We start from the raw sequence: 65,331 nt of genomic DNA on the forward strand, positions 1-65,331 counted from the left end.
AAACTCCATTAACAATTAGTGCAGCTGATGAACTAGAAATTTGCAGAGCAACTTACTGGTAGACTGCCCCCCCTCCCTTCAGTTTTCTGACCATATACATGTACATTATATAGATACCCAATGCTATCTGCAGTCCGTACGTATGCTGTCAACGTCCTGCTGTTGGCTATTGCTTGGCTGATGTTTCAGTAAGACGTAGCTGTGGCCCACAGGTCAGATTTTGTGCATTCTCCTTTGTGTAAGAGAAATAAGGAGAAAGCAGCTTTTTTTTGTATTATATAATTTATTTAATAGTATCACAATTGTGCTTCTAAATTAAATTAAAACAATTCGACAAATTAGCATAAACATTTGATTTTGATGATAAAAACGCCAAATAACTTGTATGTGTTCTCACTGGTATCTGATGGGTTAAATAACCCCTGTGGAATCCCTTAGGTGTTTACACTGAGGAGTGTGGATGAAAGTCGAACACAGATCTAAAGATGGATGTGATCACTGCGCCAAAACTTCTGACTGCTCTGTGCCAAGTCAGGGGTATTCCAGCTCTTAGCTCCGTAACCCTTACACACCTCGACTGTGTATGCTCAGGATACTGTGGAACTGCTCTTTAACTCGTTGTGTGCTGGAGATGTCTGGCAAGCATAATAGGATGATCAGCTATCCTTGAAATGTTAGAAAGCAATAATGTGTGTATGGATAAAACGCCTTACGCTACACTGTTCAAAGGTTAAGGTTCTACTCCAAAGTATGAGACACGGAAAAAACATTCTTTAAGCAAATTGACGGTTTGTGGAAAAAATAACCCCATGGCTGCCTATAATGTCTGGTATTTCAAGGGTCAGTGATAGGTCGTTAATTGAAAGCGTTCTAAGCAGCATGAAATAGAAGTGGTACCACTAACTTCACACATGACGTGCAGTACTACTGGACTAGGCTATATTTTAATTACATTTATGTGACTTCTGTAGATATATGATTTGAGTTAGAGGTAGCATAGAATCAGTCACATAGTCTCAATTCGCAATTCCAGAATAAGACAGGCCGTGGTGGTGGCTGTACGAGATAGGGCTTGGGGAAACACATTTTGGGAGCACATCTGCATTTTCCATTAGGGGATGTAGCCAGGTACTTAGACACTGGACTTGACCCTGTGTCTCCAGGTGAAGCCCAGCATCCCCAGGTCTCTGGGTCAATTTTTTATCGTCCTCTGGGCAGGGAAGCTGCTTGTGACCTACCCATTCTCAGCTAATTCAAGGCTTCCCCCATCCCACATGTGGCTTTGACCTGCATGGCTAGCCCCAACTCTACATGAAGCCAGGTACACTAGTGGCATATAGATCATACATGGTATGCTACACTTTTCAGCCTAGATGTAGAATAGGAGATTGCAGTTCTGCATGTCCAGCCGGTTGCTACGAGCTACGTTATAACATTGACAGCTCGTGCTTGTGTTATATTGACAAATATATACTACGTATCTATGTTACTTTACTAACTAGGAAAAAAACAAGTGCAAAAACCGTGTACGGTATTTAAAATAATAATTTCTCTTGGTCCCTTTTAAAGCTAATATATTTCTATAAAGGTTGCCCATTCCATAATGTGACAGAAACACATAATGATGTGATACCAGCATCGGTGTCGTATCCCCGAGACTCATGTTTTGCAGGTTTTTAACCGAATGTGCATCTTCTTATGTAGGAAACGCAGACACTTGGAATGTAGAATCTTCGTGAAAAGCTAAAAAAATCACTTTGTGAGAACAATTTGCTGAGTTATATCCATGTTAACCATGGGAAATGAGAAACCAAATATTGCTTAATCCATTAAAACATAGTTATAGGTAGCCCTTTAAATGTTACCGAACTAGCCCCTGGGGGGAGATGTAGTTCTGTAACAGTCAGTGTAATACTTGTTGGCTACTCCATTATACATAGTGGTTTTTAATGGAGAGGCAGTTTCTAAGATAAGAACCGCCTGCCTCTTCTGCTATTAACTACATAATCTACTAACACAAGGCATCCTTACCGGCTGTAAAATAAGTAAAACGAGGACACTATTTGCCACATTGTGCCATATATGTGCTTGTAACACAAAGAGGTTCATTCAATAAAGCAGGAATAGGAGAGTTTGCAGAAGGGTTGCCCCTGAATTCACTTACAATATCAAGGACCATAAACATGTATCTTCAAGAAGGGCTAATGTGGCCCGGCCCTGCCTAAGGTACAGTCCAAACAGTAAGATGACTTTTTAAGAGTCTTATTTTATTTTTATGTTGATGTTATTGGAGAGAAGGTGTTTTATAGTAGGGGATGGTCAAATGTGGTGTCATAGGGTCTTCTTCAAGCATGACATTTAGCTAATGTAACATTAGATCAGCTGGTGGCATTTCACGTGGCATTATTGGTTACCATAGCAGCAAGCAGACATGTTGGCTGCCTGCTCCATGAATTCTACCACTGTCTAAAGATAGCACTCACTTAAATTAATTTACACTTCCACTAGAGAAGCTACTAATCGCCACAGACCGATCAACGTTATTGCAAATACCTTACAAGTGGTAAAGCTGTTAAAAAAAGTTCTCCTACAAATCTGTATTTCATTTTCTACCTGTTTAACAAACTAAGCTACCGTCAGAGCTGGCTCTTGGCCTTCACAGGTTGGCCTTCTCATCCCCCTATGTGAAAACAGAAAACTGGGTGCTAAACACATACACGGAAGGATGTGCATGCCTACATAGATCAGAGATGTCCCTTCACTGGCCGACTGAGTAACAGCACACCAGGGGCCTGGTTGCCTAAGCCTAAAATCCCCCCCGGACCTGCCATCCTAAGTCTAGCTTAGGCCAGAACATGTGGCTGCACACACAATTACAAACTTCTAGTTAATGTAATAAGAAAAGATTAAGTACTTAAAGTATGTGTGTTATAGAGCAGGAGATTAATAGGCCCCTTAATGAACAAAGTGTTTGTTTAGTTTTTGTGGTTTGTGCGGTTCCTTTGCTGGTTTGAGGAAGCCTAAACGTGTAGAACTCCATGCAGGCACTGCCCAGGTTTACAAAAAATAATAATACACACACGCAAATACACGTCATGCAGATGTTTTTTTATACGTATTTGTGTACATTTTTTATTCAGATGAACCTATGTAGTAAAATGAAGGGTTAAATGGGGAAATTATTGGAAAAGGTGTCAGTCTGGCTGCACAAATGGTATGTTATGACCGAACGATGAAAGTGAGATGATTAGATCTCCATGGAGAAATGTCATGGGACACTATATGTGTCCAGAGACTAACTGTGATCTACAGGCAAGCATATTCCTTAAGGTAAGTTATTTAATTTTTCCCCTACAAATTTAAGAGCACATATTGTATACTTCCAAAAAGGTCCTGGAATTTGTAGGACAGTCTCGATTTTCAGGCACAGTCCAGGGTAACTACCCACTGTGCTCCTTTGAAGGGCAGTGTGGAGCATGAGCTTGTTAGGGGGACCCTGTGATCTTCCATGACCGTCCCAGGGAGGTGAAAAAAAGCACATATACATACCTGGGCACTGTCTGAGCCACGGAAGCAGGAGCTGACACGTCCCACTCCTTGCCCATTCCCCTTTTAAATGCATCCCTGCAATGTCAGCAGGAGCGCCCACTGACCTCAATGGGTAGTCCTGGTCTAGTCCCGCTTGGGTAGGTTCCGGGTAGGCAGAGCCCCCAAGTTTTCAGGTATGCACATAAGAGTTTTAAAAAACTGAACATCATAACTATGATGGATAGATAGATTGATAGATAGATAAATTGCCCTGTACTTAGCCGAACATGCTAACGTAAAAAAGTGCTGAAACGCTGGGCAACAGAAAAATGCAATTAGGATTAAAATCTAATCAATGGCAAAAAGAACAACAGTTTTCACAATCAGCCTTATGTTCTTCCATTACTCTTCTAGAATGATTGATAGGAAATCAAATACCAGCTCTTTTCATAGGACAGGGACTTTCAATAACATTTCTGCTTTGCTGAGATTAAGTGTTTACTCGCAATTCCCGGCTTGCAGCAGACACAAAAAAATTCTAAATGGTCTAGCTTAGTGGGCATGAGGAATCCTAATTCTCACTACCTCTCACCTTTTCTCTGTGGCTTATGCGTGTCACCCCATTCCTTCAAGATTGTAAGCTTGCGAGCATGGCTCACTCCACCTTGTGTATTGGTTTGTCTTAGTCTCTCGTCTTGTCATACCCCAGAGAATTAAGTTGTAAAATCTCACCCTGTGTTTGCAGTATTTTGTTAGAATTGTTCTTATGACATACTGTACATCTGTACAGTGGACAGGTGAGCAGCACACGCGCCTCCAGGTGTTTCACTTCAATCCCTGCCCATCCTCACTCCCCTTTAACCCCTTTCTTCTTCCCTCTTACATCTAACCCAACCCCTTACTCATCTACTACCACTCCTTCTGGCACAGATCCACCCTCTGCCATATGCAGAAAGAGGAAGATCTATAGTGCCAAGTATGGCAGAAGTAGTACACACACACTGCTGTGTCAAGCAGCTGTCTCTACAAATGTGTTACTTCCTCTTCCGCAAACACTTAAGAATCCATCCATTGGTGATGCTTGCCCTATGGAGATAATTTTAGAATAAGGCCGTTATTCTCCTAGAGTTGATTCTTCTGGTGAACGACATAGTAGTTCCTCATCCGCTGCCATAAAACCTGAAGAGAGAACAGAGTAGCCCAGACCCTTATCCCAATTGTGTTAAACTTAGTCAAAGGACACCACAAATTGTATAAACTTGTACAACTGGTGGAATGCACATTTACATTCCACCAGTAGAACCAAAAGGTGGGGCGTGGTGGAAACTAAGCATAGCCCATGTCAGAAGAGGTAAATGTCAAACACAACTAGAAAAATGGGGCCTGAATAGTCACCTTGCAATAACATGCCCATCGAGACTGATGAATAACCAACAACTCCTCTATAGTGTATATGTAAGTGATGTGATCAGTGTGCTACAAGGGAGGCTGTGAAAAACATAGCCAGGAGAATACTGGCAAGGTGGGGGAAATTCTCCTGGGTTGTCCTGATTTGGGTCACTGTGTAAAGCATGTATTTTGGTGTTAAATGCGATTCCACATATTGCCACTAGGATGTCTAACGTTACAAGGACTAATGATACACAAGACAACCACAGATATATCATACATCTATGTCAATGTAGGGTTAACCCATGTCCCCACCTACAGAATTTAAAGCAAAATCTGTGACATGCTACTTTATTCATGCTACACAAAGTAACAGACACCACAACTGTACTAGCCCTTTAACTGCTTTAAAGATGTGCTCCCTCCCCAATGGGGAATATCCATTCTTCATGTAATAAATATGACTGCGAGTCTGGGTCTTCTGTAAATGACCGATATTCCGCTTGTAGTCTCTTAGTCTAAATGTTTCTTTCTTCTGTTTAATTAGAGGAGGCGAGGACAGTGAGTAATTAAAATTATGTTCTTCTGAAAAACAAAGAGCAAGAGGAAAAGAGATATTTTGGTGGCCCCCATCTGCGTGAAAAAGTATTTTAGCTAGAGAATTCGTAGTCAGCAATTTATGTGCAGAGGTAAAAATATCAAGCACACAGGGTTATTGTCACAAGCAGTGCGAAGGGAAAGCTGTACCTAGGAGAAGAATTTAAAGGGATAGAGAAGGTAGACAAAGAAAATAGAAAAAGGAAAAAAAAACAGATCCTAAGCAAGATTTAGGAAGATCATATATAAGACAGCTAGGCAAAGTGGATAGCAAATTAAGGAGAACCGAAAGAGCAGAAGTGATGACAGAAAAAGAGAGGGAATCTATGAAGGAAATGCAGAATATGAGAAAGACAACTGAAAAGATAGAATAAAAACGGAAAGAGGGAGAATGAGAAGCGGTATATGAAGATACACAGGGGAGCCAGAAAGGCAGGAGGAGGGGTGAACTCGGAGCAAAAAATGAAGAAACCCAAGAGATTAGAGTTAACTGAGACACACCAAATAAAGTAATAAAATAATGTGAAAGATCTATGTGAAGGGTGAGAAGAAGATTGGAAAATGATAAAAATGAGACACTGACGCATGAGAAATAGGGGACTGTTACATTATTATTATTTATTGATTTATAGAGTGCTATCGTATAAAGCAGTGCTGTACAATGGCATATTTCTACTTCTCTCGTATATTGGCCAATCCAGGAAATCGTCTACACTTATTTCTGATATTATATAAAAAAAACAGGAAGTCAAACAAAAAAAAGCAAAAGCAAAAAAAAAAAAAAAAAGTTTAGTGAACAGAAGAAAATGAACCGACCGCAAACGAAAAAGTAGGAAGAGGGAGGGGGTGAAAGAGAAGTGCATGTTATAGGTATCAGGGGAATAACAATACTACTCGTTAGTAAATGCCCCGTTAGCATTACTAAACACTTTTAAAGAGCAGAGGCAACAGAAGGAGCCGGGAGGTGGGGGTGCTGGCCCACAATGCCTGCAGATATTTAGTACTGGATGTGCCGGAGTGCCTGAGTAAGCAAAGAGAGAGATGTTCATTAACAGGGTATCTCCCCATCATTTTCTTTAACCACTACACTGCCTGCCAGCAGCTTGTTCTCCGCTTTTCAAAGGGGTTTAATGCCGGCAGTATGCTGGGTCTCGATGCACCGTAGTCAGATTCCAAATTGTCGCTCAGAATACCTGACATACTAAATATTCCTCTCTGCAAAAGCACCGCTATAGGTGGTCTACAACTCCCATCACTCGGCATGTGGAAAGGTATTCGGCATTCAACGTAATGCTCCAGTGTGTGCAAACCCACCTAGCTGTAAAAAGTAGGCTGTAAGTCATAAAGGGCAGGATGGAAATCTGCAATTAGGCATTTTTTTGCTGACGTCGGAGCTCTTTAGGCTATGCGACCATAGTTCTCCAAACACAGCAACAAATACAAGGATTTTTGTTGTCAAATCCCTTTTAGGAGTACAACGGAGGTAAAATACGTTTACATTTAAATTCCTATAGAAACCAGCAGTATTATATACCTTAAATATACAGTACAATGATAATCTTTTGCTTTGGCACATATTTTAAGGGGGGGGGGTCCCTGTACGCAGAAGGGCAGAGAGCTCAATGCAACTTGGAAGGAAGAAACATTTATACATACAAAAATCCTCTTTACACTTAATGAAGGGAGCCATCGCAGTTATCCCTTGACAGTGGGGTTTGCAAACTTCTTTGAAATGAGTTACAACGTTTGTAATTGGGTGTACCGTATTTGCTCGATTATAAGACGAGGTTTTTTTCAGAGCAAATGCTCTGAAAAATACCCCTCGTCTTATAATCGGGGTCGTCTTCTAATCAGACCTCCAATAGAGGTCTGATTAGGAGACTAAGATCCAGATCCCCCGCACCGCTGCAGGGGACCTGGATCCTCCTGTCGTCGCCCCCCCCCCCACACACACACACACTTACCGGTGCTCCCGGAGGTGAAGTTGGCAGCGGGGGTTTGTATGCGTCCGTCGCAAATACCTTCCCCGACTGTCAGAGATCAGAGTTCCAGAGTTCCTGATCTCTGACAGCCGGGGAAGGTATTTGCGACGGACGCATACAAACCCCCGCTGCCAACTCCACCTCCTTCCGGCTGCCGCGGAATGAGACGTCAACCCGCTGCCCCGGCAATACAGCAGGAAATTGGAAGCACCGGTAAGTAAGTGTGTGTGTGTGTGTGTGTGTGTGTGTGTGTGTGTGTAGGGCATTTCTGGAATGCCTTACACCCCTATATGCCACTCTGGCACTTAAGGGGTTAAAAGGCATATTATGGGGCAGAGTGGCATATAGGGAGGTATAAGGCATTTCAGGAGGCAGAGTGGCGTTAAGGGGGCATTTAATAGAGCACTCTGCCTCCTGAAATGCCTTATACCTCCCTATATGCCACTCTGCCCCATAATATGCCTTTTAACCCCCTAAATGCCAGAGTGGCATATAGGGGTATAAGGCATTTCTGGAGGCAGAGTGCTCTATATAATGCCTTTTAACTCCCTTAATGCCACTCTGCCTCCTGGAATGCCTTATACCTCCCTATATGCCACTCTGCCCCATAATATGCATTTTAACCCCCTAAATGCCAGAATGGGATATAGGGGTATAAGGCATTTCTGGAGGCAGAGTGGCACATAGGGGGTCAAAAGGCATATCATGGGCCACAGTGCCATATTGGTGTGGCAAGCCTGGGGGCAGATGTGCGTAACTGGGGGACAGGTTGGAAAATACAAGAAATAAAAACAAAAAAAAAATATTTTTCTCAATCATAGCTTTTATTAAAAAAAAATAGTTTACATGAATTAACATTTACTGGTAAAACTTTTTTCCTTTAGGGTCGTCTTATATTCAGGCTTTTTCTTTTTTTCCTAAGTTAATATTCAGATTTTGGGGGGTCGTCTTATAATCAGGGTCGTCTTATAATCGAGCAAATACGGTATTTACTAAGGGCAAACAGTGGCCCAGGATACTCAAAGACACGTAAGTGAATTTACTGTGAGATGTGCCACAGAGTTGTGTTCCCATTAAGATGACAGTGTCGTTAATTTTTTCCCAGCATACCTTGCACAAGTTGCTGACCAGCACTTGTAAAATGTTGCTATGTTCTAAACAATGTAGTCATCCTTGTCCCCAACTCACGCACCCCCATTTCTTGTGAGTTTAACCCCCAAATGTAAAATGTTTTGCATTTTAAATAGAAAGGTGAGCAGTAGCATTAACCCCTGGGACTCACTATGGCTTACAAGTAGATCTCTTCACGTAGCTGCATCTGACATGGCCACTGGGCACTCAACAAGGAGAAACAGTTGACTGAAACGTGTCCACCCCTTAAATTTGCAATGAATTATACAAAGTAGTAACTTTCCGGTTCTGTGTCACAGGACAAAAAAACTGCACCCATTCATTGCAGTTTTAAGTTCCCGCCAAAGCTAACAATTCCATGCCAACATCTCCCTCACCCAAGCCCCTTCAGCTGACCAGATACTCAAACCAGCTGCCCTCAATTACACGCAGTTGGCAACCTTTTAACAGACATCAACAGCTGCCTCGTAAACTGGCATTTAGGGAGGTTAGGAAAGACGGCCGACTTATTACAACCTTCCAGATCATAGCATAGGTCTGACAGAGTAAATAGAAACATATTTCAAATCATTCTCAATCCAAATTCTTACACTTATATACCTCATACTTGTCAGTGTTTTTGTCATCCTCACTTTAATGCAAATAATATCTAAGTGGTCCCTTTATATGTTTGTCATGACCTCCTTGCAAATGTATGGGGTGATTCTTCAGAATCCCCCATATACAAATGCCCCTGTGCTCCGACCACATCTTCTGCAATATGATCATCCCTGAGAACTTCCAGGCTCTGGCTACCTGAGCCCTCAACCTATGGTAGGAATGGCGTTGAGATGGACAGGGTTACCTACATGAGAGGAAGGGGCTAACCATGTGTATGGTATGTCCTAGCCTGAAATTTCTATAGGGTAGGAAGTGGCTAGGAGTAGGCATTCCTAATTGCCACTTCCGTGACCCGGAAATTGAGCGTGGTCCAGCTTTACCAGGAGTCTCTGGGGAAAACCCAGAGAGTTCCCATTCAAGCAGCCACTCAGTGGTGTGAAACCATGAAGGAGTTCTGGAGCTTCCACTAAAGCTAAGGCATATCATTTTATTTTTTCATTTTTAATAATCCATTCTAAAGTACTCATTTATGCCAGACCTGCCTGGGACACTAGAATATCCCTTTAAGTATCAATAAATGTGTAATTGCTCTGTGCTGCATATGAGAGCTGCCATCATTTTGCTTCATTATCTTTATACATGAAGTGAAGAGAGTAAATTTACAGACAGGGTTCTAGAGGTGTCTATGTAGTCTACTAGAACATTGCATGACTGGTACCGGAATTGTTGACCTCCTGCTTGGGCTCACAGTAGGATTCCAATGCAGGTTTCACCGAGGTACCACGGGAAATGGAGGAACGATTTGCATAAAATGCCCTAGAAATGTCCTTGGCCAAAGCAGATATGGGGTAACAATATACCTTAAACTTAAACAACATAAAACTGTACATAAAAAACATGAATTATAATGAAACATGTGACTGGGGTTTCTGTTCCGGTTTTATCTCCAGTATGATAGTTCCTCTTCAGAATGGATTTGCTACTTGCCAATTTACAATATATTACAGTTATATAGTAGTGTTAACGGTATAAAATGATTAACGCATGAATATTACAAACTCATCTCATGTTTATGCCACGTAAACAGAGATTTTAACTTCCCAATATCAGGATTTTCCATCATTTTTCTTCTCCGTTAAGTTGTTTCATCTCTTACTGCTCCTTTTTGGTAGAAGCTTTTTGTATCCAATTAGAAATTTGTAGAAAGTATATGATTTATGAAGAGAAAATGAATATGTTAGTTTTGCCACGTTTTGCCCTTAAAAAAAGATGTTTAAACCAAATATCTTGCTGATTAACTGCACTGATTCAAAACATAAAGCACACGTTAAATGAATTAATTTACAATTACTCAAAGCTGTGAAGGTTGATGTTCCCTTTAAGAATACTTTAACAACACTGGAACCATCGTGTAGAGCTTACACAATACATGCAAAGAAATGACCCGTCGTTTTATGCACATCTTATTAGGGCTTTTGGTGGGAACATGAAAGTATGATTTAAAATTGCACTTTTTGACATTTAACATCCCTTTTGAAAATGAGAAATTCTCAACAATTCATCTCAATAATAAAAATAATATGAAAAGCGCAAGATGTCTAAGAGAGTGAATGGAAATAATTTAGTGTCACGCGGTAAATACAATCATTTTTAGAAAGCAAAACGAGAGGAAGGGAGATGAGAGTGTAAGATAGTATGAGATGAAATAAGAGAAGGGTGAAAGCTAAGAGAAATGTGAAGGAGGGGTTACTGGAAGAGTGGAAGATTGTGGTCGAAACAGAAGAGCGTGGCTTGGTGGAAAATGTCTACCACAAAACGAAAAGGAAATCGTTGTCATGAAATTACAAATTATATACCTACAGACTAACAAAAATCATTAAAAGAGTTCCAGGGATATATATATATATATATATATAGATGAGATGGAGAGCTGATGCATATGTTCGAGTGCATCAATGTTGCCATCAATGCATCATGCTTGGGGCAATATTTACATTGTAGGGCATAGGGGAGATAAATGAAATTGAGGAGGGTAGCAAGGAGGTGTGAGGGGTTCTAGTCCCAAATGAGACAAACTGAAAGAGGACTGTGTGACTTGGGTATAGATTGGCATGTGTAATGTAGAGGGAACAGGGTGATATAGTGATATAGTGAGGCAGAGAGGAGGGCAGGGGGATTAACAAGAGAACCTGAGACTGTCCAGAGCAGGGGGCAAACTGAGGACCACAATATATGCCTTTATATGACCATGAAGACTCAATAGAATAACCTGCACTGTGAATTAGGTCTGAGCATGGATTTGGTACCCAGGTGGACAGTTGGAGAAGGGACTGTGATGGAGTGAGATGCAGTGTGATGGAGTGAGATGCAGTGTGATGGAGTGAGATGCAGTGTGGTGGAGTGTGATGGAGTGAGATGCAGTGTGATGGAGTGTGATGGAGTGAGATGCAGTGTGATGGAGTGAGATGCAGTGTGGTGGAGTGTGATGGAGTGAGATGCAGTGTGGTGGAGTGTGATGGAGTGAGATGCAGTGTGATGAGAGAGGCACACAATGATACAGTAAGGCAAAGAGATGAAGGGGAGTCCACGAGACATGATATTAGAGAGACGGGGGAGGCCGGCTGTGTCTGTGACTTACTGTAACTTGTGTAAGGGGAGGACCAGGGATGAGAGAGGGGGAGGTGTTAGTAGTGAGAGGGGGTAGCAGAGAGGGAGAAGCGGCGCACACGGGACAGCAAGAGGGAAAGAGAGAGGGGGATCTGCAGCAGAGCGGGAGTCCGTGTGCGGCTGTCACAGAGGGCACGCCGGGCACACTGTTGGTCGGCTGGAGCTAAACCGAGCTGCTCTCCTTCCCTCCTCACGGCGCCGAGCTTCACCCGGATTTAGTGACTCGCTAACTTTCCACTGTTATGGAGCTGAAACTTTCCCCACAACTTCTCACCTCCCAGCCCCCGAGTGTCCGCTCCACAGAAACCCCAGCCGCCCCGCTGCCAAGCGTCTCCTCATCCCTCACCCCTTAAATCCTCGGGACCCTCCGCTTCCGAATCGTGCCCGGCCGGCAGATCCTCTCCCTCTCCGGGCTCATCCCTGCGGGACTCCCCTTCTTGTAATGAGCTGAAGCCCGCTGCCCCCAATCCCCCCCAAGGGACCATGGCCGTGGGGGCACAGCCCCAGACAGACAATGGCCGGGTGCCCTCCTTATCCTTGGCCACGGTGCCCGGCCAGGAGAGCGGCATGGAGTTCGTGGCTCTTACGGCTGTGCAGACGGACAGTGGCAGCCCCCGCCGATTGGGGCTCCTGGGGACTCCCCTGCCGGGTCCACCGCGCACCTCAGCCTCGCACAAGAGGTACCGGCGCCTGCAGAACTATCTGTACAACGTGCTGGAGAGACCCCGAGGGTGGGCCTTCGTCTACCATGTGTTCATGTGAGTACACCGTCCTCACTACCGGGCATGGGACTGACAGCCCTATGCCACAAAAAGTCAGTCTCATATAATGCCATTAAAGTCAGCATGTGCGCATCCACATCTATTACTAGCCATTATCCATCTATCTATAGATATATATATCCATCTATCTATCCATCTATCTATAGCTACCTGTCTATCATCTATCTATCTATCTATCCATCAATCTATATCTATATGTCTGTCTATCTATCTATCTATCTATCTATCTATCTATCTATCTATCTATCTATCATCTATCTATCTATCTATCTATCTATCTATCTATCTATCTATCTATCTATCTATCTATCCATCCATCAATCTGTATCTATATATTTGTCTATATGTCTATCTATCCATCCACCACTCTGTATCTATCTAGTTATGTATATATCTATCAATCTATCTAAAAAAAAGTTTTAGAGTGAACTTTAATTCAACTTGAAAAAATGAGTCCAGTTACCAAAATAGTCTATAGGTATAAAAGTTTCAAACATTTCTGTATCCAGTATTGTAAACGTTTTGTTTGTTTATTTACATTAACCTTTTGCAAAAGTACTTCTGACTTCCCGAAAGCACGTCTCCAATCAGTAATTCTATTGCTATTATTATTATTATTATTATTATTATTATTATACCTTGTGTTGGGCCATACTATAATAGCATACGTTTCTTTCTGCTATTTTGCTGTGTGGTGAGAAACCATGAGAAACACTCTCAAAACTCATAAATCATCCACTAAAATAAATGTACCAAACTGTTGTCCCATGAAACCATGTCTCCATCACTCCTATTTATAGGGCTTTAATGATGTTTTTATACTTATATATTTCAAAGTTTTTTCTCATAAAAATAGTTTTTAGATCAATCAACGTCGTCTAAAAATTGTAGCCTTAAGCTACGCACTTGCTTCCTGGGGATTGTGGGAGTTGAACTCAAGTAATGCAAAATATCTGTATTTTATTTTAATATCCAGTTTTATTAATTAATAGTTAAAAAAAATTGGTTTTAGCTTATGCCGTGGTCAGTACAAGCCCATTATTATTAATCTTATTAATACTATCATCAAGCCTTATAATTAGTATATGTAAACAAAAAAAAAAACATCTTAAAACACCTGGTTGTGAAAGCCGGTGCCATATCATTTATTTTATTTTATTATTTTATTAATATTTATTTTAATATCTGGCTTGTATATATACGCTTCAGGATATGCCGTTCCCTTAATTCGGAAGGGTTGTAATAACGTCACGCCATGTTCATCGCTGGCGACTTCAAATAAATAATAAAACAAAAAGTTAAGTAAATTATAGTTTTGGAAATCAATTTCGCAGCCTTGGTCATCAATGTAAATTAACCCTTTGCTTGGAACGTAGTGCATTAGCACATCCCCCCATGCCTTCCAATAATAAGCGTATCAATAAAGGTTGCATGTTGGGAAATGACTTTCCATGAGAGAGAGAGAGACTAAAAACACTCCCCTACTACATTATAGGAATTTTATTCTCCTGCTTCAGATCAGTCATACTGACAGGTCTTGTAAGCAGGGGGCACCATGTGGTTCCTGTGTGTATAGTTTAACCCTTTAATGGCATGTTGGCCATGCTGACGTAGAAAGTTGAAATATATACATTTACTCATCTGGCACGTGCAAGCCACATTCCAATCAGTATGATATTTCCTTTTTGTGATGGAACTTATTGTAGATTGTAAGAAAATTATTCTTGGCCACGGCAGATTTCATATAGAGGTTCAATGTTCTCAAGAGACCAATATATATATATATATATATATATATATAGATATAGATATAGATAGATATATATATCTCTCTATATATATAGATATAGATATAGATATGTATCTATCGATCTATCTATCTATCTATCTATCTATCTATCTATCTATCTATCTATCTATCTATCTATCTCTCTCTCTCTCTCTCTCTCTCTCTCTCTATATATATAGTAGAATAGCTAACTATCTGGCCGCATAGGCAGAGGTTAGGAGCAGAATTCTACATACGGTATATGCTTGCAATACCTTACATACATTATCATGCACTTTCACTAGTAATAACTTACAACTAGGTTTTTAAAAAAAATCTGCATTGGAATTTCTATTTTAACAATAAAAAGTTCCATTTAGCGCGGAGATTATGAGAACTAGTAATAAACAGTAAAGATTCACAATATTATGCGTTGATTCATTTGCCACAGCGAAGGCAATAAGTAATGATGAAAAAAAAATAAAATACAAAGCATATTATTTAATGCAAAAAAACTACTTTTTGGAGTTTGGATTTATTGTTACTCGTGGTCCTCAGGGTTACTAGGGTGCAATCTTTTATTATAAAACAGAGTAACAGAGTTACTAGCTCTGGGTATGGGGAGATCAAGAGCTGCAGTAACTTGCTGACCCTTTACTAATAAACACATAGTAACAATCTGATTTATTATGGAAAGCTTCTTCCATGCACATGGAAAGACTGTGGGAATCAGTTCCATGAATCTCTTAAAATGCCTCCATTGCAAGGTGTGATTAGGAAAAATCTTAAGAGCTCAAGAGCGAATCACTAATCATCTTTGTAACCATTTAGGACTGTTTCAGTTCCTACTAGTTTGCATCTATGTAAGAGTGGCTACAAAACAGTTGTGTTCCTCATGGTGAGCTGTTTTATAAGTCATAGGTAAATGGAACGTACATTTGTGACCTCAGATGCTCCAAGTCTTTGCAGTTGAACAGCTTCAGAAACGATGAACAGGACCCCTTCTTTCGGAATGTTGTATTGAACATGATGAGAACAGAAGCTATAAGCGAATATTGGTTGTCATGTTACTTTTTTTACACACCACTCACCAATCACACTTGACAACAGTATCAGTAAGCAACAATAGTGCATGAGTCCCCCAAAGTCACGAGTGCCCCAAGCATAGCTACAAATCTCAGGGATATGTTGTGTGCCATTGTACTACATTGTGAATACCTGGAAAGTGTCACACAATGACAAACTATCTCGCTCCTCCAAGGGACCATCTTGTGTTCTGGGAAAGAACATGTTAATTCACACTCGAAGGCCAAGCTTGCATATCCTCAGGGTTTCTGGTAGGACAACATCTCTGTGTAATGTCTGCTTCTCCAGACGGGTATTTAAAGTCACACTTTCCAGTAGCCTTATAATGTCACAGGGAGCTGCTGAAGCTCTGCTCCTCACTCTGATCGCAGTGTTAGATACAGTATATTGAAGTCTGCTGTGGGTCTGGTAAAATGAGTTTTTTTTAGAGGTAGGTTAAAGTGAGAGGGATATTGGGCATGTTTCTGTAAGTGTTGTTATTTAGCACAAACTCATGCTCCTACCATGTTTGTGGTAATGGTTCCTGCAAACCAGGGTTGGCTGTCTCTGACATGGTTGGTTCAAAAGGGGCTGCTGCCCTGGGCCCAGGTTTACCTTTGGAGCCCACACAGTTGTCCCAGGGGCTTTCTTAACAGCCACCATAGTCCAGTGAAGCACTGTCCCCCTGCTGTTAGAGGGGGCCGGGATATTATGTCATGTAGTAGGGACCAGCAGCAGATGGTACGCAGACCATGAATGAAGCTTGGGTGGAGAAGTCTGCGCTGTTAGGAGCTCCATTAATCTCCACGCAGGTACAGTTGGGCTATAGAAGGGGGTTGCCTGGGTCCCTTTTATGTTTAAAGATGGCCCTGAAACCAAGGAACACGTCGGGTATGTGAAAAGTAAGCATTATGAAAGGTGAACACAAGTGAACATCTTGCTAAAGAAGAGCCGAGCTGGCTTTGAGTGACAATCATGTTTGAGATACAGGGTTGCCAGTGGTAATGAGAGGTCAATCACATTTATTAGTAGCTTAGCTTTTTTAATAGTAAATGGGGTTATTACAAGGCACAGTCCCTTTCTAACATTTGCTCTTCCAGGCTCACCTACTTGCTGTTTTATATATCAATTTTTATATTATGTACATGTAGTTCATCAAACAATTTTTCATCTGCGCATGCAAAAAATGGGAGAATGAATAACCCTCCTCTTATTCTTCATGTTTATATGTAACTTCTAACAAACAACAACATTTACAAAGTCTGCTTACAGTTTTCAGCTTTTTGACAAAATGGGTGCACTTATGGTGCACAAGCGATGTTATAGAGAATCTGGATACATGGAACACAACACTATGCTATCCAAACATGACCAGATCACTTGGTTTTGGTACACCACCAAGCCTTGCCACCATCCATATGCCGTTGCCAGATTTTCAGTAAGCATAATTGGATTGTCAACCTGGCATGACCCATCAGAAAATGGGCACTAATGATATCCAGTGCTTGTTGTGTCACCAGATATGTCTTTTGATTTGGGTATAGCGTTACACAGTAGGGCCAGTGTGTCCTGTATCAATTTAGACTTCTTCTGTGAATTTATAGGTCGGTCCAACATGTTTATGATAACATTGCGTTTGCTGTCCGGTTTATATATACTAATGTTTCTTCTGATGGACAACCCCACCACTGATGTGATGATGATTGCAGAGTATTGATAACAAGAGACATGTGAGATAATATTTGTATGAAATATTCATTACTTAGAAATGGAGATTCCAGAAACTCCCTTCAATAATTCATTCCACATACTATTGCTGTCTTTATTCATCCTCTCCACATTACTCTGTTCCAGCTTAAATATATACGTTATTTTTTTTTAGTTAAAGTAGTTCCGCATAGACACGATATTAATTGTACTCTCAATTACAGGGCTTGACCAAACCCAGACACCAGGTCATGATGGAGACTAGGAATTATATCTTGGGGTTATATGTTTCACAACCTGTCTCTATATAGAGTTATGTGTCCAGCCATATGTACAGAGCTGCTTCGCATGTCCAGCTTCTCTGTCCAGAGCGATTTCATGTGTCGTCCGGCAGCTCTGTATGGAGCCTGCTTTTCCTGCCTGTGTGCTGCTGGGAGGTGTTAAGCCAATAAATCTTAGCAGATCTGTCAGTTTACACTGACGGCATAATGACATAAGAACCCCAAAAACTTTCAGGAAGCCTTTTTTAGCGTAAAAAATTTATAATCGCCTGCTTTTGTGTCACATGAGACCAAAAATTATGAATACGAGAAAATGTAGCATGATAAAATAATAATTGTTGGGCAGTGCGTGGAATGATGTTTTTGATGCTGCATTTAATTACAAGCATTAAGTTCAGAAGTGTAGGTGGAACAATTCCTTTAATGCCAATTAAAAGGGTAAGAGTCTTCACCCTTCATGTAATTATGACCTCCAAAATACCCCTGGTTTGAGCCTGTTTAAAGCTCCTTTAGACTATGAACAGAGGCAGAGCTTGTCTAAGTACACAAGGAGGCCTTCGGTCTTAAATAGGCACAAGGAGGTCTCTGTTACTTTTCCAGAATATACAGCACGCTTTCAGTTCAATTCCTCTAGCTCAGGGGATAAACTGTTAACCCTTCTGCTGATGGCAATGTGGGAACACCGAGGCAGGCACCCCCCCCCATCATCTTTCTCATCATTTGTTCTGCAAAGACCAGAAGCCTGTTCTCCAGAGTCTATACAATAATGAAATATGCATATAAGCAGAATGTTGTCTCGTTAGGACCAGCTTGCGACAAGGATAGTCGCGTTTCCCCTGGCAGCTGGTTACAAAGTGTCACTTACGTCCTGGCTTATCACATCTCTCTTAATAAAACCTCTTCTCGGGCCGGAATAGTGTGTAAGGCTAGACAAAAGTTTGGCAAAAGAATAAAAGTAAATGGTTCCACTATGCCGGCAGTAAAACGGCTTGATAAAACCTCGGTGCCCGCAGCGTCTCTAGAATGATGCTTTCTTATTTGGGAAGTGCAGGGGTTAATTATGCATTCATGGCTAATTATTGATGAGACAACAGACCATAAGAGATTGAGCTAGACAGGAACATCGTGCAAGGTCTCCGCATCTCTTTCATAGAGCAAAAGACTTTGTATAATTCAGTCATTGCTACCTTCTTTTGTCTGACATACAAGACAACATGTCTTCCCCTAATAGAAAAATATCACAAATACTTTTCCTTTTTGAAAAATAGATGATAGAAGGTTTCTGAGATGCTTCTCAGCTTTAGCCATGGAGATATGAGGGGCTATGCTGCTTGCTCTGTTAATGTTACAGACCTGTCTTCTCAAACTCTTGTGCTCCTATATAGAGCAATGATCTTATGATCTTAAGCGTTAAGAAGTCACAATGACGTTTTGGGTGTTTGCAAAACATTTTGACTTTGTCTACCGGGTTCAACTGCACCCATTTGCAAGCTTTAGCCAGTCAGTATGATGCCACGGTACACGTAAAGCCCCACGGGGAAATACATTGTGAGGGCTTTCTTCTAATTAGCAAGCAAAGGAAATTTTTGCTTCTACATGCTTTTCTTGCACCTGCTATTCCTCTCTCTTGAGTCACCGGAAAACAAATCCTCTCTTCAACATATACCAGAAAACCCAAGACCAGCATCCTGGAAAGACTAATCTTTAAAGTTAACACATGTTTAATATGGTTTTGGCCCCGGAAGAAAAATATTTTCACATGTACATTTTTATGCATATTATGGTGACATACCTAATATTTGATTGGCAAATGTTCTTATTTCCTTAATGCCGGTAATACCTGCACTTTTTATTCTGTAGAAAGGTCTGAGCAGGCAGACGGAAATCCCCGTTCTCATCACAGATTTCCTTTGTATTTGCTTAGCAATATGGTTCTGTCTGGTATGCGGCCAAACATAGATTTGGTGGCCACCAGTTTTAACAGGCCACACTATTTGCATGTCCCAGGCAGAAGGCTTTGCGGAGCTTTCATGTCTTGGTGCAGATGTTCAAATGCCACTAAAATGCACAGTTGACTGTTAACGCATAATTCCTGATCTATTCCTGTATCTATACAACAATATTAGAAAACTAGACTTTATTTAAAGTTCAGTGTTTATCATCTGATTTGCATATCCTGTATGACAATCAGTGGTGTATTTACCTCCAACACGGTCCTAGGCCTAACCAAGTGCAACGCCAATAGCCGTCCCCTCCATCCCAGCATCCTACTAAGCTTCAGCATTTATCCTTGGGCTCCCCCTTTTAAGAACCTGTGGTGTTGGGCAGAAGACCTCCTCTGCACAGTCCGCCATTGTGTCAATGGGCTGGATGGGGAGATCGGTGATCTCATTTTTAATTTGAACCAGTCCATTTTACAGTGGTGCTGTAGGGAGCCTGATCGTCCATAAAGGGCATTTGGCTTCCTGTTTTGTGGGGCTGCTGCCCTATGGACCTGCTGCCCTAGGCCAGAATACATCACTGCAATTAATAGCTATGCAAATATTAAATCATAGATATTTCATTATTAGCCCTAGTGGAACTGTACCCTACCCAGCTTTCAACACATTAATATACTTAAAGTACCTATATCTTGTGTTTTTCTTGATACTATAGGTAAACGGGGAATCGGTTGCAAGAGTAGAATCTAGAGTTAAATATTGTGTAAAATAGCTACAACGTTTGGTTGCCTCACATATAAGAAATACTAACGTTAATGCTGTGAGCATTCTGCAAATGTTCCTAAGTTAAGGGGGCTGTTTCGCTTCCTCAAAACAGTAATTCCACTGTCTGGTACAGTAAGCAAATGTACCTTAGCAACTTCATTTTACTGTGGGGTTTAATCAAACAAAAACAAAGCAGAAAGCAGAAGCTTATCAACATATACGGCAACAACCTATCAGCGCCTGATTTTGTGTGACAATTGTTCCCAAATATTATGAATGATGCAGGATTTGACATGATTAATGAATCACTTCTGAGAAGTTTGGTCATTCTGCAGTGCTAGGAATAATGTTTCTCTTCCAATGTTGCATTTAGTTAGAAAGGTAGGTGGGACAGACATTTCAGCTCTACTGCTGAGATATTCAGAGATGCGACAACTGGCACTACGTGTAACCTCCCCACCAAAAGTAGCTTACAGTTCTCACAACAAGAAAACAAGTTCCAAATAAAGAAAAATAGCAATTTACTTGTAAGGTGCACTTATAAACAATCCCAATCACAATCTCAGACACCTCTGGGTGATCCATACTCCATAGGGCAGTTTGAGTTGTTCTGTGTGAACAATGTGACCATGCAGCTAGAGCCAGGTTACGCCTAGATGGCAGCCTTGGACATTGTAGTGTGCAGGGTTATTTCTGCCATGGAGGTCCCTGGTTCTGTCCTCAAGTCATGGATCCCCAACTGACCACTCTTCTACTCTAGCGTATACTTTTCTCCCTGTGCTGTATGCTCTCATAGTGGAGAGGTCGGTGTTGGAGTTGGCTTCGCGCTGCCTTGGTACAATAGAGCTTTATAGCCAGTATTTCACTGGAAATGACCACCTCCATCTCATATTATGTTCAGTGGATGTTGGCACAACACCTGAAGAAAGTGTATTAAATGTAATCATAATACTGTTCACTCCTATAGCCTAGCCTGGGTAAAACAGCAAGACGTACCTGATTACATGCAATTAGTTATTCTACCTTTCGTAGATAAATACAAAGAGGGGTGCATGTATAAAATGTGATTCAGGTGCAAAGTTTACAAAGTGGTCTTATCACCACAGCAACCAGACTACTTTTCAAATGGTCACTTTTTATACCAAACACCCAATATTTCTTAAAGGAACACTGCAACGTCCCAAGTAACCACCACACTGAACAATGAACTTTTTATATGCATTCATCAAACCTACAAAACGTATTTACTTAAAGGAGAAGTGCAGCTGCAGATCTGCAGCACCTTGTCCCCTTCGTGATCTGGGATATTGGGCCACTGATTGGCTGATTGAAGTAACCTATCAGTTGCAAGAAAGCACTCCCATTTAGATCAATGAGAGCAGTTCCCACACATGTGCACAGGAGTTGTTAGACCCCTTCCCAGAAGCCAGCACTGGAACTGATTGACAATAAGTATTTTTTTTTAAGATGTAGTTGGCTTAACACATCTGCTGTAGTGCAAATAACTGGGGGGTTGGGGCGAGGGGCACATGCATACGGGGGAGGTTCTGCAGAATCCCCCATCCATTTGTAAGGGGGGTAACATGAATATTTTAACAGACCTTTCAGATATCACATTAAAGTGCATATGATGGCTGTAATGTGCCTTTAACCCCCAGTGCTGTTCATGTAACATCATTTTTGGGAAGTAAATTTTGTAATTTTGTTTTCATCGTGGATAATAGAATCATATGTAAATGATTTCTTTTTCTGTTTTGGTAGTAATGGAACACTGTATTTTTATTCAGGTATTTATTACCCCGTGTTCTTTAAACAAAACCTTAAATGCTGTGCAGTATTTCTCAGATCAATTATAGATGTCAATTTGCATTTGATTGTTCGTCTGGATTGCTTCATTTAGTCTAAATTGTTGTGTTTAGAGCTCTTATCGCTTCTATTGAGCTTATAAAACCTATTGAAATATTATGTTATTGCTCTGCGGTAAACACTTTAAAGCCCTGGCTTAATCAGGAATATAATTATAAAGACACAATGCAGTTCTGTGTCCTTTATTTGATGGCACAGAAACGCGTGTGATATATTAGTGTACCTACCTAACTGTAGCATTAAGAAGTCAGCTACAGCTGGAATACACAAAGGTTTAGGAAATACCCACAAAGTATCCTTAGTAGAAGAAGGGTCCATACATATTATTATTTATTTTTAATTGTTTTTGTTTTTATATATATATATATATTATTTTTTTTTTTTCTTCGTACGTACGTTCACACCCATGGCCTGTACTAGACCAGCTATATGCAAGGGCAACCTATCTAGGACCAGCTGAGCCTACAGGAGATCAGAAAATCTTTCCTGTAATGCCTGCCTAACTATATATCTAGATTACGATCTATTTTAACAAGTCATTTATTATTATTATTATTATTACTACTACAATTTTGACCTCCTTTGGAAGCATGAATGTCAAAATTAGCTAGCAGCATGGCTAACTTTAGGTTAAAAGGACCTTTGAGTAAATGAGATAGCACTCAGTGCCATAAACTGGGAAAACAAATTCTTCTTCTATGAAATAATGCATGTTTTATTAGAGAATACCTTCTTTTACACTGACATATACATAGAGAAATATCCCTTCATAATAGCTCCTTCCCAAATTCCACCTCTTGTAATAACCCACCCCAATGGCCAAGGCATCTTAGTAGGATAATGACATGAGCACCAAATGGTTTTCCTAACTGGTTTTCATGACTTTAACTCCTCAGTCCCTTCTTATAAGTAAAGTTGTGCTGAAACGTAGTGAAAACCAAAAGGGTTTTTTTGGGGTAGGTTTCTTTGCTGTTATGGTGCTGACTCAGTACCCAGGCTGATTGACTATTGATTTTACGCGTCTCAGATACTTCTTGCCTGCGGGGAATGAGGCACGTCAAAAAATCATCCTGCTGGAAAACAAGCCCCTTTGAAGCTGGTATTTAAATTGGTATTCCTTTTTTAAACCTAGAACTATGAATAAGTAGTTTTTATGGCTAAAATACAAGTTCAAACACACAATTACACCTCTTTGCATACATGTGGTGTTATGTTCTGAGAACTATGGAGGCACCCTCCATATGGATATTTTTTTCACAAATCTGACCTGTCTCTCTGCTTCAGCTGTATTTACATTTTATGTAAATTATCTTTACACTTCTGTTGTGGGGAATTACGTTTCTTAGTGAGTTTGTCCATCTTAGATACGAGTTGTATGTATTCTCAAAACTGGAAGTTTTCATGGTATCCCTATGCATTCTACTGTAAGAAGGGCTGATCTGGCCCTGCGTAGTGAAATCAGTGACATGAACCATTAAAGGTACAGATTAGTTTCCCTGACAGCCACTCTAAAGAAGAATGTATATTAAAGGGTTGCTCTACTTTAATGCATACCATAGCTATATGTTCATGCATTTGCTTTTGTAAATGCATGGGTGGGATTAAGCAGAATTCCTGACGAACATATCTTCACATCATATGCTTACCACCAATTCATTGGCTCGGCGAGCTGTGCCGGCGGGTGTCTCTTCAAGAAGCCATTCAGTGGCATGAAATGTCAGACCACGGAGGAGGGCAGCTGCATCAACAGGGCTGCAACTTGTAGGCCAAGTCTTTTCTTTCTTTTCTCATTTTGTAGAATGCATATTTAGGTACCAACAGACTATTTTCATATACATTATTCTTTAATGGGAGTTTCAGGGACACAAAACTGTTCCTCTAAAGTACTCTTCAGTGCTGAGGATTTTTATAACAATAAATACCAGATATTCAGCCATTTTTACTATATGTTGACTTAATCGCAATTCCCCCTTTTCTGTTTTATGTATCCACACAATTAGACATCCTTTTTTCAGGACACGCAGGGCTTCCTTTCTGTTTACGGTATTAGCCCACATGCATATTTTTTATGTACTAGTTCTGCAAACTAGTTAATAGAATATAGATACTTAAGGACAAAATATTTTGCAGTGTGAGTTCCAGTCCTCCCCGTAGTTTCTCTAGGGGGACATCTTCCACTTCCATATGAACCCCTCCCTTTAATTTTCACTGTTTCTCCATGAGCATATCCCTTAAACTCCCAGTGAGGCAGAATACAAGCCTCCATTCAAGTTTCCTTTAATAAGCCCTTCCCTTCAAGTCTTCAAGTCTCTAATCATCCTTTCTGGGATCCAACTATCTCCCTTAATATTAGCATAAAAAACAGATCTGCTGCTTCTGTTGAAACCACCTAAGTAAAAATGACCATACATATATACTGGCACATTTCTTTTCAGCTTGTACCGTATTTGCTCGATTATAAGACGACCCTGATTATAAGACGACCCCCCAGGTGTGGGAAACTCTGATCTCTGACAGTCGGGGAAGGTCTGCGCGATGGACGCAGACAACCCCCACTGCTAGCCACACCTCCTTCCTGCTGCAGCGGAAGTTGTCTACGCGAATCACGTAGACATCTACACTCTGCCCCAGCTACACACCGGGGACTCAGAAGTACCGGTAAGTGGGGCGGGGGGGGGGAGACAGGAGGATCCAGGTCCCCTGCAGCTGCGGGGGATCTGGATCTTAGTTGTCTCATAGTCAGACCTATTTGAGGTCTGATTATAAGACGACCCCGATTATAAGACAAGGGGTATTTTTCAGAGCATTTGCTCTGAAAAAAACCTCGTCTTATAATCGAGCAAATACGGTATTTTTGGATCCCTATTAAATATCAATATGAAAAAATGAAAGGCTCATAAAGCCTAGCTCGCTTTTATAATGCTTTTATCTGCCATTTTATCTCCAGTTGTTTACGTTCCTCTCTAATTAACTGCTGCCCACTAGCCTCCTTTCTTGACATCTCCAGCTTTCACAGCTTTCTCTAGACCTTGCCTTGTTCCTCACACCGTCTCTCTCGCCTATGCACACTATCCCATCTCCTAGTCGTACTATCTGTGAAAAGATGCTGGGAGTACATTTGGCATGATACGATAGAATCTTGGCATCAGGATCCTTCTTGGAATCTCGATCTGTCCTCACAGCTGCCCTGCGCTCCTCTCTCACTCCTCAGGAATCTCACAGGATTCAGGAGAGATTAGTTTGTCTCTTGTGTACTTACTGCTCCATCCTCTCTCCTTACATATCAAGGCAAGCAATCTATCAGATGCCCTCTCAGGAACACTTTGTTTGTTTCTTACTACCGCACTGTTTATTGTGCGACAGGAAAGGGATAGACACAAAAAATACACTTGTGACGACAAACAGAAAAAGGAGAGAAAAAACTGACTCAGAATGAAAAAAAAGCATGTGGCAGAGTTGTGTATGAAAACTATGCATCTGTGACATCTGTGGGCTCTAGTGTGAATTAACCGTGGACTTGAGAGCTCTTAGCTGTGTGTGTACAAAACCGTCTCTGATTTAAGTGTGTGAATGACCTGCAGTTTTCCTGTATGTGTTTGGTTAGTGTGAGTGAAAATTAGCTGTGCGCATATTTGTGAAGTGCTTCATTTGAAGTGAATGTGTCTTAACCTTGTAATGCATTTCCTGGTACATTGGTAGGTTTTACGTATATAGATAAAAATGTAAAAAGTATTGTTTGTTTTTATGTACTAGATGGTTCATATGCGTGAATGATTTTTGTATCACTTAGCTGTGTTTTTATAACGTGTGTGAATTCTGTGTGTCTGTGTACTTTACCTTCGCACATATACAGGAATGTGAATGAGTGAATGAATGATGTGTTGGAATGAACAGTGTCAGCGTTTAGTTATGTTCACATATGTTTGGGGTCCTTCTGCTTTGCTCATTGTGCGACAGCTGAGTGGTATATTTACCTGTGGCTGTAAAACTATACTTACCTACCAAAGCACTGCATGATTCTTGGAAGACTACCTCTTGTTCTCTTTTGACAGATAATTAAGGAGACAAAGTGTCTCAAATTGGAGTTCTGTACGGGCCGTCCACATGAAAATGAATAATTACACCCACTAACTGTAAGAATGCATGGATGGTCCTGAAGAAGGCAGGAGTAGGCCTGAGGGTCTGAAGATTTTTCTAAATATATTAACCCTTCCCTGGCCAGGTTGACAACCAGCTATTAAGATGTCTTATGTGAACCTGCTCTGATTACCTCTAGTCAGGGTTAAAAGCCTCTCACCGGAAGAGAAGTCTTCTAATTCAAATTATGATTTTTTTATTGAGCATTGCTATTTGTTCCTGAATTCTGAGGATGCATTAATTATCTATTAAAAGTAAAAAGAAAGGAAAGCCCAGAGCTAGCGAAAATCACAGTAAGAAGGGAAAACAATGGGCCAGAGCCTGCAACGTTGTCAAAATGTTCTTTTTTCTTACAGAACAGTAGTGGTCACTGGCTGAAAATGACTGGCTGTGAGCATAAAAATGTAGCGTGGTCCGCATGTATCCAGCTGTCTACTTCACTTATGTCATTGGGAGGCCACTGGCCTAGTGGCCTTAAAGTGCCAGCGCCACCCTGTCATTGCCATTTTGTGGTTTTAAGAAATATTTAGGAAAGCCATTAGCAGCAGATGTTTGGACGTGCACCAGGACACTTTGGGGGCCCCCTTACAACATTTGGACTGCAGGGGCTTATGTTACACCCCTGAAACAAATATATCTGGGCATATGCTGTACAAGAGGCTTTGATTTAAATGATAAATATCTGCTGACCAGAGCTGTGCGGCAGATTCCATAGACAGTTTTATGCTGCCGTGTAACTTAAACACAGTTGCCAACATTCTGCCCATGTCAGTCTTGGCACAATTTAAATACATTGATGGTGTGGGTTTTGCTATAAACAGCGCACATTCTTTAACCTAATTGTAACTATGTTTAAATACATGTTTTTTGTTTCTCTCACTGATATACTATTAAATGTGATTTACCATAAATGAGTTACAAAATACAGTGACATTTTTTATAATGAATTGACTATAGTACCAAAAGACCAAAGTAAATGTAATTAGCCTTTATCGTTAAGTGGGAACCATTCTGCAGGCACCAAAGCCTCAGTCAGTAGCTGTTCTTTGAATCATCTGGTCACCTCAAAATACAGCATTTTCTTACCCAGATGACTGACGTGTGTGTTGCTATAAGTTTCTGTGCAAACATCACTGTTTTTGATGCAGAACACTTAAATAGAGCCTGTGATTTAGCTAATAGATTTGATACCGGAGACGGTTGCTTAGCAAGTTCCTCTTCATTTAAACAATCAGGTTTTGTTTTTTTCAGGGATAATGTGAGAAGAGCATTTTTTTGTATGCTTGTTTAATTGCCGCATTGTGTAATTAGATGACATTTTCGTCTTTTGATTTGGTGCCTGTGGGAACAGACCAATAAAATAATGATGCTTCTTACATAGGATACATGAAGACGATTGTAATTAATCAGTGAACAGAGAGATGGTTAAAGGTAATTGATGCATCTGAAAAAAAACCAGAAAAGCCATTAATCATAAAGGCTTTCTTTTGCACTTCTGTTGGTAGATGACTTAGCTGTATCAATGCCGTGATATAGCTAAACCCCTGTCTACTTGTCACTAAACACATGCTCACTTTAGCAAACTAAGAGTTATTCAACCACTTTCACTGTTTTTTTTTTATCTCAACTAAGCTGAAAGGGTAAATATCTATATAGTCTCACACCTCCACAAGCAAATGCATTCTGTCCTACAAATGGATTCACCCACCATTAGGTGGCTTGAGTCGGTGACCGATCTGAAAACTCACCCCCTACTACTCAAAGCCTCAAAACAATCGCTAACTGCTCAGATGTTCATAAAGGTTTAGTGGACATATTGCTTAACCACAGCCCACCCAATGCTAGTCTAATAAGTTTTATACAAGCCATGACACCTAAAAAAAGACATACGTTAAGTAATATCTTAATAACCTTTAAATGTGTCGAAATTGTTGTATGCTTGTAGTCTTGTTATGACTTACTATATTGTCTTATACTTGTAGACATTTGTCATATAATCAAAGTCTTACAAACAGTAAATATGCAAGATTAGGTTTTTTATTACATTTTGTTAGTGTTTGTGTAAAAATGTATTCAGTCAATGTATGATCACTGTTTTAAGATTAGGAAGATGAATTGCAAACCATGCATTTTCTTCCACCATTTAGAAAAAATAGGGTTTAGAATTAAGCCCAAGGTTTCATAAAAATAAAAAGAAGGCACTTGCGACAATAAAGTGATTTGTACCCCAATAAAGTTCCACCATAGTCTTTATCAGAATCTTTGTATTCTGCATTTCATTCCCTCTCTTACGTGGAAGGTACTAGGGATTTATCAGGACCATTGTCCCATTTCATGAAGAATCAGTGGAGAAGACTCCAGCCACTACACTGTCCATTAACAGCAAAACAGGCTTGGCAAGCTAAGGCTAGGTTTTAATTAAAGTCCAATGCTGTCGGCAGTTCATTTACCCCATAATATCAGGAACTACGAGAAGGGGATTACTTACTTCTTCATAGCAACGGAAGGGGAACATAGTAAATCATAAGTGAAAATGTGAATGGAGCTTCTTTACCCTGGTTTCCTGGCCCCTCTATTTTCTCCTTCAGTTGTGACTGTTTCACACCTGCCTGGATGAGATATGGAATTTTCTAATGAAATTGTGTTCTTGATTTTTTTTAAATATTCATATAAAAATATTCTACATTTCATGTTTTCTTCTCCCAGGTAGAACAGCCATGCATGCAATTGGTGCAAAGTGTTTCAACAAACAAGTGTTCAGTCTAGTAGTCTGTGTTTTTCTCGCCTATAGAAAAATACCCATTTCATGGTGACTTATAAGTGGCTCCTCCATAAGTGTACTGTATTTAAAGAATAAAAAATAAGCCCCACAGTAATGGTAATCCGTGCAGAACATAACACAAGATAAATCTGGCTAGATCCAGCTTACATTCATCCTGAGCCTATTCCCAAAAAGAACATAAATGTTTTTGGGTTGCCACAGACAACGAGATTTGCGGAGGGTATGCTGAATGGGAGCGCCCATTATAAACTCGCTGACCCCCCCCATCTCTAGTTACATTGCATTAATAATTAGGACAGCATGTTATTGAATGGGTTAAAAAGGCATGTCTGTGCTACATTATACAGAAGTGTCTCTAAAATCCTTGATCCCATTTCTGGCAGCGAACTGGCTCATAATGAATGGCTTTTGCAGACGTTTGTGTTTGGTCTAAGTAAAGTAGAATTTCTCTTCTCCTCTTATGTTAGATTCTTATCAGAGTTCCAGTATACTATGGCAGACTGATCTATTGAAGTCACGCTAATGTAGTATATCTTACATATGTTAAGGACTGTTTATATTATAATTTTAAGTGTCTTTTCCTTTATTAAAGGTACAATCCAGCCTTCGTAGGCACTCTAAATGTTCATGGTTGTCCATGCAAATACCCTTGGCCATTTTCTGTGCAGGAGATGTGTTCGGCTGACTATATCTTATCTCCCGTTAGCTGTAGGGCTAGCTCGGGCAGGTGTCTGATCAGATCCATGTGCCCATTTGCCAAAACTACTCACACTGATTGCAGTGGCAGCGCGTTCCTGCCGCTGACTGCTTCAAGCAGTCAATCAGTGGCAATAATTGTCAGACCAAGGAGGAGAAGGAAGGCTGCAGCTTCTACCTCCAATGCTATTTTTTTGTTTTGGTAGAATGCGCACAGAGTATGTAGGGCTCGGTGGGATAGTAAACTGTCCCTTTTAAGGCTAACTTGGTTTTTGCACCCTAGTTGGAAAAAATAATCACATTTTTAATCTGCATCAGAATTTAGTAGCTTGGGTAGGTCATGGTTATTCATTGAGGCATGTTGGTCTGAGTTCATGAGAAATACAAAAATTCCAAGGTGATTATCAGCTCAAGTACTCCATAACATTCACTTGTAGCCAGTGGCGTAACACAAAAATACCAGGGCTGTCCTGTGACACTTACGGTGGAGGCCCCAAGCTGCTTGTATACACACACAGTAACATACTTACACTCGTCAACACACTGTAATATACACACACTAACATATTTATACACATACAGTAACATACTAAGTAACAGTAACATCACTGCAGCAATGACATCTCACACTATGTAGTATGCAAATTATTACATCTATCAAGTACGGATGCCATATATTGCCAAAAAGCCAATTGCTGCCTTTTCTATGTACAACGTGGTTTTGCACAAGGCTGTTTGTCATCATCGGAGGATGTCACTGCACTGATCTGGTCTGTTTTCTGGCTGGGAAAGGGGACACTGGAGCATTGTAAAAACTAAAGAGGTCGTATTGCTGGCTACCAGTAAAAGGGCTGGTGTAAAAAGCTCTCATTTAGAAGGATAGTGCTCAGGTTGTATCATTGTGCAGCGGATTCTTTCTGATTCACCAGCATACATGGGTAGTGATCTTGAAAACAGGAGTTGCTTTAGAAGCCATATGGCCAATACCCTCAGGCTTTCAATGCAGTGCCAGCTTTCAGAATATCCTCAAATGAAACAAACAAATAGGTCTAACACTTGGTTGACCAAGAAGGGACAACACTTAATAGCTTTACAGTATAAGCATTACCATTAACCTTTACAAAATGAAACTCTCCATCAAAATATTACACTAATTCCGCCCATGAGAGCAGCCCAGATTCCAATGCTGCTGCATGAGACAAACACATACCCAAATGTATTTTTTCTCTGTGAGCAAGGGATCCATGGCTGAATTACCAGTTTCAGTCTTAGGTAAAGACCAAGAACAGGAAAGACCTAATAACTTGCCCATGGTTAGTCCCTACCCAGGAGTATATCAACATATTTGCTATTTTATTTGAACAATCTGGGCCTTCCCTATGAGTAAACTAGTAGCTTAAATGCAAACCCCTGATGCATCTCATTGATAAGGTTTATGAGTGTCAGCTCCTTATAGTTTAAGTCTGGTATGCCCTTAAGGGTGTCAAAAAGGTTTTTTCTCTGTAATTGCATAAGAAACACATTGTTGTAATGCTCCTGAGTGGGGGTTTGCAAGATATTAGGTTGAGCAAATTGTTGGAGTTGTCCACTGCTGCTAGAGTGTTATGGGTGGCGTGTTGAATATATATATATTGTTGGGTAGTTCATACTGCACATCAACAGCCCCCAAGGGTTGATATTCTATCCCAGATTCCTGTATGTAAGCCATGTTTCTAGCCTTTTGAATTTAGTGCTTGGGGCATCCCAGTCCTTTTACAAGATTGAGTTTAAGGTGCCATATGGTCTTGACACAGTAACTGAAGCTGATCGAGGCTGCCAAGGAGTGGTTGAGCCATACTTTGGCATCTTGATGTGTGTGATCCGAGTGTGAGGCCGTGTGTAAGAGTGACAGGACCTTTTGGAAAGATATCTGAGTGAAGATGTGACTTGAGTATGAAAGTGTGAGACTTTTGGAAAAACATCTGAAGGACATAGAGTGCATGCCTCCTAGCTGTGATTCTGCCAAAGGAGCTGGCATTTCTGTTCAAGAGGCTCAGTGTAATCCTAAACAGGTGACACTGGATTTAAACATTTCTCACACTACAGAGCTGTGTGAAAGCACTGGAAATGTATTCCCTAAACATTAATCATGCCCCAGGGAACAGCCCTCACCTCTGCTTTGCTGTCATGATGAGGTTTAAGGCTGTAATGGGAATAGTATAATCTGTGGTGTGTGTTAGTGACTATAAAAATGTGAAATTTGTCCAATTTTGCTAATTTTCTCAGTTAAATGCTACTTATATATATATATATATATATATATTTTGTAGCATTTATACTTTATACATACATGCATGCACGCAGTCTTACAATAGACACATACAATTACACACACACACAGCCACACTAACACCATACACTGACGCATAGATTCATATACAGCCCCTCTAACACACTTACATGCGCACACACTCTAACACATACACTTAAACATACATCACATACAATCTAAAACCATACCCACTTCGCTAATTTCCTAAACTCAATTCCAAGTAGCAAACTATTTGAGTTTTGCTACACATCAAGTCCATGTGTTAGCACCGATTGGTGAATTCTGAATTCTATCTTTCTGGGACACAACAAAATGACGCTGCTAAGCTAGTAGGAACAGATATGAAGCTCTGAATTATTTATACAAGATATTGTCTTTCATTTTGTGGCTTTTTGAGAGCAAAGGTAAGACTGTTTTAACCCTTCTTAAAAGTGCTTTGTGCTGCTTTTTATGGCACAGATATATTAAATATCCAAATCCTCCATTAAATTGAGCCTGCCATGTTTGTGGCCACCGAGCACACCACCCAAACACAGTAAGACTGTCCAGCTCTTTCATAACATCATGTCTACTTACTGAACTACCCATTAAGTAACAGTGCTTGCAAGGGCACAGGGCAGGCCCGAGGCCAACTGATGCCTATGGCAGTGATTTTCAGTGACTCCCTTTCATAGCCTTTGGTATTCAGCCAGACCTATGACACTCATGGGGGATATCACATCAACCTTGTAGGTTTCCAGTGCATGGGTCTTTAACCTAGAATTGACTAGGAGAGCTTCCTCTTACAACCCAGCCCTTGACCTCCAAAATGTTTCTGCCTTCTGGATAACTCTGGTATCACATCGAGTGGTTGTGTTTTCTAATAGACATGGTTTTGCCTAGCAAGTGGCCCTGCTTTTTGTTAACAGATTTATCTTTGTCCTCAATGAGAGACACTTTATTTCTGTGGAAGTTACAGTGAGTGAAGGCTTCTTGTCCTGGGCTTGCATCCCAGTATGCGAAGCAGTTGCTTGGTGAGACTTCTCAGATCCATGCAGGATAGACACCACTGCCTGTAATCTAGAAATCACATGACTGCACCAAGCTCTTTCTACATTTAGAAACGCTGGTTAAGGGAAAATATAAGTATTAAAAAAAAAACACAGTTTTGGAGTTTGTAGCGTGATCTTGACATCCCTCCCCTCCTAGTTCTCAGATGTTAACCAGTTCAGTTCTCAACTTTCCCAACACAAGCTGAAGGTTTCAATGTTCAACAATTCTTATAGTATAGTTTAACTCCCTCTCTACTGGAAATAAAGAGACATCCATTACATTCTATTTATTGAGTGCATATTACACAGTGCTATAAACTTAATTTTGGATGCTAAAAGGATTATTTTATTGAAAAACTTGCCCTACTATAATTAATTATAGCGGCCTTTCTAATACCTTATGTAAATTGGTGTAGCAATATGAATTTTGCTTTATGTATTTTGATATACTATGTACCATATAGTTATTGCATCATTTCACGTTTCTTCTTCTGAGATTCTTCTGAGGTGAATGCTAACGAAAGACTCTGTGAACAACGTTCCTCTAAGCAGGGATTGTGTAAAGACATTTGCAGAAATCCTTTTAGAAGTGAGAAGTATATTTTATATTCTCCACATAGATGTGCACCACTTATATATATATATATATATATATATATATATAAGAATATTATGTATATATTTATATACATCTCTATTGTATGCATGCATTTGCTTGTTTACGTACGATATGAATTTGTGGCTATCATCATCCTAATGCATAATCATTTATTATAAATTTTTTTATTATTATTTATTATGACTGATCTGGCTTTTTAGCTAGGCACAGGAGTTAGGGGTACTGGCGGTCTGGATCCCCTCTCCCTGAGGATGCTGGAACAGTGAGAGGGCAGTAACAGCATGTAAACCCCTTACACAGGCTGCAGGAGAGCAGGGTTGTGCAGCGTAAGCAGCAGAGAGGTGTGTGTGAGGGTCTCTGGGGGGTAAGTGATACCAGAATAGGAAGGGAGGTGTACATCAAATTAATGCCTCCCCCTCAGGCAGCTGTTTAATAATGTGCTGATCTAGGGGCAGGGAAGCATTTTACTTCCCCTGCCCCGTTTGTGATGTTCAATGTTATTTCCTACTCAGCACGGCAGTAGTACTCAGAACTCATTCTGTCACAAACGCAAGACAAGAGACTTTTTTTTCTTCTTCTGTCAGTTTCTAGGAAGTAGTATGTAACACGCCAGGACTTCACCACTGTCTAATCTTTACATACTGAAATGGTTTCGTTTCTTCTCTTTCTCATGTTACTGTCTGTACTCACCCTGCCCTATTTTTAATAGAGTTTTTTTGCTGTGTATCCATTGTCAAGTATTTGACCAAGTTTGGAGTACCTTTGTACATGGCATCCTATAACTCTTATAATAATTGTAGCACAGGTATAGATAAAAAATATACTGTTTGCTTGTCTTGTACGTGCACTCCCAGAATGCTCCCGCAGTGCACCAGATCCCACGCAATTTTATTACGGACCAGTGGAGGGTACTTTGTGGGCCGTTAGAATACACACACCTCTCTTTTTGATGGAATGTTTTAAACTTTGTTTCAAGGAGGTGTAAGTGTAAATGTGGTGCCATTTTCTACAGGGGCCTGTAATTCTATGGTGCGCTGGTCAGGGAGACCTAATGGGTGATTTGGCCCTGCATGGAAGGTGCTCAGCATATTGTAGAAGTGGTGGGATCGTTAGCATTCTTAATGGCCCATCCCGTGCCAGACTGTTAAGGCTGACTAATCAAACATTAAAACATCCAGCTTGCATGAGTGCATTAATCACTGAAGTCTTACTTGTACCTGAGAATATTTATGAATTGTAGTACTTCCAGGACATCATATACTGTGTGGAGTTTATTCAATATTTGTGAGTTTGCAGGAAAGTTGGGGTTTTAATTCCCCAACTTCACTATTCGTCACGAAGGGCTAATCCATGGGTGGAACAAGAGCTTGTGAAGCTTTGTTAAACCTGTGTGTTTTCTTAAAAATTAGCAAATTGACCGAATTGCGCATTATGTGGGTCCACCTTACCCCTGCTCATAAGAGAGATATTCCAGCGTTGGCCCTACTTGACGGATAGATAATTCAGTGTGTTGAAAATATAACTCTATTGTAAACTCACCCTTCAGACCTTAATGTCCATTATGTGTGGTGAACAGCATAATAAACCAAATACTAACGATCATATTTAATAACATCAACAAATGACAATCAGGGTTAAAAGACAATGCACCGTTTCCCACAGTAAGCCTACCCTACCTCCCTCCTTTCTCCCAGAATGTGTCTCTCTGCGGCAGCAACGATCCTTATTAAATATTTAAAAGCCCAGCTTAAACTTTCCAAGAGCCCGCAAATAAATGTCCATCTTGATTTCTGTTAATGCTCAGCAGTTGTTAGAGAAAAGCTGCAGAGCTAACACTCTTTATCACTCCACCGTGTCTAGAGCAATTATCACTAAGATACAGACGATAAGAAACAGTGGGAAACTAGCCTTAAACCACTGAAACCACCCTCCCCATGAAACATATAATTATTTTATTTATTTTAGCACCCTACTTGGATAGTCATAGGGTTTTAATGCCAATCATACGTGCTCACATGTAACCACATTGTCTTTTTGTGCCTCAAATTTATATCCGTAGAGATACATTGTAAGCTTGCCAGCAGGACTCTCTTTACCTAATGCATCGGCTTGTCTTTGTCGGTTCCAGTTTTGTCATACCCCATGAATATATGTATTGTAAGAAGTGCTGCGGGAATTGTTGGAGTTATATAAATAAAAGATGACAATATTACCTCCAATTGTACAGCGTTGTGTAATATGATAGCACTATATATAATAATAAATATAAAAAACGTTGTATGTTTTAGTGCCGTCAAATTGGCAGGCCATTCTAGATGTATACTACTCTTTGGGGTTTAGAGTTGTCAGGAGAGTTACATCTCCGTGGTGTCAATGTACATCCCCAGTGAACTTCTACCGCAGGCCCCGTATAACACGCAGATTGAATTATACTTTATACAGGGTCAGCTCTTCTTGTTGGAGAAACTTGCCAGTGTTGGCCCATTATAATGAATAGTGAAATGGCGGTATGGAAACCACAACTCTCCTGAAAACTCTCCCGTTATTGGAGAAACTCATTTTAGGAGCACTCACTCTTTACCCCTTGTCCTTCTAACTTTCAACCTCAGTTCATGAGAACAATTCCGTTTTATGGATGCTTTTGGGTATGCTCTAAAAAAATGTTTTTTTTTCTATGAAAAAGCAGCATGGGAAAATATGTAATTGACGGGAATGATAAACATGTTAGAGCCCAATTAATGCTTTTTTGGATTTTTAGTAAAAAATGTGTTTTTATATTTATAGTGACCCTAAAAACAACATAATTACAGACTTTCATTTTTTTGGGACTATAATACCCATAATCCTTCACAAAGCCTAGGACATAAATCTGTCATTGTAGCGAAAAGCTTTATTAAAAATTCCATTTTGGTCTGTGTCTCAGTGGGGAAGCTGTTCCATTAAGCCGTGTTTTAATTAGTATAAGCTCGCTCTTTTGTCTACATGTAAACATGAGACGGAAAGCTGTGTAAGCATTCTTTGACATGTTTAAGTATGTGTATGTGTAAAATGATACAGCCGCTAAAATGTAAAGCTGCGCTATAGTGCAGTTCCTACCACATATAAAATACATTTGTCTTCACAGATTCTAATGTATCGGTTTGTCTTCGTCTGTCAATTCTCGTCTTGTCATACCCCTTGAATGTATGTATTGTATTAAGCGCTGCGTTAATTGTTGGCGCTATATAAATAAAAGATAATATTAATAATATATATGGTGGCAGACGGTCCCTTTAAGTGCCTATTTCTATCCACTGTCTCCAGACTCGATAAGAGCAAGGTGGTGGGAAATGTTAATGGACAATTCCCCAGACTGCAGTTTATATGGACCGTTACCATTGTCCTGCACAGTGTTTAAGTGCCCTTTTGCTGAGCTGTACACTCTGCTTTGTGCCATTTATTGGGATGAAATGTGCACTGATAACACAGAGGCTTATGGCATTATTAGACCATGCCAATGGCCACTCTTGAGAAATGATGTACAGCAATGGTTGAACTGACTCAAGACCAATATGTTCTAGCTGCAAGTAAGAGCTGGCAAACGCCGTCCTGGGCTGCTCTGATTGATTCCACAATTCCACATATAGCCACATATAGAGTGACCATATGCAGTTTTTATATGCTTCTTTTACGACCTTTATAGTCTTTCCCTTCCAGTAAATGTGCTTTAGACAAGACTGGAATGTTTTTTTGTGTTGTTTACTGCTTTGAGACCTAAATTGACATTCTTCTCAGCCTAAATTCTGCTAGCCTCCTCTGGCTAGCAGTGATATAGTTTCTATATGTACATGTTTCAAGAAAGCCCAAAGGTTTGTGTACTTTGCAACAATAACTATAGGCACCGTTAAGGTCCCTGTCGCTCCAAAGATGGTCAAAACAGGAAAATATTTGTATTTTAGATTCAATGATAGCTGTACGTCTGCTAGAAATACGGAGTGGGCAGCAGTACAGTTAGTGGTGCAGTGAGATTTCTATTGGCTGCAATAGCATAAATAATATTAAATACCACTTCCACAGAGCACTTACACCAACTCAGCAAGTTTGCGAACATCTCCATCTATATCCTGTGTGTCCTGTGCTCCCTCTACTGGCGATATGGTGGTAGTACATTCATGTAGACAGGTGTGCTTTTACAACAGTGTAAGTACAAATAATGGATATTTTTCCAACCTACAAAAAAAAGTAAAGGTTTTTATGGTAGATGTAGCTTAAATGAAAGCTGATTAATATAAGCTACATTCCCAACACTTATGCTGAGCATAAGAACAAGTGGCAGTCAACATGTAGCTTTCCAGCTGTTGGAGAATTAAATACCCCATGATACTGAGCTATCCTGTGGAGTTGTAGTTAGTAAAAAACTGCTCACACCTTGTATGCCAGCTACTATTCCATAAATTAAAGTAAAGGGGACAAGGCGCGTCACTGGTCGATATTATTCAGATGAGTGGTTTTTTTGTTCCGTGCAGTAAGTACCGTATGTTAAATTGTATCAACTAGTTGTGATAAATAAGGTTGAAGATGTGTAAACTGTGGAGTTTGGGTTGTTTGCAATACTGTACCATATCAGGGAAATAGAATGCAAACAAATGTTATGTATGTGTTTCTTTGGACACTATGTTTAGTCATATATATATATATATATATATATATATACACACACATGTAATTTTGTTTGATGTGCAATGCTGTATATACACAAGGGTCAATCTAATAAACTCTAATTCTTTTTTTTGGTGCAGATTTTTCCTGGTTTTCAGCTGTCTGGTGCTCTCGGTGTTTTCCACAATCCCCGAATTCCATAATTTGGCCAACAAAGGACTCTTCATACTGGTGAGAAGTCTTTCTCTTCTTCAATGAACCATTATCTCTTTTTTATGCATTTTTTTTTAACTTCAACTATAATCTAAATGGTAAACTTCCAAATAAATGTATGGATAATGTATTGGCTAATATAGGTGCTATCATCTTTCACACTATCATATTTATTTTACTGCTAAGTCTTACACAGCAGACCGGATCCCAAAACTTAGGAACCAAGGAATGCTTTACCGCGACTGCTTAAAATATTTAGCTCAGCAATTCAGATTTATGATTTATGGAGATATGGTAATTTTAACAAACAAGACATGCATTTTAGCACAAGTTATCCTTTGACAAGCTCTTATTCTCTGTCCCCCTCTATACACTAGGGATTATATATAAAATGATTGTGGTGCACAATTTGTGTTATCACTATAACAACCAATGGATTTTTTTCTGCAGGATTCTATATTGATGAGACCACTTTTCAAGCACCAGACCCTCACTGTTTTAAGTTATATAGGTCTTGGAAATACGGATTATAACTCGTATTGCTTGGTTTGCTGGATACTTTGGACTCTTGAACAATTTTCTTTGCCACCCAGGGTTTTGTGACATTAAACTATTTCAGCCTGCCCCTAACAGCTGCCTGAAACAGATGTACATCTGCTCACGTTGTGCTTAAACTGTTTTTTTTTTTATTTTACATATGTTGTCCCAATGTGACTGCAAAGCTGGCCGCTTAATAATTTGAAGCAAAATTGCATGCTTAAAAAAAAAAGTTTCAGTTTTAGGGTTAAAACTTGGCACTTTAAATGGACACTCTCACCATTATATGCACTTTAACGCATATGATAGGTGAGAGCTCCCTTGAAATTATCATGGTGTCTCCCTTGCAAATGCATGGTGGTAGTCTGCAGACTTTCCCCATATGCATTTGCCCCTTTTTCCATCCCAGCTATTTGCTGGAGTGTAATATGCTTATTGCCAGTCAGTTCCAGCACCGGAGTGCTAACTTAAAGGCCACGGAGCAATCTATCACCAGCATGCTACTGTCTACTGAATACACAAAGCCACAGGCTACAGCATGAAGCCCATATAGTAGGTATCCATCAGTTGATTGCTTTGGCTGCCTGAGCAGTACCTTGAAAGGTAGGTAGGAGCCACAACTATGTATTGGCCCTCCTGGCATTGGCCTGGTATACCAGATGGCTAGCTTTAACATACCTGGAAGGATATGCAGATTTTTTTTTGAGTAAATAAATTATTAGAATAGCCATTAAACGTGATGTAATAGCGAAAAAGATAAAACTTCTAAACCCCTTAAGGACAATAGGCAGTCCTTAAACCCATTGCAAACAATGCATTCTGAGCCCATACATGTACAAGGCATTGTCATTAAACTATGCCTGTACGGTTTATTAGTGGACTAAGCCCATATGTACACTGTAATTAGGGCTGGAGTTTAAAAGGTGGGTTACCCCATACTATGGTGGATTGGCCAGGCTGTCGTTTACTAGGCCAGCTCCCGTCAGCATTTAAAATGCATTCAAAGAGATAAAACCAGGGGAACCAGGTGAAGCACTTTCTTGCACAGAGTGTATTTTGCTCAGTTCAGCCCAATTGTATATATGGGTTACACGGGCATGAATAGATGTTTATTTAACGTGGACATACCCATAAGCACAAATTAATCCATGATGAGCAAAACTAAAATAAAAAAGTGAAAATCAAACAGCAGGTATGCAAATTGGCCTGCAATGTACAGTCACAACACTAATGATATTGTCTATAAATTGTTAAACTATAGGATGAGGATTTTTTTTTATAATTAGGGGGAATTAGAACTGCATGTTCTGTATCTAACAACCTAACAGACATATACTTCACCTCTGGTTCCCTGGACCTTCTTGTTCGAACTGAAACCTTGCTAAGCTCTTGTAACACTGCCTCTCCCGCTGCTCTCTCATATGATGGCCTCCACCTTACTCACACTCCTAGATTCGATGACAGGAAGGGTGGTGGTGTTGGCTTCCTACTCCCCCCACCTTGCACTTTTCAACCTATTCCCTCTGTTTCATTCCTCTCTGTCTCCTCATTTGAGCTCCATGCTGTCCAACTATTTAATCCCATATCTTTACACATTGCTGTTGTATACTGTCCTCCTGGCTTTAAAGTTTCTTTCCATTACCTCCTATTTTGATTCGTACAGAGAATACTAACTCCCCTAGTCGCAATGATGGTCACACCCTAGACCTTATTTTTTTCTAGCATGTGCTCTCTTACTAACTTCTCCACTTATCCTTTCCCCTCTCTCTGACCACCACTTCCTATCCAGCTCTTTTACTTTGCCTCCTACGTCTTCCCTTTTCTCCCAACGGCCTTGCCTAACCAGAGACCTTAGCTCTCTCAGTCTGCAGAAATTCTCGACTAATTTACATCTGCTCTTGAGGATGTAGCCCAAACCACTATTCACTCTTTGCATTTCCAACCTTTGCACAGAACAGTAACCCAACATCTTCAATGTTGCTCCCACAGTCACCTTCTTGCCCTTGCATACCTCTCACTCACACCCTACCATTTACTGACCTCTTCTTTCTCTTCTGCATCTTCTACAACTCTGTCCAGCCACCGCCCCATCTCTCTACTTCCTCTCGCTTCCAGCCTTTTGAAAGAATTGTTGAGACCCAAGTACGTTTCTGGACTCCAACTCCTAACTTGACTCTCTTCAATCTGGATACCACCCTCAGCATTCTACTGAGATTGCCCTAACGCTACTAATGACCTCCTCACTGCTAAGCCCAAGGGCCACTAGTTCATGCTAATCCTATTGGACCTTTCTGCTGCTTTTGACACTGTGAACCATCCTCTTCTCCTAAATTTACAAAAACTGGATAAGAAATAAGGGCATTTTTCATTGAGTTCAATGGATAGTTTTACATTTGTATCAACCATATACTGTTTTTTTCTACCATGCGTCGGCTGATATTGAGATCAGGGGGTTCAGAGGGTTAAAGTGGTTGTTTAACCAACTTACTATAAAATGTTATAAGCTCGTTAAACCTGTTTTGCCTTTTAAACCTAGTGAAAATCACCCTAAAACCCTCAAAACTCCTGGTATTCAGAGACAACTTTTAAAGCTTGTATAAAGAGGTCTGAATGGGTTTAAACAATGAAGAGCTTCAAGTGGGTAAAAGTCATACATTCAGAATTGTTTGTACACAGTAGCAAATTGTTTTGATAAGGCGGCACACAATCCTAGCAATAAAAAAAATTGGCAGCGATTTAGGATCAGTCCCACATAGTTGAACAGATTCTAAAATAGGCCAATGACCATGTTCATTCCTTTTTCCATTTTGCTTGGATCCCATTTCTGTTCCTAATAACTGAGTTGTAAAAATAATATTACAAATAATAACAAGTTTTGGCCCCGCACTTTTTTTTAATAGCTCTTTCCTTTCCAAATGAGTTTTCTCCACCTGCCTTAAGGCTTTGTAGCAATGCAGATATCCTAGCTTCACCTTCCATAACTGTGTAACAATCATGGAAAAGGACATGTAATAGCAAAGCTTATTAATGTAAACCGCTCATTGACTCTGACAATACACAGTCAATTATTTTCTAGAAATAATATTACTCTAAATTAAGGCTAGCATTTTCTGGGATTTCATTAACAGTGACGGCACACCAGATGGTTTTTAACTGTTTGAAATCCAAAGCCACAGACTTTCTTGAATACTAAATATTTATTATTACATGTTTTTAAAATGTTATCTTAAATTTAAGTTCCTTTCATCTTGATAGTGAAAAAAAATTCTTACCGCTGGAAATGTCATTTAATCTCACAGTCTAGGTCTTGTAGGCCTTTTAAGAGACCTTTCATTAGTGCATCAAAAATATGTGCTGATTAGTGCACTGCTCCTGTTTAATTTGTGATGCTCCTACCCTTCCTGATGCCTCAATGCCCCTTTCTCCCAGTGTCACAATCGGCTGACGTCAGGAGTCCTTGCTCCGGAGATGAAGTCTAAATTAAGAAGTCCTTGGTGTCTCTCCTTTGATTAAGCACAGTTGACTTTGTTTTTGGAAAGGTGCTGGAGATAACAAAAGATACATTGCTGATGTTTTGGAAACTAGACCTTCCCAACAGAGGGAGATCAATGTGATGGAAGTGTGGATCAGTGTCATCTGAGAAAACCTCACACTTAATATTGCTTTACAACATTCCTCGACTATCATATAAAACATATATTCATCTGAGTGACAAACTATGGGTCACTGACATGAAAGGCATTTTTTATTTGCAATCATTGCAATGTGATCTGAGATAACTTTACGCACACACAAATATAGAACATGAAGACCTCTCATTATACTTGACCTGACTCTGAGATTGCTTCAGAAGTGGTTAAGAGTAGGCCCAGATGTACACTTAACCATATAATACATGTGTGTTGGTGTGAGAAAATGTGTTTTGATTTGTGGAGTAACTTTCCTCCTCTCATTTTCCTATGATACCAGGAATTTGTGATGATAGTGGTGTTTGGCATGGAGTATATAATCCGGATCTGGTCTGCTGGATGCTGCTGCCGTTACCGAGGCTGGAAAGGACGCCTCAGATTTGCCAGGAAGCCTTTCTGTGTCATTGGTAAGGATTTAATAACACAGTTTTTTTTTTGTGGAGAAGACACAACTCACTCACAAAACCACCACAATCAGGGACTGTCTGGTGCTATCACCACTCCTTGAAAAAGGCAGCAGGGAGTGAAGCAGATGGCATGTAAAAATTTGGCATGCAAAGGGAGCTTTATGATATGGGCTTCCATGGCAGAGCAGTTGCACACAAGATCAGTATGCACAATGCCAAGCGGCGGCTGGAGTGGTGTAAAGCATTGGATTCTGGATGAGTGGAAGCATGTTCTCTGGAGTGATCAATCATCATTCACTATCTGGACGTCTGATGGACGAGCCTGGGATTTGGTGGATGCCAGGAGAACACTACTTAACTTAATGCATAGTGCCTAATCTAAAGTTTGGTGGAGGAATGATAATGTTCTGGGGCAGTTGTTCAGGGTTTGGGCTAGGCACCTTGGTTCAAGTGAGAGTTAAAGGGTAATGTTAATACTACAGAATACAAAGACGTTTTAGACAATTGTATGCTTCCAATATTGTGGCACTAGTTTGTGGAAGGCCCTTTCCTGTTCCAGCAATGCCTCTGTGCACTAAGCAATGTCCATAAAGACATGGTTGCATAGGTTAACGCCATTAAACACCTTTGGGATGAATTGGAATCCCAATTGCAACAAGGAGTAATGGTCAGATGTCCAAATACTTTTGGTCATATAGTGTATTCTGAGATCCTCATGATGAATTTTGAATGCAATTTTTGTAATTGTTATGTTAAGGATTGAATTGGTCAATAGCTCTGTTGCAGTTATGTAGAGATTAATGACAAAAACCCCACTTTGACTCAGCTTCAGAAGATAATAATAATAATAGATACTTCTCTCTCCACAGTGAAGTGACTATAGACAAAAATGCACTTGGTCATGACTATAATCTCACTTACACTCTTAAGAAGAACTAACACTGTGGTGCTTTGTAAAGGGTGCCGTTTTATCTTTTTTATCGTGTAATTTCTTAGCAAAGGTATAGATCAAAATATGTGGTCTATCCATTTTGCAAGAGAAGGTTGTAGGCCCACACATGGGATTTCACTAGCCCAGCTTGTAGCAAATTATACGCTCAAGCCCTATACATTCACACATTAATGGTTTTGTGAACAGTTAGTAAAGAGTAAGTCCCAAATTTGCAATTGAGAACCAAAAACGAATGCTAATGCTTCTGTGAGTTCTGAATCTGTACGCATTTTTCTCTTTGCGTCTGGTTTTTCTACTCCCCTGTCTTTATCTTTGTAAATGTTTTCCTTTGCCTTTCACTCCATCTCCAGATGTTACAATTCCAAAGGGACAAAGCCTTTTTTCCCTCTCTGTATTCCCCGTCAGCAGAACAGCTGCAGAATGGGGTCCTGTCTTCCATTGTAGTGGTAGCGGGAGATATAAATGGGTGGGTATGTGGAGATATTGCCGAGCTAGCACTGTCACAGGTAATAGATGGATTGCGTAAGGGAAAAAGAGAGTGTTCAGCAATATTTAAACAATGAGTGTCACTGCTCCTCTAGACTACCGGAGAGCAGTATCACCCTCCCTCACCAAAAAGACTGCAGAAACACAAAAGATACACCATATGGATAATAAAAGGAATACGTCCATAACAGAGGAGCTTACACTCTGAACTGCATAATACAGTGAAAATAAAACCACAGATCCAACGTGTACAGGCTAAAAATATTGTAGGAGTTTTGAATATATAACAATAAATTATTTTGTTTTTTTTTATGGGTTATTAATTATATTATTAATATTATTAATTATTAGTATTACATAATAACATTGTGATGGGTGTGATTACTGTTTTGTAATAGTATAGTATAATATAGTACTGTTTTGTAATAGTACTACCAAAATTAAATCCCAATGATTATTCAGAAAATGTACATATTTTTATATTTATGGACATACTGTTTTTCCTGAAGATGGAGAAACAGTCAAGCTACTCTAAGTTGGAACAGCAGCCAGCTTTGAACTTTTCACCCCAGAGTTGCCACCTCCTGGTGAGGTTATTATTACCTCCAGCAGCACATCTTCTAAGGGAAAAGAGCTAGTTTATTTTGCAGTCTACCCTCCATATACAAATTCAGAGAAAAACTGGATTCGCCCTGAATACATCAGTCAGCCATCAGTGACCCCCTTGTGTTTTTGAACAAGACTACATTTGATCATTTGTATCAATGCAATTGAAATTTCTTTATTTGACCGTTCTCTAGATTTTCTTGATATTGCTCAAGAGGAGACATGGAGATCAACCTTGTGCAAGGATTATCTGCACCAAAATAAAACTTCTCTTCTCTTAACCTTTAGATTTTATCGTTCTGGTGGCCTCTCTTGCTGTCATTGCGGCAGGCACTCAGGGTAACATCTTTGCAACATCGGCCCTGCGTAGCATGAGATTCCTCCAGATCCTGCGCATGGTGCGTATGGACCGGCGTGGGGGCACCTGGAAATTGTTGGGGTCCGTGGTGTATGCTCATAGCAAGGTAAGCTGTTAGGGTAACCAATAAAACAGTGCTATGTTCTCATTTCTCATTTTTGATCAGCTTTTGGGGATCTTACCTGGACTGTGCAATTTCATAAAGGCGAGTCCTGTTGACACGGAGAGCACATATATTTATTTTTATTTGCTTACCGTTGATAGATACCTCAGTCTTCAAAGTAACATAGCAACACGTGGGTGATATCTCATAGGAAGGTGGTTTATGTAGACACCTTGGCTTTTCAGTGAGCTCAGAAAGCATTGCCTGGGAACCCAGCAAATAATGGTGTTTATAACAGTGAGGTATATCTGGACATTGTAATTGATTTTTTCATCATTTTAGGCCTCCTCTATCTGATAAAAACAAGCTAGACAGTATGTGACAAAGAATCTGCGTACTTTTAAAGTAGAGGAGTATCGCTACATGACTTGATGGTGCTTTGTTTAGATAAGGTGGGCCATTGCCACAGGACTTTAATGTATCTTTCCCTATATATGGTGGAACAACATCTCTCTGTCACCCTCCAGGAGCTGATCACTGCCTGGTATATTGGTTTCCTGGTGCTAATATTTGCCTCCTTCCTGGTGTATCTGGCAGAGAAGGATTCCAATAACCAGTTTTCAACATACGCAGACTCTCTTTGGTGGGGAACGGTAAGTTGGATGGGCCGTGGCTACTGTGGGAATTTTTTTATATTTTACCTTTAAGAAAAAAATATCTACTTATTTTGCCATCTCAAGAATTAATTTTTGCTCCATAGCAGTTTTCAACCATGGCTCTAAAAACAAGCTTCACCCCACAGTCCAGGGGTCTTAGAAATAGCTGGAAGTAGTCTCCTTGTGACCAGAGGATTTTGTAGCGCACTGGAAACCTATTAAGTACATATGCAGCGTCCTAAAAGTAACCATTTCTGCCAGGGACTCCTGTTCTTTGTTTGAAGTAAACCAAAATTAAACTCCGCAGTCCAATTAATATTGAGAGAGATCACATTACAATGTGGCTTTCTTTGGTGATTGAAAATGGAAGTTATTATTTTATTTTTAGAAGCAAATTGAAGTAAGCCTTTGCCTGTCAGGGATTCTTGCAAAAAAAAGTGCTACGAAAATGTGCAAGTAATCCTCTGACTTTTTTTTTCCATTTCTTCTTCAGGAGATTAATTTGCACTGCAAATACTATTTAGCTTTTAGAAAGGGTATTTTTGTTTAATTGACATGGTCTGCAAAGATTTTGAAACTTGAATGAGAGTTGTAGCATTTCTCCGCAGGAACCCTGTCGATGACTCTTAAAATGTGTATCCGGCACTATTGAGAAGGATGTAGCTAAATTATGTGATTCTATTAGGAGTATGACTATTAGGAGTATTTATTACATTCAGTAAGTGTTACATATTTTTGCAGTTATTGATTTTTACATCAGTTTATTGAAACTACATTTTCAGCTGATACCCGCCTGGGGATGTATGATTTACTAACACCATACGTGGTAGATCTAATGAGACCCATGAGGTTATCTTATTTTTTTTAAGAGTTAGGAGTTGAGAGTAGAGGTGTCACCTTCGGCATAAGACAATGTTCTTTACAAACAGGGCAGCAGACAAAGTTGCTAAAATTCATTAATAAGATGTTGCGTTGGTCAATCTTGTGAATACATCCAATAGAGAGTCAAATCTACTTATTGTACAATAGATGTTTTTTTTTTAAATAAATATGTTATGTATTCTAACCAATACACATGTATATAATGATTTATTTGTTTATTTTTGTATTTTCTAAGGCTATTACGATAGTTCTTTCGTGTTTTTCCATCATCTCTCTCTTGATTCTCAGATAACCCTGACCACGATTGGTTATGGTGATAAGACTCCACGTACGTGGCTTGGAAGAGTCCTTGCTGCTGGCTTTGCACTTTTGGGCATCTCTTTCTTTGCCCTTCCTGCAGTGAGTAACATTATTAAACTTATGGGTGAAATAAGTACAATTTAGACTGTGAATTGGTTATGGACACCTGGAAATACTTTGGGCTAAAAGGTGCAGAAGATGGTTGAGGGTATTGCTGTGTTACCCACAGATTCTGTGCTTTAACAGGGTATTCTGGGATCTGGCTTCGCTCTGAAAGTACAGGAGCAGCATCGGCAGAAACATTTTGAAAAACGGAGGACTCCAGCAGCCAACCTTATCCAGGTGAGATCATAGAGAAAGAGAGACTCCAGGAGAGTGAATACAAATTAGAAGCAGATCCAGTGCTATTGAAACGCTACACGGGCTACGTTACATCATAAAAAACATCAGAAAATTCCAAAGAAATATTGAAATGTCCACACTGGCGACGCAAAGGAAGATATATTGTAGAAACATTCACATGCATGAGAGTGTTAGCATACTAGCAGAGAGAAGCATATTTAATGGAAGGAATGTGTCAAAACATGAGGTCAGACTAGAATTCTGAAGGGTGACAGGCTCTATAGAAATGTATGGGAGAACGTTCTTCATGCAGAGTGGTGGCTTCATAGGACACGTTACTTGCCTGAACAGTCAAGGCTAATACAGAAAGGTAATAAATATATTTTGGAACCTTTCTGTACACACTATTGTTTAGCTCATAGGGGAAAAGTCTCTTGTTTTCCTAACATCTTCCATCCAGTGAGCTATGAAAGTTTAGAGAGATATTACATTGGTGCTATTTGACAATATCTGTAAAAATAAGATAGATGGTATGAATATAAAAAAGATTGTACTTTGTACATATTTTGTAATACATTTCTTGATTCAGCATGGATGTCTTTAATCTTGGTGAGTTGGATGATCCGAGCCATAATATTTAGGAAAGAGTACAGTGTTGCTATGGCTGGTATTTATATTCACATCAAAACAAAAGAGTCCAGGTTGTTCCCCCTCCTCAACTTCTGGCCACGGCTGGTTATATAAATATTAAGCTGACTGTCTTTGGAGGGTGTTATACCTGGGGGGAAGATCCAAGCATGCTGGGAACTGTTAAAATCCAGCCGAAGAGAGGGGAGACGGAGCACAGTATCTTGACATTGATAGAAAACAGATTCACTTCCTCACCAATTAGTGGAAAACTGCATGGTCATTCATCAGTGCTGAGCTAAATACCCCCTGCCAGACCCGACATAGAAATCTGACCAATGACGCTGAATTGGGGAACCGGTGAGGCATGCTATAATATGAATACAGAATGTGGCAATTCAATTATTTTGTGCCACAAGTGCTTCCTAGGTTTACATCCCAGGCACGAGAAATACTGTCTCCATGCAGACCCCTAAGAAAGTTACATGACTCAACCCATCTAAGGCTTTGCAGTCAAAATGCCATCTAGATTCTTACATTATAGCTCCCAATGTTGTGCCATTTGATTTTAAACTCTACTCATGTGTCTGTCTGGCTCCTAAATTTAGCAGGAACATGATCTGAGTATCATATCTAAGTGGGAACATTGCAGCTGATTACATAGAAGGTTTTCTGACTTTAATGATGTAACTGTCCCTTCAGTGATAATTTATGCCTCTCTCTCTTTTTCTTTTAAGGCTGCCTGGCGTTTGTATTCTACTGATGCAAGCCGTTCCTACCTCACAGCAACATGGTATTATTATGACAGTATCCTGCCTTCCTTCAGGTGAGCTTTGCGTTAATAAGAACATGAAGGGGTTCCCTTCTTTTGGACTTAATACTAGATGTGTGTTACTTATAACCAAAATAGGACAAACTCCCACCCAGCACTGGCTTTTAACGGTTCTGACATTTTAGTTCTGTAAAGCATTATCTGGTTATCTTGGTTTTTTTAAGCATTTCAGACAGTACCTTTTTTGGAGTGCGTTCACAAATGAGAGGATTGTGGTGAGTGGAAACATTTCATCTCACCTCATTAACAGTGAAATATTAAGGACCTACATGACTCTTCTTCCAGGAAAAACATGCTGGGATTGGCCCTTAATTCTGAAAAACTATGAGAAGTCACTGCAGTGCCCCTACTGAATAAAGTCTACTGTCTCATAAACACATATGTATTGTGCACAGTCTGAGAGCCATGGATTTGGGTTATTTCACATAGGTAGAGGTGGGCAAGCCGTCTGGTAAGCTAAGCCACGAGCCAGGCTAAACGACAACAGCTTCAGCTCCTTCTTTCTGTATGAGTGAGAGGTTAGCCAGATATTGATCCTAAATCAACACTGGCCAACCAAGCCTTAACTAAACCTTGCATATGATGCTCCTCAAAATTCATAGTATAAAGTTACAAAGCAGTTCTTTTATCATCGAGGTGTTTGCACCTTTTAAGTACAGGTTTAAAAATTCTGCTTTTTGTTTAACATCTTTATGACCTTAGAACGTACTGTTACGTCCTCTCAAAAGTGGGTGCAATGACCACTATTATGTAATAGTATGTTATCACTAGCATGGACAGGGGGATCCATTGTCCATTTGGTATGTCCTTAGCGTTGATACCATCTGTATCAGTCTGTCTGATAAAGACCCAGATGACCACCAGCCACTTATTATACATCTCATGATCAAGAACACATTGCTGAAGAATCCTGCTTGCTGATTACTGTGTGAGGTGCATAGAGTGAGATTACAATGAAAAATAAAATCAATAAATAAATAGTAGAAAAAGTAGAAAACGCGTGGACCCCAACGAAATCAACATGACATTATCAGGGGGTAGACTTGTGTATTCAGATTCGTACAAATTGCAAGTTTACTGAAAGACCCCCACAAAGTGTACAAAAACCTAAACAAAAAGCTAATTTTCATCAAAAATGTGTGGGCCCTTTCACTCACACACTCTCTCTAAACCCTTTCTAAACGTTTCACTACCTTCTCTGCCGACCACTTCCTCTTCTACATCTTCATCCTCTTTATTTCATCTTCTGTCTTCTGTCTTTCATCTTCTCTTTTATATTCATCCGCATCTGGGCAGACATAAACTGGCGTGAACGTCCACCAAAATGGTGACGCTTCCAGTAACGTCCTCTTAGGGAGAGGACGTTACTGGAAGAGCCACCATTTTGGCAGAAGTTCACGCCAGTTTATGTCTGCCCAGATGCTAATTAAATCCAATCGACAGAGACAATGTCACCAAAAGCTCCAGGATTTTGCCCTAAGGTGAACTGCAGTGGTGATTTCACTGACATCCTCTCCTTTGATCATCCAATCAGGGGAGAGGACATCAGTGAAAGTGTGGTGGTTTGGGCAGAAGCTTCTGTTGACTTCCTCTCACCTGATCCTCCAATTAATATTAGAATAATGCAAAAAGGGCATCAAGACCTTCCTTCCCCAGAAATCCTCCCAGTTCACATTTATTCCAGTGCAGTTTGAACACCTGAACAAACATGATTTTTTTTTAGATATACACGGATGCAATGTTCTGATATTTTAGCACAGAACTGTATGAACCAGCCCCCTATCACCACACATATGAAAAACATTTAAGCTGACACAGCTTATAGAGTGATATATAAACTGCTAGATCATTTATATGACTTCTTAGGTTTGAGGGAAAGCTGACAGGTAGCTCTAATAAACTTAATTCAGCCTTAGAACACCTGGGAAGATACCTGTTACATACACTCTTGTTTAAACACTGCATCAGTGATTTTATTAGAAATAAAGTAAGCACACACTCTGCATTCCACAATACCAAGACTGAACTAGTTTGTCATTAGAGGAACCAAAAGACATTCCTTTTCCGTGGTCACCTTTCCTATTGCAAAATCCAAAGGCTTAATATCTCATTACATATTTGTATATACCCCCTTCAGAGAGCTGCTCCTTTTGTTTGATACCTGGCATCGAACGCGCAGCCGAAATGGAGGGGTTAGGCTCTGTCAGGGGTCTCCTCGTTATCACCCTGCCCCTTCCACTGTGAAATCTGCGGCACCCCCTTTATATGCAGGGGAAAGGTAGGGGCCCCCTCCCACATCACAAGTTTCACTGTTGCTCTGAATGTCTTCTCAGTGGCAGAGGGGTCTGCAATATACTGCTATGTGATATATTTGTAGATAGATACTCTTGTACAACGTGTGATATGTTAATATGGTCAAAGTGAAGATTGTTGTATCAAAGTTAGTTATGATAATAGTATTGTACTTGTCTTCAAATTAAGCCCGTATAATGTTCCTTTGTGTTGTCTAATCGATTTTCGATTATTATTTGCTTTGAGATTGTCTTACTCTCCATCGCTATAGTCTGCCCATTTTGCAATTTACTCTCCAAGAGACTGCACCAAGACCAACCAGCATTTTGGGTTTGGCCATTGGTGCCATGCCTAACTTGGAATACTTTAGCTATTGTTAGCACTGATCTAATTTGGAGACATACACAGTACACTGCTGGCCCCTCTGCCACTGTAATTTCTTAGATGTTTTTGTGTTTTGTTGGTGTTGATATCTTCTCCTTGAGTTCCCTGCCTTTTTTCCTTCACAACTTCACTAATCACCTAGCTGTGTGACCCTATCCTTCCTTAAGTCAGATCAAAGCACCATGAGAGGTATCTGTTAAGTCCCTCACTCCTGAACTCTGTGGGTTCTACTTACAAGCTGTATGTTTTTGTCAAGGTTGTTTTATTTATTTGCTAAATTATGCCAGCACTCTATGAGATGGTTTTTCTCATTCTACTCTCCGTCACAAACCAATGCGTGTAGACAGATTTATTTATTAATTTGTTTATACATACTTTTCTCCAACCTGTAGGCGCATATAACGTGTATATTGTTGATAAAGTTGGAAGCAGTTGCAGCACCGCTAAAGAATGGTTTAATATTAGCTTTTGTTGTCTTCCCTCATGAGACAGAACTATATTTAATAAAACCATGACCTCTTTACAGTAATAAACGAAGCGTCTTTCGGCTGTATGCTGGCTGGAGGCCCAGGTATCCACCTGCTGGAATGAGACAATCTGCATGTGTGTGCCCTTTTTAAACACGTGGGCAGACAGGAGACCAGCCTGTTCTCCAGTGCGGTGTGGGTTCTTTTGTCAGAAGGGTGAGGACTTGAGATGCACAACTCCCACCATCTGACCAATGGAATCCTCGTTAAGTGGTCTATGTAATGAGAATGATCAAGGGATGCATACCTTCATGTAAAATCATACCTATTTTTATAATAAAAAACACTGTTTGTGTCCCATCTAGTTAACTCTTGGAACTGAGATGTGTAATTCGAGTTTACTGATTTCTTCACCTTGAGACATAGACCTCAAAGACATATTGTTGTGTATGGTTGCATTATAATGCCTCACCGGAAATCTGCAAGTTATTTGTGTTTTTTTGCTTAAGCCTTTGGGCACCATCATGAGCAAGACTGCATAACTTATTATTCAAAAATATTAGTATTATTATTAACAACAATAACGCTAACATTGTTGGTGCAAAAAGGGTTAAAAGGCGAGGCTTGCTGCATTCCATTAGCCGTTTTTATTGCCTTGGGAGTCTATGAGGTATCTGAAGGCATCTCTGGCAGTAAAAAGGTTAAGAGATTTCAAATTGTATGTGCATGCAGCTATGTTCCTCTCCAAACATCTTAGTAAATGAATGAAATGTTGTAGAATGGCAGTAGAGGAATGAGATGTTGCTGGATTGGAGTAGAGCAATGAGGTGTGGAGTATCACCTGTTTTTTAAAGCATGCGCATCAGTAGATGTAGAGGTGCTTTCTAACTGGGTTGGGCAGCCTAATGTTTTTCCTTGGTGGAAGGTGGGATTTTGGTCAAACTTGGGTTAGCAGCTTTTTGTCTGAAGTAGGTCAAGTTCTGCTTCAGTAGATGCATTTAAACTCAAAAATAGTTTATCTGACAATGAAGCACTGCTACTCATTATGGTTAAAAAAAGACAAGTTATAAAGCTGTGTACTTAATTCACCACAACAACAAAAAAAAACTAAAATTGATTCTTTCACCACTTTGAAAAACAAATCATGTGCTTGTCCTTATTTATAATAGGCACAGTCCATTTTTATAGTGGGGTAGAAAGCTTCCACTTTGCATATGCACTAAAATTGCACAGAGAAATGGGGAAAGAGGCCAAGTGCCAACTCCAAAGCAACTAAACCTTAAGCAGCAATTAAAACACGCTCACCCTGTAGCACTTGTCTCAGCTTTGTATTAAAATCTGGGATTGACAGAGGATACAGCCATGGCTGTGTATTTTATCACTTGTCTTTTTCTCCATACTGAGAACCTACATCTCGTCTAAGTAGTTCTTCCCTGAGACTGCATGAATCCTGATGGAAATCTCAGGTATTATAGGTTAGGATAAAATGATCATATCTTACTGATAGCTTTGATGGACCCCACAGGCTGGGATTATTTTGTAGGGGCTAAAAACATGTGCTCTCTTAAGTGGGTATTCCAATCAAATAGTGCCTAAGCCCTCTTGTCTTTTCCTACTGACTTGAAAAACTATGTGTGTTCTCTGTCTTGTCACCTTCAATGAAACCCGCCTTGCCACAAACTTCCCAGCAGACTCACCTATTTTATGTTTTTTAACCCTAACTTAACACTTTCCCTGCTTCTCACAGTATATAATTCATTGTTCCTAGTCATTTCACTGACATGTTTTTTCCATCCTCTTCCTACTTCCCAGTAATAAAGTAGGACTAAAAGATCGTATGAGGGGGGCAGGTGCTCCAAGACAAAGCACACGCACCAAACAGTACCTGGCCCCCCCAGAGCGATTATCACCAGGAGCAGATGCCTCCGCAGAAACTCCCAGTCCTACGAAGGTGCAGAAAAGTTGGAGCTTCAATGACCGAACAAGATTCCGAGCATCATTAAGACTCAAAGCTAAGCCACAACCAGAAGGTAAGTGTGATGACAGACAAGAAGATGAATAAAAGATCTATTAAGATCTATTGAGATCGAGTCAAGGACAATAAGGAACATGAAATGAGTCACTCACATTGAAAATGAAAGATCCAGAATTAGTTTCAGCCAAGAACCACCACCATGAGCACCACATTGAGTGACAAAACAGGTAAACTAGATCTACGCTTGTGTAATTTCTGTTCTGGACAGGGGTGCTGCCTTTGGTCATATTTTTTTATATTGACAGTCTCACAAGATAGGTACTGACCTTTGATGACATTTGTAAATACCCTGTATTACAGTATTTACTAGGATATTTATTGAAATTCCTTGTTTGGATACCTGTCAAAGTGATAACGTAATATGTTTCCTAATGAAGATGCTAAAGATATCTGGTGCAAAGGCCAAAGTAAACAATTGTAGCTATAGGTACTGCAAGAGATACATTGCTAAGCGCTTTCTGTGCACACTCTCTCCATAGAGGGTGCTGGAGAAGACAGTACTGATGAGAAGAGATTCGCCAGTGATCTAACCATGGAAGATGTAATGCCAACTGTGAAGACCTTGATCAGAGCCTTTAGGTGATGATAGCATGTCCTCTAATATAATGGAAATGTAATATATATTACGTCTTAAAAGAGGTGGGACAAAGAGCTGAGGCACAGCCCCTGGGTGGCTCGGTGCGTGCACGCCGGCCGCTTTAATTTCTTTAGGCGCCACCGGGATAGTCCGGCCCTGCGGCATGGAGGCGGTCTTATGCCTGATTTAAAACTAGCTGTTTTAAATCTCCCAGTGTCCCGGTGGGCCAGTCTGGCCCTGGATGGGTGGATCCAAATTCGGCAACAAAATTTGCCCCCCTCTAGCGACGCCACTGCACATGGCACTTTTACCACTGAATGCAAAAAAACCTAATAACATTAAAAAATGTGTCTTGGAATACCTTTTCTTCAGGATTCTGAAGTTCCTTGTGGCCAAGAGGAAGTTTAAAGAAACTCTTCGACCATATGACGTGAAGGATGTAATAGAGCAGTACTCTGCTGGACACCTGGACATGCTTGGACGTATTAAGAGCCTACAGTGCCGGTCAGTGGTACACTACAGTGCAAACATGGAGTACAGAATCCTAGACAAGATGGGGATGGGAACAGGGGCCAGAGAGGCACTGATTTATGGTATCTGTAGACAAGCAAAATAATTAGTAAAAAGGTATTGAAAGAAATCATCACCTGCGAGTAACTTTGTTGTACACTGGACATGAACAAGTTTTAATAGGTACAGGTCAGGAATAAAAAATGACAAATTAACAATTAAATGTGGGATTTCCTGCACATCTTTAGGAAGTATTTTTTACTGTCAGAGTTGTAGATTGGCCTTTATCCTGAGATTGTAATGTCCAGTATGGGCTCCATATTCTACTGTGTGTGTAATATCAGGTACATATGAATCCAATGTGACTCCTTTACTCTTGAGATCTAGGGTGCTCAAATATTTTTGCTCATCCATTTGTTGGCCTTCTTTGCAGGGTGGATCAAATCATTGGCAGGGGACCTATCCCTTTTGAGAAAAAGCCCAGAGAGAAGGGAGAGAAGCCTCCTCTTGCAGGAACAGATGCTGAAGCAGCTGATGAGATGAGCATGATGGGCAGAGTGGTGAAGGTAGAGAGGCAGGTGAGGTGCACACATTTTTAGAATGGGAGGGGCCTGTGAGAGGACGGCCTGTGATACAACACCACCTCCCAGTTGACCTCGGATAAACCCGTAAGTTGCCTATAAAACGATGTGCCTTCTCCCGAATCATTGCTTTTGTTTTTTGTATACTTTTACACTGTGCTTTGAAGGTATTGACCTGTCTTCCCATTCGGCTGCATTGGTTTGTGATTCTGTGTGACGCTTCTGATTTTTGGTTTCCTGACCCAGCTTGTCTACTATCCTGATTTTGCTCCAAAATTTGGTTTCTAACGTTGCCCATTAGCTGCTGCCCAGTCCTGCCATCTTCTTCTTGTCTGCCTAGCAGTATGGTTCCAGATTATGTGGACCACCCCTGTGCAATTTCCTCTCCTGGGATCCTGGCATTACTTAAAATATAAGTGTTCTGAAAGGTTGATACACAGTAGGTGATTAAATACACCTGAAAGCCATATTTTTCTGAGACGTATCTATAAATACAAAATTATAGTTGATTATCAGCTACAATCACTACGCGACACCCACTTTAATTGGTATATGGTATCAGGAACTAACACCAGTGGGGCAAATACATTTCTCAGTGGTTTTCCAGCCAGGTCCATCTATCTGTTTATGTTTTCCTATTTATAAATTATCTTTTATTTGCACATACTTTCCCTGTAAGTAAGTTGTTTTATTAGGTTGCCTTTAACTGTGATGATAATAACTTTCTCAAAGCAGCAGAATACCAGAATATATGCTATTGGGCCACAAAATCCTTGTATATTCCTCTGCAGTGAATTAGCACAACACTCACTTTGATTACCATTTGCAGATAGATGCATCATTCTGATAAAGGATTTTGGTATTGTTAATTAATCAAAGGATTCAATGCAAGTTAAGCAGATCAATTCTGGAACAGAGTTTGAAAAGTTTGTTGTTTGTTGATAAGACCAATTTTCCAATTTTATACCAAAATAACCTTTTATTTTTAAATAAACCTGATTATGTAACTGTTTCTAGTGTCAGAATCATACAATATCATACAAAATCCTGTATATGTGAATTTGTCAGTGTGATCTATTAGCTAAGCTGCGGGTGCAAGTGGTTTAGCTAAAAATGAGAATTTACAGCAGCAAACAAAGCTCCAAATGCCAGAACCGATTTGTACGCTCAACCACGATTTGCTTAGGATTGACAAATACTATGTATTAGACATGTGCAAGTGCGGCAACAAATTAGGTTCCTTACACATTCAGTTTGCCCGAGAATTCAGGGGCTTTTTTAATTCGGGAACGAAATTTGTTGCTCACTGTCACTCATTCTCTCACACTCTCATTCTCGTTCATTCTCTCTCTCATGCTCTTTGCCGACCACTTTAGCTTCTGCCGACTGCTTCCGCATCTTCTTCATCTTCTATCTTCTCCTCAATCTTCATCATCATCTCAGCGGACATAATCTGGCAGGAACTTCTGCCAAAATGGTGGATCGGGGAGAGGATTTCACCAGAAGTGCCGCCATATTGTCCTAAATTCAACTTAGGGCAAAATGATGTTGCTTTCAGTCCTCTCCCTCGATTGGGAAGTGCTGCCCTAGGTTTAAGGCAAGCAAGGTGGTTCCAGATGTTCTGTCCAAGCTTTTTTTTTAAACTGGCAATGGTCAGCCAAGTAAACTTGCAGTGCAAGAGATGAAAGACACATCATGCTTACTTCCCTTCAAGGTCGGACGATGTCCAGCAGTGTCATGAGCCCAGCATTGGCAGAAAACAGTTTGACCCTGGTGCACCCATCTACTGTGGGTCCTGGAAGTGATGGTGTAAGAATGATGACCCTCTTACATGGTTATTTTAGGGAATGTGTGATGAAGCACAAATACACGCGTATAGAAAAATGTATATTTATATTGAAGTAGGTCACTGTTACAGGTTATAAAACATATAAAATACACAAAACATTGGATAATAATACAAGATAAAAGGGATACTTAAGCACGTTATTGGGAAACCTCTCTCAGCTCATAGCTTTGTTCTGAGTCTCCTGACCCAGAACACTTCTGTTCACTGTGCTCTCTTTTCTAACTAGCCATTCCATAATTCCTTGTACCTCACCCGACCCCTCTTTCCAGAGATTTACTGCATGGCCCAATTATGGAGGAGACAGAAAATACACACATCTATGTTAAAATTCATCTTCTGCTTCAGCTATCTGACCCCCTAAGGGGGTATCCCATCTCTGTTGGGAGTTCCAAACCTTTTGTAGCGCAAATGACCTTACATTGTGAAACCAGATATCTCACCTTACAGAAACCCAAATCTTCCCAAAAGCATTATGCATAAAATGTAGTATCACATTTTCAAGGCACTCTTCATTTCTTACAATGATATGGCCCCCACAGAGCCCTGATCTCAAAATCATTAAATCTGTCTGGGATTACATGAGAAGCGAAGCAACTGAGGCTTCCTAAATCCACATAATTGTGGTTAGTTCTCCAAGATGTTTGGAATAACCTACCTGCCAGGTTCCTGAAAAAGTGTGCAATTGTACCTAGAAGAATCGATGCTGTTTTGAAGGCAAAATAATGATTTATTTTAGATTTTTATTCTGTAGCATTTTGTTAAATGACAAAAATAAATTAACATATTTTTGAAAACATTCTTACTTTAAAGCATTTCATTTTTTCCATGCCTGCCTAAAAACTTTGCACAGTACTGTATATACACATGCTTGTTGAGAGCAGTTGTGGCAGCACCATAGAGCCCTTGGGGATAAGGGTGCCTTGAAGGCCAATTGTGCTGTAGGATTGTGCTGTGCTAGGCACCCCAGTATGTTTTCTGTGTATTAAGAGACACAATGTAAACAAAAAGATTAAGTGATACAAAAAATGTCTATTTTTGTTCAACTTTGCAGTCCTCATTGTGCTTACTATTTTGTGTTATTTTTTCATTCTGCAATACTTCCATTGTGTAGATAAAGGTTTGCAGTATGTCTCATTTGCATTTATTTAAGCAATTAGGCATTCAGTGTCTATCTTGAATTTCCATTTTTTTTTATACAGGTGCAGTCAATCGAGGACAAACTGGATATTCTGCTGGGCTTTTACTCTCAGTGTTTAAAGAAGGGTCCAGTCAGTTCTTTCACACTGACTTCCTTGCAGATGCCACTCATAGACCAAGATTTGACATCTGATTACCAGAGCCCAGTGGATCAGGAGGGCATCTCAGTGTCAGCACAGACACTCAACATCCCCTGCTCAGCCAGCAACAACGTGGAGTAAGGAAGACACAGTTCAGGGGTACACAACAAGGCCTCATGACACCATTTGCACTCAGAGGGATGGGGGGTTGTGAGTGTATTACCTCAAGGCATTGCAAATAATGATACCCCAATCTATCAAGAACTTCTGGCAGTCATTTTATTTCTGTGTCTTCCAAATTAACAGGATAATCAATAAATAATGAATATGCAAACATCCAGAGGATCCACTGTAAATTGAACTTTGATTCATCTTGCCACAGAGTGTTGGATAGGACTTGAAAAGCCATATGGGCACTCTGTGCCACTTTGCCATATGAATGACAAACTTTGTGCCATTGGTCTCTCATGGGGCAAAGAGGATGTCTTTCTAGCTACACGTTGACAGAAATGAGCTGCACTGTGTCAATGAACATGAACACAGACCTTGTGTGTCATATATTATCGCTTCGATATATTGTTACTATGGTGGGTGCCACCTTTGACACACCCAGCCTCTAGGAAGTGCCTCAAAGACCTTAACATGCAGATACTGCTCATGTCCGTCCTTCATCTCACACAGTGTGTGTTGGCAGCAGGAGGCTTGGTGGAGGTTGGGTTCATGTACTCAACCCCAGCGCTGAGGCAAAAATTAGAATTTTCAAAGGGACCTCAAAACAACACAACTTCATCTCTAGAGGAAGAGGAGGAGAACAACAAAAACTCTGGCTGAATATTAAAATTTCACCTCTGCGTGGAAGAAAGGTGAAGAGGTTTAGATCCAATAGTGTGAGATGGACGGATTTTTGTCTATGTTTCTAAAGCTTGAAGCGTGTATGTGTGTTTCTAGAAGTGTGTGCACGAGAGAATGTGTTTGTATAACTGCCCGCATTTGTGTATATTTTGGTGTACACTTTTGCAATAATGAATTAAAATCTATTCTAAAAATGCTCTGTATGTCTAATGAAGTATACAATCCCATAATGCAGGGTTGACAGTGGGTATACAACATCAATATTCTTGCAGTTGTCCCTTGGTGATATAATAGATTATCAAGTGGTTATTCCAAGCAATATTTTCCTTACCACATGACCCTGTTGTGTTAAAATATAATAGCCTTTTGTGGTATATTTAAGCAGTTAGCATGGCTACCTTTACCTCTGGCTTGTAGGTCTCTAGCTTACTGTCAAAGGTGAGAGATGCATCTTATAGCCACAGGGTGGTCACCGCTGCTTTAGTAAGCACACTTCATAAACTAATTTAGTAAAAATGCAGTGGTATTAAGTGTGTAAGTCTGCAGTGTATTATTACATTTGCATGTCAAGGTGTACATCTTGTGAAAAATAAAACATGGGCCAAATAAAAAACCTCAATATATTACTAGTATAATACTATATGAGAGGTATCATGTTGTCTCACCTTTATATATGTAAATAGGGGCTAAGGAAACAAAGTTTGAAATTACCTGCCCCCAATGCACCTCTTGGGATGTGGTCCTGTTGATTCGGTATGTGGTTAGATTAGTAGTAGTTAGGAGATACTTAGGATGAGAGATTCCCCCATATATTTTTGAATGCTCTTCAGTTTCGTTGCTATAAATATATGCAGCTATGTGTGAAGTTATGGGGTAAACGGCCAAGTATATGGTTACCTTCAGTCATTTGAAAAAAAGACAAATGGTCATTCTAAGTTTGCTCAAATGTAGGCAGTTATGGGCTTCTTGTGCCTAGTATCAAACATAGAAAAATAAGAGGTCAATGTTTACCATTAAAATACCATCTTCTGTTGTTTTACTATTTAAGTGATGAGTTTTCACAGTAACAATCATGCTGTCTACTTAAATACACCATTAATGACTATTAATTACAGTATGGCAACTATTGGTTTCCTATAACCACCACTGTTTTAATGTACCCAACTGAATGCATTCTCTATACGTTCTCAAACAATACCTTTTGTTGTTATTCAATATATGTATGTATCTATATGCAAACACATTTTGAAGATAGCAATTTTACCTGTACATTATTGCAGAAAGACTGTATGTAGGTGTGCATGTGTATGCGTGAGTGAACGGATGTGGAACATCGAACACAAGAACTTTGTATGTGTTTGTACATGGGTAGCAAGCGCTGCCCTGAATCATCAGTAATATATTTGCACACAGCTGTCTCTCTAGGAGAAGCGATATTTAAATATATGCAAAGCATTGAGATTCCCTGCATTATTCTGTCTTCCGTCCTGTTCCTAAGTCCAACCCAAACGGTCACACCGCATGATGTGCCTGTCCACCCAGTGTCCTAAGCATGTGGCTGCTGGCTAAGCCAAACATGCCCCGGAGTCTGATCTTCATCCAATACACAACATGTTTAACTGTAGCTGTGTCTGCTTGCTCCATACACACTGCACCCCACGAGGACAAACTTGCCCTACTTGCCCTACTGCCTTCTGAGGAAAGTTAATTGGATCCTTGTTGTCAGCAAAATCCTAGGCTTTACTATGACCCATGAATTAGACATTCACTAAAGTTTTGGTCTGGTACATACTGGACAATGTTAACTTTGATTTGACTAGGCCTTCTCCAGCTGCCCTAAAATTAACTTTACTGACATTTAATTTTGGAGCTGAAGTTGATGGATATCAGTTTACATCCACTCTAGGAATTTTCACTCAACATGACCCAGAATGCCTCACAAATGTACCACCTTGTCCACATAATTGACATGTGTGGCTATGGACAAGCCTCAGGCATAAGCACAATAAATCACAGTTTCATTCGATTCTTAGAGCAAGGCCTCAAGAGGAATTAGTTAAAATGTTGAGATTTAACAGAAATAGCTGTCTCCTCAATCTTACAGTGTTAAGGTATCAGAAGAAACAACACTAATGTTAATTTTAAATTATATCTATTTTATATTTATTATTAAAAATTGAATATTTTTTTTTAAAAAGTGAATTGCACCATCTTCCCCATGGCAGTACCAGATTTGGATCCTGTGTATTAAAAAATGGTTGAACAGGTGATCTGAATTTTTTTGACTTGTGATATCTACATGCTGAACACTGTTACTCCTCCCAATGGCTGCACTTTTGTTCTTGCCACAGCAACACCGTCAACTTTGAATGTATAGAATAGTGGGTACAAAATCAGGCGTTAAGACAGAATGCATGATACATTGATCCCATAGTGCTACCGCCATACCTTCCTTTCTCACCTGCTCTGAAAGGTCCTATCTGGTTGGTACCCCAGCCCACCTGCTGGGATCATAGCTGGACCCTGCACTCCCCACCCGAATGCTATGCATGTACCAGCATGCAGTTAGGATCTGCATCCCATATAGAAGGAACCCCCCAAAATATATATTTATCTGCCCTTCTTTCTGCCATATTGCAGACGGGGAAGCACTGTCCTGGGGAGAGGTATATTTTATAGTTAGGAGACATTAGGAGAATGCTTTGAGTTAATGAATTTGACTTGGGAATAGATGTGTTTGCAATAGAACAGTTCTGTACCTCACTTGATTAATTTATTGAACTACTGGTTTCATTAAAGTTTTACTTAGAAAGTATGATGTTTGTGTGCATTTTGTTAATCGTTATATTGCATCAAAACAATTCTGGGTGATGTTGTGTACACCCTGCGGACAATGTGAAATGCCAGAATAGCTATCACCAAACCTCCAAAATTATATTTTTTCAGGTGAATATTGGATACCAGATAATGTTTTTTTGTTACATGCATTTTGCTTCCTTGTGTTGTAAGTTTTTGTTTAAATTAGTCTTCCCTTTTGGACTTGTCCTCTTACTAAACAAGTGATTAGTGACAGTATTCACTGAAAATATTGAGCCCACAATCTTATTTATAACAAGGTCAATGAGCCCCAAGCCAGTTCATATACATACTGTTGCATAGGGCAACCAGTACAGCCAGTAAGCATCTAATAAGCTGACAGAACTGGATAGAGGCCTGAGTAAATATTTTATAAATTATAAATATAATTGTCAAATGTGTCCCAAAAAAACCCTTCCCATTGCCAACTTTGTCCAGAAAAACAGCTTCCAAGTGCCAGCATTGTCCCCTAACAGCTTCTCAGTGCCAACCTTGTCCCCTAACAAATTCCAAGGGCCAACTTTGTCCCCTAACTTATCAGTGCCAACTTTGTCCCAAAAAAGCTTCCCAATGCCAACCTCGTCCCCCAAAAGCTTCCCAGCACAAATCTTATAACCCAAAAACAGCTTCCAGTGCCCCCTGACAGCTTCCCATTACCAGCCTTGTCCCCTAACAGCCTCCTAGTGCCAACCTTGTCTCGACTCCAACAGCTTCCCAGTGCCAACCGTGTCCCCTAACAGCTTCCCACTGATGCTCCCAGTGCCATCCATGTCTGCTAACAGCTTCCCAGTGCCAACTGTCTCCAGTTTGCCAGCTTACCTGGCTAAGCCTAGCTCGGTCCTTCCAATCAGCCTGTCATTTTGCAAATTTTGCGGCTCCCACTGCGCCACCCATGAGGATTATTAAGTCGGCGGGATGAATTGCAATGCATTGTCCAGGGCTGAGGCTGCCCGGGACGTGGGACATGAAGTCTCATTGCAGGACTGTCCTGGGTAATCCGGGACATGTGGTCACCCTACCGCTGCTCAAGTATTGTATAAAATTGGATAAGATCATGTTTGTTGTTCACACAACCAGAAGAACATACTGTAATAGAGGGGGTTACACATCCCAAACACATGTCATATGGAAAATAAGAAGAGGAAATGTATCTCTGTGTCTGCTCCTATACAGTATATAAGCTCCAGGCCTCTCATTCTGTCTTCTGAACAGCTAACCATGATGCCAATTTGTATAATTCCAGAGCAAAGATGTAGCTAAAATGAGTGATCAGATTTGGAAATGGAGCTTCTATGGAATTGTGATGAAAAAGTAAATAAAAGTTATCGCAGAAAAACACTACGTTTGTAATACATCAGGCATGTCTCTGTATTTTAGCTGCAGTGATTGCAGTTAGCCACAAGATGGTGCTTCATTTACATGTAAGGTGAAGAGACCCTCAATTCTGCTAAAGCCTGGACCACTCATATAAATAGAGTTGCCAGGTTTTGTTTGATTGGTAAAGAGAAAGTAGAGGAGAGACAAGAAAGAAAGAATAAAAAAAGAGAGATGAGATAAAGGTGAGGAGATGAGAGAAAGAAGCAAGCAAAGAAAGAAGAGAAGTACAAAAGAAGAACCTGGCTCGTAAGTAAAAGTTAAAAACAATAAGTTGGTGTGCGGATAGGGGAATGTTGGATGGGCACATGTCTGCTCCCTTTCTGCTAGTAAGGGGGAGGGCTATTTGTTTTATTGGGGCTGGGCCTATTTGTTTTATAAATGATTTCTCTTTTAATTGGATTGAGTTGCAAAATTTTGCATTTGAGTCTCAAAAATTTGCATTTTTGAAGTTGACCGCAACTCACCAGCAACAAAGAATATGCAAAATGGACGGAGGGTTTCAACTCAACATAGGTGAGAAGCAGTCAAATTGAGGTGCTCTGGACTATATGGGTGAGTCGGCAAAAAGTAGAAATGCGAGTTAGCCCCCTCTCCTTGGCTGAAATCATTGATTTGATAAGCCCTATAAATAAGCATGATACAAGCAATGTTATATCGCTTAATCATTTTTTGTTTTCAGGATTTGGTGTTTGTATGAGCAATATCAGGTTTTTGTGTGCGGTGTTGAATACAGGTACTGGAGGCCAAGACTCCCTGTGAAGGATCGTATTTGGATACGGAGATCCAGAAGAGATCTAATCTCTACCTTTCAAATATTACTTCATTCTATTCTTTTAACATCCTCCGTTTGCAGTACTTATATGTCATGGTATGCCCTGTGTTTTATATATTTATTTATGTATTTATTAAAAAAAAACAATTAAATAAACTTTAAATATGAAAAAGACGATGGGAAGTCTAAAATAAATACAGTGCAAAGAATTCTTGGGCTACATTCCATGA

The 65,331-nt window shown here is 40.1% G+C and overlaps 1 protein-coding gene across 2 annotated transcripts; it reads left to right on the forward strand.

Annotated features, from left to right (window-relative positions):
* Positions 1 to 11,970: 11,970 nt before the first annotated feature.
* On the forward strand, positions 11,971 to 60,290 carry KCNQ4 (potassium voltage-gated channel subfamily Q member 4). Of its 2 annotated transcripts, XM_053454741.1 has the most exons (14): positions 11,971 to 12,652; positions 38,423 to 38,513; positions 43,002 to 43,128; positions 45,461 to 45,636; positions 46,161 to 46,286; positions 47,460 to 47,570; positions 47,718 to 47,813; positions 49,178 to 49,266; positions 51,410 to 51,550; positions 54,228 to 54,445; positions 54,930 to 55,029; positions 55,400 to 55,531; positions 55,971 to 56,115; positions 59,167 to 60,290. In XM_053454741.1, exons 1-14 carry the CDS (start codon positions 12,378 to 12,380, stop codon positions 59,383 to 59,385), a joined length of 2,046 nt encoding a protein of 681 aa, XP_053310716.1. In that variant the 5' UTR covers positions 11,971 to 12,377; the 3' UTR covers positions 59,386 to 60,290. The 2 variants fall into 2 exon arrangements, with proteins under 2 accessions (XP_053310716.1, XP_053310717.1); XM_053454742.1 differs by lacking the exon at positions 51,410 to 51,550.
* The last annotated feature ends 5,041 nt before the right edge of the window (positions 60,291 to 65,331 follow it).

Source organism: Spea bombifrons, chromosome 2, assembly GCF_027358695.1.
Source record: "Spea bombifrons isolate aSpeBom1 chromosome 2, aSpeBom1.2.pri, whole genome shotgun sequence".
Lineage (NCBI taxonomy): Eukaryota > Metazoa > Chordata > Amphibia > Anura > Pelobatidae > Spea > Spea bombifrons.

What these genes read in the sequence shown, in the direction of transcription:
- KCNQ4 (XM_053454741.1), top strand. Translation starts at nt 12,378, where the DNA reads ATGGCCGTGGGGGCACAGCCCCAGACAGACAATGGCCGGGTGCCCTCC. An exon ending in TTCGTCTACCATGTGTTCAT is followed by an intron (nt 12,653 to 38,422) that starts GTGAGTACACCG and finishes TTTTTGGTGCAG; the next exon opens with ATTTTTCCTGGTTTTCAGCT. An exon ending in ACTCTCTTTGGTGGGGAACG is followed by an intron (nt 46,287 to 47,459) that starts GTAAGTTGGATG and finishes CTTGATTCTCAG; the next exon opens with ATAACCCTGACCACGATTGG.